The sequence below is a fragment of the Pyxicephalus adspersus genome, chromosome 4, assembly GCF_032062135.1.
Source record: "Pyxicephalus adspersus chromosome 4, UCB_Pads_2.0, whole genome shotgun sequence".
In the NCBI taxonomy this organism is placed as follows: Eukaryota; Metazoa; Chordata; class Amphibia; order Anura; family Pyxicephalidae; genus Pyxicephalus; species Pyxicephalus adspersus.
The window spans coordinates 72657945-72730033 of NC_092861.1; the positions used below are offsets into that span (position 1 = coordinate 72657945).

Sequence of the window (72089 nt, forward strand, 5' to 3'; positions counted from 1 at the left end):
AGACCTTTTTTTCAGTTTATGATCATTTGTGAATAGTTTGGATGTGTTGATAAATATCATTATTAGCAAATTGTAGCATGTGTTCAAATGATTCAGTACATACTATTGGTTTCCTGATTGTTTTCTATCCAGGATAAATGATTGGAAGGGCAGAATCTCCTACACATTTGTCCATTCTTTTGGGATTTCAAGTTGATTAATTACTGAGCACAAAATTGGCAGCAGATCTGATCGCATATTCTAGGCCTTGGAAGAAATATGTCCCCTCCTGTCCCTTCTCAGACTTATTAAGAAAAGGAAAGCAGTGTAGCTATGACATAAGCCTTAAGCTACATACACACTTCCAATTATTATCGTTGGAAAACGAACGACGAATGATCCTGCACGATATCTACGAACGATCGTATAGCACCGATCCTGCACATAGAGATAACGACACGATCGTTCGTAGATATTGTACACACAATAGATACGATCGTTTGAGCGATAGAGGAACTATGTGCACGACAGGAAAGTGAACGAACGTTCGTTCATTACGCATGCTCAGATCATGGACGATCAACGAACGACCGTACACACGAACGATGATCAACGATCGTCGTCCAATCCGATCCGCCGGTCCGGTCGTTCGTTTCCAACGACTTTCCTCGTTCGTCGGCGTCGTTGGTTACTTTTTTACGAACGATTTTTTGCCCAATCGATCGTTCGTCGTTCGTTTTGAACGATAAAAATTGGAAGTGTGTACGCACCTTTAGAATAGATACAGGCAAATTCTCATTCACATATGTAAATGAAAGCGTGATAGTTTATCTCTCCACTTTAGCTGCAAAATCATTTATAGCCCTGTAGATATAAATCTGAGTTCGCTAGTAGGTCAGAAGGATGTGTGATAGGATCCTGATGTCAGAGGTTTATTTAGACATGCTCTTTCTGATGTTTATGACTTTTGCCCATTTCCAGACTTTGTTGGAAATGAAAGAAACAAGAAGAACAAAGAAATTAAGCAAGTTTGAATCCCTTCGACTTGAAGTCATAGACTTTCTTGATAGTCTTGTAAGGTATGTGTCAGGACTTGTTTCCTTTTTTATTCTGTGATGTTATATCCTTCATTTCAGTTACCTGCATATCTGCATAAGGAATAATCCTCTGAATAATTTCTTTACACGCTGTTAATATTAAATGGCAAATAACTTATGGCTTTTAGTTGTTTTAGGTTGTGTATATGCTAAAGAAATTTTACAAGGACACAATTTTCCAGGAAACAAATTTACACAGAAGCACATTTAGGTGTTGCAATATCCAAAACAATTTCAAAGCATGTTAACATCTCCTAATATCCTTTGATTTATGTTTTAGTATATGGTAAAGGTAATAACCACAATGTATGTTACAACCTCTTCTGCTTTAACTAGTAATAGGTGTGACAAAGGATATATTAGTTTTAACATTTTATCAAGTAGGGGAAAGGCAAAATCGACTCTGATCACAAGCTTATATGGGGTGCTAAATCACAGAGGGGATAATAAAATTAGCACATTTCTTTTAAATAAGAAAAGTTCCCCACTTGTGATTGAGGTGGCAAATGTGAGACTATAAGCCCACAATAGTGTGTGTGTGACATAATTAATCCTTTTATAGAAACAACTCAGTTTCTCATTGTTGTGTAGCCAATATAATAAAGTGAAAAAGTTTGGCTTTAGAACTAAGATTTATCGTCCTACAATGGATATAAAAATTGTACACACCTATTAAAATGACAGGTTTTTGTGATTTGTAAAAAACGAAATCACAATAAATAATTTCAAAACTTTTCCCACCTTTAATGTGACCTGTAAAAAAATTAAAAAACTTACAATAAACAGGTTCACAACTAAATAAACAGGTGTGCACAACTCTAAACTAATTCTTTGTTGAAGCACTTTTTGGCATGGCACATATACTTGACACTATATGCCCACTCTTCCTTGCAAAAGAGCTCCAAATCTGTTGGATTGTGAAGGCATCTTTTGTGCACAGGTCTCCCCACATATTATCTATTGGGTTTAGGTCTGGGCTCGGGCTCAGCCATTCCAAAACTTTAATTGATTAAGCTATTCTTTTGTTGATTTGGATATTTGCTTTGGGTCATTGTCATGCTAATTGATGAATTTCCTCTTCATCTTCAGCTTTCTAGCAGACAGCTGATGGTTATGGGCCAAAAGTGACTGGTATTTGGAACTAATCATAATTCCCTCCATCTTTACTAAAGTCCCAATTCCCAATGAAGAAAAGGAACCCCAAAGCATGGTACTGCCATCACCATGCTTCACCGTAATGTGTGAATAATGATGTGAAGTGTTATTGCGCTAAATTTTAGATATGTGGCCAAAAAGTTCAACCTTGGTCTCGGACCCTAACACAATCAACTTTTGGAAAACTTGATTTTTTTTTGCAAATTTTACCCAAACCTGGGTGTTTCTCTTTGTAAGAAAAAATTTCCATCTTACAACCCTACTCAATAGTCCAGACATATGGAAAATATGGGAGATTGGAGTCACATGTAGTACACAACCAGTAGTTGCCAGAAATTTCTGCCATCCCCTCAGTATTACTGTAGGTTTCTCCACAGCCTCTCTAACCAGTTTTCATCTTATCGTTTTATCAATTTCAGAGAGACATCTAGATCTTTTCCTCTCTTTTTCGTCTTTGTTGTCCCAAGTTTTGTTCAATTTTTTATATCCGTCATAAACAGATGCGGTGGATTAGTTTTGGACCCACCTCCTGCCTGATACCTTTCAACAATGAGATCCCTTTGATGCTCTAAATCTTTTGTAAGCTCTAAATGAACAAGGCTTTTGTTGTAGCAGACAACTAGAGTAAATGTCAGGAAAATTGTACTAGTAAAGCTGAATTTTTTTGGGGGTTAATCAGAGTCTCTTTAATTGATGGCAGGGATTTCCCCAAGAACAGTGAATGCTGGGATTAAATCAAAAGGTGCTTCAAGTATTAGTTTAAGGATGCGCACAATTGTGCAACCAGCTTGTTGTACTTTTTTAGTGTTATAGGTCACATTAAAGGTGGGAAACATTTTAAAATGAATAATTGCATCACAAAAACCTGGCATTTTAACAGGGGTGCGTACACTTTTTGTTATTCATTGTATTCAACAGTTCATGTGTAAGTAGGCAAATGCTGCCTCTGATGCAAACTCTGATGCATAAAAGTCTTTATGCACAGGCCCCAAGGCATATATCAGAAGCCATCTGTGTAAGCAGTATACCTCTTGCCTCTGGCTGGTTCAACAGAAAAAGTTGGTGTGCCCTGGATTTCACTAATTGGCAAGAATAAGGCCAGCATGATTCTTATACTAGGGAAATGATTATCTTCCTAAAGCATATACCCAGGCAAGCCAACTTCTTCATTTAAATAGGTGGACACATGCTACCTTGTTCACTCAGTAGGCTATATTGTCACCTAAGTCATGCTTATCCCCTTAACTAAGAATAAGGCATTACTTTGCATCCTCTGCGGCATTGTTAGAATTGCCCAAAGACATGAGTTGGCAATCAGGCATGCAGATACACTATAATCACCAAATCATTGTTCCATGAACATGCACACTAGAATTTCCTGAGCATGTTTCTGGCTTCCAAGGAAAAGGGAGGGAAAGGGCCTACTAGAACATTTATTGTGTGATTACACACTATGTTATAACACATAAATGTTCAATTTGATGGGTGTTTACATTGATAAATATACACTGGTTTCATTTTGATGTATTTACTTCTGTTCCAGAGATTATTTGGCACCACCTGAAACACAGCCATTGTACGAAGTTGTATATTTTAGTGCTGCCAGCATCCTCCGCAAGCATCTTAATGCTGTACCTCGTATTGCCTTTCACACAGCTCTCAATAATCCTTCATCTTACCTGAAGGTAGAAAAGCTAAGTTGTGTTTTGTTTTTCCTTTAAACATGCCACAGCAAGTAAAGAGTTACAGTTTTTTATCCTGGTGGTAAATAATAAGTCACATGTGACATTTCCATTTTACTCTCCTTTCTGGTCAGTCTCTAGAAAATGAAGCAGGAGCCTTGACCAACGCAGCCCCAGATATTTGCATTGCATACAAGCTACATCTTGAATGTGGACGACTTATTAACCTCTATGATTGGTTGGAGGTAAGTGAGAATTGTGACACGTAAGTGGAATATATGTGGCCAATTTGTCTTCAGTTTGGAGCTCCAGTGTTATAAATATGTGAACTATTTCCAATTAAACTCACTTTTTAAGTTCCTTGAGAGAAGCAGTTGGCTCTGGAAAGAGTACAGTCACCTACCCAACTGAGAAGTGTGGCAAATTTATGTGTTTAAGAAGACAGGATGAGAAAAATTACACATCTTTAGATGGGTCAATGTGGGCACCTATGTGTACTTACCTGTCTACTTGGGTTTCCACTTTTAATTGTTCTTTGTTATAGTGTAGTTGAATACATCATGTAATAAACCGTTTTCATGTCATTTTTTTTTCTTTCATGTCTCCTTAGGCGTTTGCTACAGTTGTCAACACTAATGATGACAGTGACTTGGATTCCCTAGAGCCAGTGGATGAAATGACTCAGTATCCTTTTATTTGTCTGTGTAAGGTAAATAGAATGTGGAAGCAGCAGCTGAACATGTAGAAATGCTGCACGTGCAGTGACTTGTCCTCGGCTCAAAATTTTGATGCGTTTCTTTCGGCTCATTAATAACACGAACATGTTCAGTCTTTAAATCCTCTTTTCCCAGATCGGCTGTCACATCTAATAAATCAAGAGTAGTCTTGGCTGAACAAGCAAAGTATATTGTATTTCAAAGTGGCAGAGCTGTGGAGGATATTAAAAGAGACGCGACAAAGATCTAGGCAAAGTCCAATACAAGTGTATTTATAGGAGCCAAAATATACTGTGGATAGCCAGTGTATCATTCCTAAGGATCTTAAATGGTGGCTCATTAAATCGAGAATGTTCATCCATCATATGTGTGTTTCATGTAAATTCTCCAATTTGCTTGTATAATGTGTGGGATGCAATCAGTTTTTATAAAAAAAAGTACCTAATATTATTATTAATATTATCAAACAGTATAGCGCCAACATATTACACGGCACTGTACATGAAATAGGGGTAGCAAGTGACAGACAGATACAAACAATGACATAGGAGGAGGAAAGGACCCTGTCTAGATAAGCTTGCAGATCCTCTGTTATCTCAAGTGATACCACAAAGCATAGGATACTAAAAAATTGAAATATGCAGGTTTTAATAATGTAGATATAAGACTTTCTTTCTCCAAATCTTAATCATAGGTATGTGTTCATACAGGCTATAGGTGAAAGTTAGGCCAGGCTATGGACATTTAAGTAGTTCAATATTCTGAACAAGCTTCCTAGTTGCAGAAGCATTGAAATGGTTCAAGTCATTTGATGAGTAGCCCACTACACCCTGTGTCCCCCTCCCTGCAGTGACCTGCTTCCTCATCTGTAATGCAACCACAGAGAAGGGAAAATGACCTGAGCTGATGAGAGAAGGACACCACTTCAGTACTTCTGCTGTGAATTTTAGGACTGCATTGACACTACTGATTGTTAGTAATATGTCAATACTTTCATGACCATAATCTGGACATATGTTAACATTCTGTGCAATGAATACTACTGAAATACAAAGTGTTCCATATAAGATTTCAGCTTCCAAGCTTTTCTAATGGTTAACTGCACATTATTGACCTAGCTAAAAAAAGTTTTCTAGTAGGAAAGGGACACTTGGAACTGTTTGGGGGAAGATATAGGAGCCTGTCTGAGGGTAGCTTTAGCAGTCTTAGGGGTGTCCATAAGAACCCTGAAACCTGGGATTATAATATCAACTTCAGCTAGGAAGTCTGCGTCTTGCCCTGCCCGAACTCCCTTTACCCCACCTTACTATTGGTCTCTGTGGTCAGTACTAACAGATGACATGTTGATGACAATGGTGCTATATTTATGAAATAGTGATATGTTTAGGTCTACATTATAATTACAGTTCCATTTTGCTTCTGGTTATCCTCCTCCTTGAATATCTGTCTTGGGCTACAGAGAGATAAGCTAGGAGCCTAGCCCTAGCCCACCGTTGGGAATTGCATTGTGTGTCTTGTGTGAAGACCACCCACCCATTCAGATAAAGGTGAGATGCAATGGGTCGCTTTGAAAATGAAGGGCAATGGAACATGCTCACGGTTGTATGGTAATGTATGTATTATCTCTCTGCACGGGATTAGTCCAAATGGGCCTGCAGTGTTGTGTGTGTGTGTGTGTTACAAATGCAAAAAAAAAAAAAAACAATTTTCCTTAACTTAGTTTTCCAGCGCTCGTTTCATCAGAGCAGTCTCCGAGTTGGAGCTTCTTGGTTTTGTAAAACCTTCAAAGCAGAAGACTGACCATGTGGCACGTCTGACATGGGGCGGATGTTAGCCCAAAACCGTTGTATTATTCAAAACTTTGTTCAAAGACTTTCACTATTTTGTAAAATTAGATTATTGTTTTATCATTCCATATTTCAAATAAAAGGTGTTGACACTGCATAGTGCTAAGGTGAGCATTTTGTTTTTAATAATATACAACTTTTTTAATGTTTTGTTCATCTTTTCCTGCAGTGCAGTCACTTCCTATTAACAAGCATGTCCTCCAGTGATAGCTGTATTGCATTTCTCTGTGTGGGTTGCCTCGTGGTGACAACAATGGATCATGCCTGTGTAATACATGCTGAAATGTTTTCTTGTACTCGTAAGAAATTCTGACAGGTTATTGATGAAATAATTAATGCTTGATTGGGAAAGTAATAAGCAGGATGTCTGAGTCTGTGGAAAAATAGCCTGGGAATAGTGCAAATAGTGCTGAGAGTTGAAGGTAAAAGGACTAAGCGGTCCTTTTACCGCTTAGCAGATCTAGTCAGGTTCATTGAACTGTGTGAAATTGCCCCGCCCTGTAACATGAAAAGCCAAAAAAGCTTTTTATAGCAGCTTGCAGTACACTGATACTGTGGCTGCTGTGAACCCCTCATCCCTTTACAGATAGTGCTTATCCAAGAGGCCCTGATTAGTTCTTGTAAGCCTGTTGGCCACAGTTTAAAGGCAATGCAGCGCAATATGATTAAACATTAAATATAAATTCACCACTAGAGAAGTTACAGATTGGTGCCTGAAGCCCTGCAAGTATCATAGAGTGCCCCAATAAAAGGCAAACAGGAAGAGGGTGTCCACCAATAATCAGAATGGGGAATACTTCTTCTCCTGATGTCAGACATGTTGCCAGTATTTGCCAGTATTACAGAACAGCCTCAAAAGAAGCCATAGCTGGTATCCCTATAAGACTCCAACCCCATGTGACTCGCACTGTTAGTTGAAATCAGACTAGTTTGCCCCTAAGCAGGTACTACATTAGACTGTCCAAGTATTCACCGGCATGTGAGCACTACAAGTCTCCAGCAGCGCAGTCCTGCAGTTTCCCATTGCATAGAGTGAGAAGTTCAAATAACAGCATTTGGGAAAAGTCACAAAATTCCACTTGAGGACTAGCAAAAACAGTGCCCTTAGACGGTGTAGGAGAAAACTTCCTGGGACATTTAGATTATTAATCAAATGGCATCAATTTCCAGTGTTTTAATGCCCAATACACCATCCAAGTTAATAACAATCTTGGTGATCAGTCAGTGCTGTGAATATTCATAATTCGGGGTCTGGTATGATACATGCAGAGTAGGAAAGCATACAATGTGTATCCAAAACTGATCCCTGTATTAGTAGTTACATTGACTTTAGAAATATGGAGGTTCACTTAACAGAAGAGTAGAACACCCACTGCAATGAAAACATGCACTGCAAAGAAAAACTGAGTCTAGTGTACAAACAAAAGTTGGGGTGCTGAGTAAAATTTAAATAAAAACAGAATCCAAGGATTTGCACATCTTTGAGCCCTTTTTTTTTTTAAACGGTACACGTTCAAAATATCAAACGTTGAAGCTTTCAAAGTTTATGAAAGCTATTGGCTCACTTGTATTTTGATGTCAAGATATTGTCTGGTTGGTAGCAAAAGTAGCTCCAGAACCTGCATATATTATTCAGCATTATTGGTGCCTTTCCAAATTTTTTTTTTTTTTTTTTTTTTTTAGTATTGCACAAATCATCTTTTGTTGCTCCTGTTGCCACTTTTCATTTCAATCTATTTAATTTTCAAATATACATACAAAAAAACAAAAACAAAACAGAAGTCAGTGATTAATAGATTCATTAGGGGAGAAATAACATAGGAGTGGGTGAGGCAAAAAAATGTATAATGTAAGCATAATATCATGGCCACTGCCCAAAATATAAGGCATATGTACCAAACAGAATAACTACCCTTTGTAGTACAAAAATGCTCGAGGGGGTCATTCACTATAACAAGGAGTTTCCTAATTTAGGAAAGTATTGTGAAAGTAGGGAGTCTCAATTTAACAACAGGTCAGTCTTGATTAGGCCTAGCCCTTCCGATCACAGTAAATCGTGTGTGTACCTTTCCAACACAGTGACCAATAGGATTAAGTAGGTTTCTGATGTTCTGAGTCTATAAACTAGTTATAAATTTAAAAATTAGTATCTCAAAATGTTTGGACAGCTGAGCGCTCCTATCAGATATGGAAGACAGTTGGGAAAGCCCTCCCTAGATCTGAGTTGGGAAAGAAGGTCAGAACCAGAAGTTGATTATTCTAAAGGATGCCCCAGGTTGACTGTTGGTGGATGCATTCCAGGATTAAAAAAAGTTAGCTGGGGGAAAACATGGGTTATCAAAAATGAGGGTCATGGGACCAGGTTTCAATGACAATCTCCTTGACAGAAAGTGGAAAAAAATATTTTTAAGAATACTGTTCAAAATATTGGCAGTGTGGAGTACATTCAGTACTCCAGTTATTAGTCTGTGAAAAGACAGGTGCAAGTTAGGGCCTTTATTTAAGGAAGAAGGCAGCAAATGTTGTACATGCTGGTTATAGTTCATTTCTGGTCGTTCCAGACATATTATTGCTAATATTCTCAACACAAATGTGATGTCAGGTAACCCCACAGCCCCTTGGGGTTTTGGTCTGGTAAGAGGTTGGTATGAAATACAGGAATGTCCCACCTTCCAAAGAAATCTGAAGACTAGCTTGTGGAAAAAAGCCAGGAGGGGGGGAAGTCAACTGGGACTGTCTGGAAGATACAAGAGTTTTAGGAGAATGTCAGTTTTAAGGAAATTTATCCTTGCAATCCAGAAGAGAGGTAATATATAATTTTGGAGATCCGAATGAATTTTTTTGTTTTTAAACATTGGGGGATAGCCAAATTTTATTTTATTTTATGTTATGTTTTTAACCGTATTGCTGGCATCAATTTCAAAGCAAGCCCATTATTGTTCATAACACTGGGGAACGCATTTTTTTTTAGTTAAATCATTCACTTTTACTAGGTGGTGAATCCAGAAATGAGCCCTGTTTTTTGCTATCACATCCAGTTTTTATGATACACAGTACCCTCCAGTTTTGATAATGAAATATTATCTTGAATGTACTGTTTATTTAAATTTATTTTGTTCATACAAAGGATTTATTGTTACTCAACATTTTTTTACAGTAAAAGATTCGAAAATTATTAGGGTAAGCAGTTAAGGTAAAAATTTACACCTATAGCTTTTCCTGGAGTGTTCAGTGTTAGGACAATCCCGCTGGATACTCCAACAATAGTCAGCCATCATATGTACATCCCATCTACCCTGATACTGTCCTTCCATGACCTTCAAATCTTGGTGGAATCGTTCACTTTGCTCATCAATGACTGCACCAAGGTTTTCCAGGAAGTTAGAAAGATGGCTATGCAGAAAATGCACCTTGATCCTCATATTGCAACCAAGAATTTTGTAGCTCTCCAAGAGTTTCTGGATAATTTCTGTGTAATAATTTGCTTGTGTGTTTCCAAGAAAGTTCTTGACAATGGCTTTGAATGATAACCAATCATTCTTTTTGACTTCTGACATTGTCCTGATGTTCATCTTTGATGAGCTGCCGAATCTGTAGACCATCAAACACACACACGCCTTTATTTTTTTAAATGACAGGCTAGGAAATGCCAAAATGAGATACCTAAAACAGTCTCCTTCAGTTGGCAAAGCTTTAACGAACTGCTTCATCAGACCCAGTTTCATGTGCATAGGCTGGAATATAATATTCTTTCTATCAACAAGTGGCTCATGTAGAATGTTTGGATCACCTGGTTTTAGGGCAGATCTTGGAGGCCAATTCCTTTCCACCCAATGCCTCTCACGAGCTCTGCTGTCCCACGTGCACAGATACAGGGATACTTGGTGTATCCACGTTGCTGACCAAGAAGGAAGGATACCATTTTATGGTCAACACAGATGACCCAATTGTGTTGGTGATATTGCAACAACTCAATGACTAGGGAAGAGGGAGCAAATTTATTAAATAATGTAGGCTAGAACAGCCTTTGTAAATTCGTCCGGCAAGACCAATCAGAGCTGTCAGCTCCGCTCCTGATTGCTCTTGCAGCCCTTTACTAGTTGTATGTGTTCTTGGATGGAGTTTCTCCGCTCCTGATTGCTGTTGCAGTCCTGTACTATGTGTTTCTGGATAGAGTTTCTCTATCCAGGAACGCAGTGTGAGTCTTATGGCTAGCTGCTCATAAATGAATGCAGCATAAATGAATGAATCAGAGGATTTTTCCCTCGGCCCCATTCATGAAAGCCGCATGACTCACTCTGAGAGGAGGAGTCTTCCTCAGCCAACCAGAGAGCACTAGAGGTATTAAATGGTGGGGCTTGGAATTGGTAGAACTGTTGTGTACTGTCAAATTACCAAGGAACAAATGTTTTCTGCTCCCTGAGCACAGGAGAACGGCTGACATTGTAATATAAGTATCTCTTACACACTTTCTAACACAGTAATATTATACATTTGTTACATTTTTCTTTAATCCACTGCAAGAAAAATGTAACAAATGTATCATATTATTACTGTGCTGGAAAGTGTGTTAGATACTTATATTATGTCAGCAGGTTCTACTGTGCTCAGCAAGCAGAAAACAGTTCCTTGGTTTGAAAACAGCACACAACAGTTCTACCATTTTTTTTTTAGGGTACTAGAGGTTAAATGGGGAGAAGTCCCTACATTCAAAACCTCTAGTGCTCGCTGATTGGCTGAGGAAGGCTTTATTTAAAAAATTAATAAATGAAATTATATTTCATTTTTTTGAATTATTTAGATTTAATATAATTTATGATTTTGGTTTCAAACTTTATCATACCCAGGATTTATTCCTAAGAATTACAGGTCTAAAACATTAAACAACAAATTTCCACTCAAAACAATGTACCGGCTTTTGACATAAAAATACTGACATAAATAAACCGCCAGGGGGGTAATACATTGGTGCAGGGTTAAAGTTTTCAGTCTACAAGAAAAGACCATGCAATTATCCTTTTGCCCCTTCTCCCCTCCACAGGTACTACTGTTCCATAGCTTTCTATGGGGCTGTAATGCAGATGCCAAGACAGTGGAGACTTGCAGTTTCAAGTTGTGTTTAGGGCACGTGTACTTCTTTGGGGGCACATAAAAAGGATAAATGCACTTTGTTTTAAAAGAATACTTCCTAAATTTGGTTTTCAAAAGAAAATATATTAAACTTGCAATTAAAACATTTGAAAGAAAAAAAAAATCATTTTGTTTTCTTTTTTTTTTTATTTTTTTCCAACTAAATTCCAGTACTACAAGGCAGTTAAACAATGATAGACGGGAAAAATTGCATTAAACATTTGTTAAAGAATGATAGAATAAATAAAAACTAACAAAACAAGTCATAATTCCATCTTTACCAATTTCCCAAAAAAAGTCCTTTAAAATAGACATGCCCTTTTTTATAATGTCTTCTCTTGGTCAAATATGTTGAATGTAACTTGGAAATTGTCCTATGAATGAATCCACCATACTGGTGATGGAAACTGCTTTGTAGTGCACTGTTAAAACCTTCTTGAAAATCCATCCAAAAGGAAAAAAAAAAAAAGTTGCTATTTTCACATATTTACACAACTAGCATAGGGCACGTTCTTGAACACCAGCTTTAAACCATTTTGTTTAAAAAACATTAACAAAAGAAGCCAGATTTTAATGATACAGCAAATGAGGCCACTGGTATAATAATACAGGTAGCTTAGATCCACATCCAGGTGGCACTGACATCAGGGAACACTCCAAAACCAGTTGCTGCATAAGAGTGGTTGCCACTGACAAAAGCTCGAAATAAGCTGTGTTCACAGGGGAGGGGATTATGGCATTGCCGCAGTTCTTAACTAGGACATCTCGCAGCAATAAAAGGAGCACAGCCAAGGAAGGCATGGAACAATTCAAGAGACATCTGTGGGAAAGAAAGAAAAATGTTAAAAAAAAAAAAAACACATTCATAAGTCACCTATTACAAAACATTCATGCCCTACTGGGTACTGTAATGTAATAAAGGATTTTGAACTATAAAACAGCAAAATATTTTAAACACTGTGCTTCATATTACAAGTGTACAATAATTAAACAGAACCTTCTCTGCAGGAATGTAATGACTTCATTGGTATTCCAAACTTATCTAATATTGATCTCAGAGAATTGTGTACTCTGTACTTTTACCAGACATTAAACAGACCAGGATTCACAATCTGTCTGCTGTTTGTTAACCATACAATGAGAACAGAGAAATCCTTCCCTGTAGCAATCAATACATCACTATTTTGATGTCTGCATCTGCCAAGTGGTAACCCAGGAGTATGGAGACCAAGCGATTAACAGTTCCAAGAATGTAACTGTGGTTGGATAAAGAATGGCTGACAGCCATAAAAAAAAAAGGTCTGCAGATTCCCTCTGATACAGTTTAATATATCAACTGAGATTTAGTAACAGCCAGCGCTTTATGTGCAGAATAATAAGTTACAAACAGTAACAAAGAACTGGCCAAATGGGTTTTCAATATAAAAAAAAAACAAAAAAAAACAAGTGTAGAATTTAGCAAAGACCTCATGACATGAAGAATCTCACAAGTGACAGCGTCCCAATTTCAAAATTTAGCATGAAGTTAACATGAATATTTCAATCTTCTTTATTTTTAAAGAGTTTTTCCCACTGTCTAATGATAAAAAAGGCTCATGAGGGGCTGGTATGATTAATACAGTCTAATAGTTTTTAAATGGCTTTGGCAGGGTCTGACAACATTAGGGCATCTCCCTTCCATACCCAATCCTACCAGGAAAGTCAGAACTCAGCCGTTATACAACTTCCTTGTCCACAATTCCATTACAGTTCCTAGCAAAGTTAAACAGACAACAAACACATCAACATGGAGACATCAGGAGATAAGTCTGGGATCTCCAGGCATAAAAAAAAAAATTAATGGCTGAAAATTTGTAGTTCTGGAATAGGAAAAAAAAAAAAAAAAAAGCCTGGCATTGCAACCAATGAATTAGGACCACCACATTTTGAATAATCTCTGGGATTAATCGATTGGAACCGAAGTTTACTGTGAAATGTGCAAACAATTATCACAAAGCAGAGCTGCATTACTATAACATTTTACCATAAATTTTAAAGACACACTTACAGCTAGCAGGCTGTTCTCCATATCGTCGCATAATCTGATCATGTGTGAACTTCACAAAAGCATCATATTGCTCTATGAAAAATAAAAAGATCATTGAAGGTAGGAAATTTGTCATTAAGATACATTTAAATTAAGTACTTATCACCATGCTATAATAACCATTATTTACACCAAGTAAACCAATCTAATTGTAATATTGTGCAGCTCCGAGAAAACTTGCCCAAATCTAAGATGGTAATCACTTCAGTCAATTAGGGGGAAGGGGGGTAAATCTTGCAAACTGGACATTGTAAAATATTAGGCAGGGTGCCTGTTGAGATTATTTTAAGTATAAAAACTAAAAGTAAAGCTAAACTGCAGGTACCAAATTGTACAGATTTGTAACTCAATTTTAAATTCCACATCTCAAATGTCAACAAGATGTAGGCCCCTAATGCCAAGAACCCGTTTCATCAATACTAGGCCCTAGTATGGCCACCGATACAGAGCTGAGAAGTAGTACCAACTAAAAAAGTCAGTGTATGGAAATTTTACAAAATATGGGGGGGGGGGGCCTCTTTAACCCCCCTGGCGGTATTCCTGACTGTGGCTTGGGGTAAAATTCTTTACAGAAAGTGGTAACCCCAAGCCACACTTGGTGGCCACAGGGTGGAATTGGGGGCTTACCTGGTCCTTGCAGGCCTGCGGCGTCCTCCAGCCATGGCAGCCTGGCATCTGTGTTCACTTGATACCCATCCGGCATCAGCATCCCGTAGGGGACCACCGGCATCCCTTAGCCTCGCATCCCGGTGTGTGAGCATTGGATACGCGAGTCTAGGGGATGCAGATGCCGGCCGGGCATGTGGCGTGTGCGGGCACCGTAGGAAATTTAAAAGTGAGATTTTACTTTCTATCCTAAAGACACCATCACATTAAAATAAGCAATCTACACTTCAGGTGAAACAATATGACATGTGGTCATAAAGCATGCAAGTTTCACATTTAGAGACTCCACAAACCATTTCTCAGCCTAGCAGACTTGTGGCACCATACGAGGATTATTAAGGTATAGGAAGGAAGTTTGTACATGTCATCAGAAAATGAAAACACCCACATGTCCATAACTTATAATAAATAGATCTTCCACATGTTAAGAGATTATACATACCTGCCAGTTTCGTGGTCAATATTTCTTCATATTCTTCACGAACTTTATCTTCCCTTTCTTTAAGAAGACGTTCACAGATCATTCCGACTTGTCTCAGAGTGAACAAAGGCTGCTCTTTACGTAACTGTGATGGTGATGTGGATGTTCCTACAAGACAGTAATACTGCAAGTATGAACGACTATTTCTGCAACCAATACAGTCAAATCACAACTGGCACCAAACCTATCATGTTTCCTGACTAGTAGCATAAATAAAACTATTCTAGCCAAAAAAAACTCTGCAGGCTAGCAGTGGTAAAATAAAATTGCAAAGTAATTTCAACCAAATACACATAGAAATGTAATCAGCTCTAAAAGAAGTTTTCCCTGACCATGACAAAAAAAATATGAAGCTTAAACATGACAAATATATCTGGGGGAGAAGGCGGCGTTACGAACATACCGCTGCTTTATATTGGGACCTATTTTCAGAAAAGATACTGGAATACACTAAAGAGGATCAGAACCATCTGTGGGACACACAATAAAATCAAGGATTATCTGAGCAGAGTATTTCTGAACCATCAGTATTAAGAAATTCTTTATTCACCAAACCCAACGCACATACAATATTCATTGTAATAATATTAAATAATATATAATGTACAATGAAAATAAACAGTAGCCAGTAATATGTCAATTCTTCAGTGAACTATCAATAACTGAAGTCAATGAACTGAAGTGTGTCACATACGCACAATATTCACCAAGAAATCTGTGTGTTAAGACTGTTACGTGGCCAGGCTTGGTAGGTCTTTAGATATGCTTCTGATGCAGGTTAAATATTTTTGCATCTAATCTAACCTGGCCACATGTGGGACAATCTTAATATGAAGATAGAAAAAGCAATATAGAAGCACTGGCGGGAAGAGATCCCTAGTAATGTAACTGTGATAACAGACTGTGGTTGCATTCGTCTTCCTGACAGGTGCTGCCACATAGAGAACAATCTCATCATTCATTTATGTCGAGCTGTCACCAGGAACACCAATACAAAAAGGCATACGACATGTTCGCTCACCGGGTAAGGTAGGCCCAGAAGGCAGGAAAGTGTGAGGTTGGCCTTCACTGGAACAGCAGGGTTCTGTTTGCTGAAAGCTGCTTTCCAAATGTCTTCTCTTCTGCATGCGTTTATATTCTTGTTTGATGTTGTAAAGAATTTGTTCTGTAAATAGGACACACAAGTCAATTAAACAGCAACTCACCAAAGCTGTGTTTCATTTCATTTTTTTTATGAAATCAGGAAGATAAAAATAATCTCCAAAACAAGTCAGGAAGCCACAGAAAATAAAACCTTCACTCTCCAAAAAAACTAGAGTTTCAGTCACCACACAAAGTCTAGCTATAATAAACACTAAAATATGCAGTGTTCTCACCATAAAGTTTAAGCTGGGTAGGTAGAAGCTATAAGATAGGTGGTGGCCCCTGTATTGTGAATTTTTAGTAATCACCCAAAAACACCCCGGGTGGTTACTGAGTTGAGTGGTGCACCGGGCTAAGAGGGGCTAGGGGGGATCACATATATAAACCTCAAAACAAATTGTTATATATTTCAGGTTATCAAATCATAAATGTGGTCGCTGGATTCCTTTTTTGTCTTTTAACTTAGTGATCCTGCCACCGCCCCCAATTCTCGGCTGCCTAGGTGGTCGAGAATGAATGGGAGCGCAAAGCCTCCTAGGATACCTACATCAGGCATCCCGGGAGGCTCTTAGGCGCTCCTTCTACACATGCCAGAGAAATCTCACACATGCGCAGTGAGATCAGCATTTTTTTTTTCACCCTACGTCACCCAATCTCGCGCCTGCGTCGGGTGACGTAGGATGAAGAACCAGGAAGAGAAGACAAAGAAGGTGGCGCCGGCTCCAGGACGTATGTCGGGACAACGCGGGACCAGATGCCCGACACCCCCAGAGTGATCAGTTTGTCCTGCGGGATTGAAGGCAAGTGTGTTTTTGAGTATAGTTCCTCTTTAAATATATGTAGAAAGAGAGGATATTACAAGGACACAGAGACAAGATAAACAGGTATTTTTCTATACAAATGTATCCAAGGACTGACACTGCACTCTGTCATCATTGTACTGTTATGGAGGTACATTATAAAAGATATGTCAGCATTCAGACAACAGCCAATACCACTTGTAATAAATGTATTATCCACAGCTTTTAATGAAATCTGTTTACCTTCTTAGCAGTGTCACTACAGACCTTTCCTAGGCTCAAACCCGCCATTGTGTTAATCCCTGGGCTGGACCCAGTTTAGTGACAGTGTGTCGCCTACATACAGTGACACGCAGCAAGTATTAGTAACCGGCAGGTTACAGCACAGGTTAGAAGTACATTACTGTACCCATATATTTTTGAAATAAAGGGTAAGGGGTTAGAACCTTTGTCAGGTTTTTTATTGTTCTTTTTGGAGAGTTATTCTTGTTCTGGTGATATCTCTGGAACACTATCAGGGAAAAGTCTCCAAGGGGCTACAAAGTGTAGTAGAAATGGAAGTCAACATCCTTCCCAGTTCTATCCAAATCCCTTTAATTCCATTTAGCATTTCATACTAGTCTGATCTGGCAATTCCAGTAAACTTGTCCTTTTATTTTGTGTACTTTTCTACCTTCTGACTGACATTACACAGGAAGAACTGGTAATCTGGGTTCCATTGGTATTGCTGCTGCTCTCTGCAGATAAAGCGGTTATCAGGGTCATCTGCTAAGCACATGAGACCTACAGGCAGCCTCACCTTGTAAACAACAATATCATTATTTTAATAAACTTTGCAGTTCTATACAGCTACTTTGAAACCTTTAGTTCAGTCTTTGTGGGAGTACTTGAAGTTACCTGAACTCAGCAAGTTTTTAACAAAGTTTCCAGAAAGCCTGTTGAAGCCCAGTGACACCCTACACAGTCGTTGACGTTTCCAGACAAATCGGGTTCCCTAGTTATGGACAGAGTGATGAATTTTTAGTACGTCTGTCTTTTTATAGCTGTCAGTGTCCTCACTAGCTGTCCAGATCATTGCCACCAAGCCAGAAAGTAATGGAAATCCAACATTTTACAGCTGACACAGTTCTATACTTCCTGCACCAAATATGAAGACCTTGAACATGTCCCTCTATGTTACAAAATACTCCATTACAGGTTCATTGTTTACGTGTCATCAATACATAGCCATTATTTATCTAATTACAGCTCTGAGTGGAGAATGTATGCATATATGTTTGTGTGCGTGATGTGTGTGTGTGTGTGTGTGTGATGTATGCGTGCATTCCCCCACCTTCTGGATTGTAAGCTCTTCGGGGCAGGGACCTCTCTCATCCTGTGTCTGTATTTATCTGTCATTTGCAACCCTTATTTAATGTACAGCGCTGCGTAATATGTTGGCACCATATACATCTTGTTTAATAATAATAGTAATAATAATAATAATGTATGATGTATGTCTTGTACTAAAGTGTTTTCAGACAGGGCCTTTAAGTAGCCTAAAAAGAAAATCAATAGTGGCCACATCAGAGTTGGGGAAGCCATGGTATTGTAGACCGTCAACAAAAACCTAAAGACCCCCCCCCTCTCATCCACCCATGTTGGGTATTTGATCCTGGTCTGCTCAGGCATTGCATCCTGTGATGAAGGGGAGGAGGTCACAAGCTGCACCATACCTGCAATCATCAAATATTTCCTCAGGCTCTGACAAACAACTGGGGAACATGGTAAAGCCATTGGGGGTTGGGGAGGTTGTGGTTTCATATAATCTTTTATTTTCTCTGCCTCCTCTGCATTCATCTTGCTGTGAAATTTTGTAGGAGTAATCAAGCACAGCCAAGTTTCTAGATGAAAGTAATTTCCCCCACAGACAGACCATCCGCCTTATACAAATGCTTGGTAATGGAGTGGTCAGGTATGTGCAACTAATAAAGTGACTCAGGGTGGCAGATCCTTCTAACAAAGGAAAGCCCTTAGCATATTTAACATGCTTGCTCTAATTGCTGCTGAATACATTGACATAGCCCTGTAATAAATGGCAGCCATCACCATGTAGATCCGGGTACTTGAAATGAAAATATCCTGAACCTCAAACGATTACTTAGTGCCATGAGGAACAAAAGCCATTAGATTTTCCATTTACTGAATGGCTGATTGCATTCCTTCCATCCCACAGAGTGAGGAGGTGATTATTATACAAAGTAGTTGTGGCAATCTGCACATACAATGACAAGTATACTCATCACAAACCTGAGCAATGTATATATAACACAAGCAGAACACAATGACTGTCGGGGGATTGCAAACATTTATAAGAATTTCATGCGGAAGGTATGGGGGGGGTCACCTGAGCACACAATGCCATCTGTGACCTGCCCATTGCCATCCGCACCAGCCTAGTGCCACCGCCGGTGTTTATATTGGACTGAGCCTGTACCAGGTTTACTTGTATATTGGACACCTATTAGATGGACACCTTGTGTCTTATACAAACGTCACAATCCACCCTACAAGCTATAAAGCAATCACACCATTCCCTTATGTTCATCTAATGACAAGAGTTGTGTGGATATGTAGAGCTTGTTACATTTCCGGTCAGCCTGCAGCCACAAAACATTAGCTGCGCCTGTGCTGGGCCTGATAAGGCTACACAACCACATCAATAGGGACACCCAATCCCAGCTGCTTCGCCCAGGGTGACAACGCTCCTCCTCAATACAATAAACACTAAGACAGTGTTGTCACCCTATGGAGGAAGCTACTACGAAGGCTATTGGTGGCAGGATCAAAGCAAAGTTAAAAAGGATGGGCTGACAAGGATTACACCATACACATTGACAATTCTGGGCACCTCTAGTGATCTGAAGGCCTGGCACAGTAGCCATTACAGGGTGGCGTCTGCCCATGTCAGAGATATATATAGAAGATGATGGGAGCTGGGCAGAGGCTGGGGAGAATCATTCAGGGAGGTCCCAGGGGGTGGAAGATAATCACCCCAATCACAGAGCATTATATGCTATTATGTACCAACCACACCGCATAGACATTACCCCCTCCCCCATAGACAAGCCCCGCCAATGGCCTACTATGGCCTCTTACCTGCAGTGAGCCGGGAGGACACCTCGCCGAAGGGGGACGGCTCCATGCGGAGGTATTTCTGTGGGGAAGAGCCGGAGGGGGAGAGGGGGGCACATCTCCTTCTCTTCGGGGAGGCGGCCGGGCTGTGGAGAGGGTCGAAGTCGATAGTCCTTTTGAGTGTGGCTCCGCAGGCCATGTCCTAGGCACTGACCCGACCTCAGGGACAATACTGACACACCAACACCTCTCACAGGGCTTCACAGAGCCGCTCCTCTCCCAGCAACCCTGGCCTCCTCCTCCGGGGTAATAATGCACCGGAGCCCCTACACACCGTGGAAGTGTCGCCGAGACTCTGGGGTCCTGTAGCGGCTAGGATGGCTTTGGATACTCGTAGAAGCTCGCTACACTCCGCTACCGCTAACCAAGCGTCCCTCTGCTCGCAATATGGCGTTAATAACAACGCCACTGATTCATTCTCGCGCAGATAGGCGAAGGCCAAACCAGGTGGCTGCTGGGAAATGTAGTCCGCACCGCCCCTAGGCCAGTTCACTAACACCGCCAACGTACTACAGGACCGTCATGCCGTGCGCGGAGGATGATACTTCCTTGTTTGAATTTAAATCCCCACTAGTTGTTTTTAGGGGCAGGGGCTATGTGTGGCTGCTTATCATGTCTGCAGCTGGGTTATTTAGCTTTATTTCACAATAAACTATTTTATTGTGCACCTTTATTTTCTATATAGACAAAACAGCATTTCTCCACCTTTTTAACATGGGGTAACCCATTAGCAGGTCTTTAGAGAACCCCTGCTATAATTACAATATCCACAACTCACTGTGGGGTGCTCAGTGTGAAGAATGATTTTTACATTGCTGGCTATTGGGAAGAATGTCACACAGAAAAAACTAAAATATCAGGCACGTTGTCTTGATGTCACCTTTGACTCTGCCCTCTCATTTACCCCCCATATTCAGAACATTTCCAGGTCCAGTCACTTTCACCTGAGAAACAACTCCAAAATCCACCCCTACCTGTCCCCTGAGACCACCAAACTCCTTGTATACGCTCTTATCATCTCTCGTCTGGACTACTGTAACCTCCTCCTCTCTGGTATGCCACTTACCCGACTCTCTCCTCTACAATCTATTATGAATGCTGCAGCCAGACTCATCCATCCTTCCCTCCGCTCCTCTTCCACTGCATCTCTTTGTAGTTCTCTACACTGGCTTCCATTTCACCTTAGAATCAAATTCAAGCTCCTGTGCTTTGCCTTCAAATCCCTCCACAGTTATTGTCCCACTTACATTTCTGACCTGGTAAAAAAAGTACTCCCCCAGGGACTCTCTCCGCTTCTCCGATGATCTACTACTGTCTTCCTCACTCATAACCTCATCACACACACGTCTCCAATACTTTTCTGGAGCTGCCCCAACTACTTTCTACTCATTTAAAAGAGCACCCAAAACCCATTTTTCAAACTTGCCTACCCATCTTCTGTCTTTTGAAACCCCCACTAATTCCCACCATTCCATATCTCCCATCCTACTGTATGTTACTTCCCCTACCTCTTAAATTGCAAGCTCTTCAGGACATGCTCCTCTCTTTGTGTGTCACTGTCTCTCTCTGTCATTTGCAACCCCTATTTAATGTACAGGGCTGCTTAATATTTTGGCGCAGTGTAAATTCTGTTTATTATCAATATTAATAGTAATAATAATAACAATAATCATTGGTATTAGGTATACAGGCCCGAAAGGCACAAACTGGCTCAAGGAATCCCTAGCAATCACTGGAGGAACTCTGGTTGAGAAGCATTGTTATAACATTTCATTGTTTCAGCTCATCATACCTAGCAGTAGTTAGTCACATACCAGCTGACTTGTTCTTGTAGGGTTCAAGACATTTCTAAGTTGCTTTATCAGTTCAACAAGTGTAGGAAAATACCCCAGTGACTGTTTAGTGTAGGTATTTACCTCCGATATGTTTACATGGATTGTTGTTCTATCTAATATTACTTTATATTCATTGTTTATTGTACTTTGCTCCTTACTATTCCCCTGGTCTTGTAACCTAAGAGAAAATCCTTGTCCCTAACTTTTTATCCCCTTGTGCACATCTCTCAAAATATTCAATAAAAATAATTGAAAAGGAACTGTAGGAAATACCCCATCACTTACACAGCACAAACACCCTAATCCCATCACCATAGGAAGTCATACTGCAGATGTTGATTGTCCAATATCAGGAGGTGTGAATTAAGGATTGTCCCAGGAATTGGTGCCAGGAAGTCTATATAGATGTTAAACCTTCAAACTTCATAGCTGAAGGTGTGAAAAGTTGTCAAACCACTGTGGTAGCAGTGAACAGAGAACAGATAGAGTCAGGAGATGATTGTTTAAATTTGATGTAGATGAACTCTTTCACACCTCCTACAAATCAAGTGTCCTTTATGTCTAAAGCTGCGTACACACTTCCAATTTTTGTCGTTGGAAAGGATCTTTCACGATCCTTTCCAACGACAAGGGAGTGCACGATACATGAACGGTGCTGTACATACAGCACCGTTCATGCTCTATGGAGAGGGGAGGGGGAGAGCGACGGAGCGGCACCCTGCTGCGCGCTCTCCCCTTCCCTTTCATTAGGATCGGCTGTCGTCCATCGTCCGTGGATCCGGCAGGTCGGTCGTCCGGACGATGGACGACACCAACTATACACACGGCAGATTTTCGCCCGATAATTGGCCGATGCCGATTATCGGGCGATAAAAATCTGACGTGTGTACGTAGCTTAAAGCTACATACACACGGGCAATAATTGTCTTTGGAAAGGATCTTTCACAATCCTTTCCAATGACTAAGGACTGCACAATGCATGAACGAGTGCTGTACATACAGCACCGTTCTGCTCTATGGAGAGGGGAGAGCGATGGAGCAGCACCCCGCTGTGCGCTCTCCCCCTTCACATCCATTAGGATTGTTAGTCGTCCATCGTCCGGGGATCCACCAGGATGGTCGTTTGGAGGATGGACGATGGGTGCTGTACACACACCAGATTCTCGTCCGATATCGGCCCTGAGCCGATTATCAGACGAGAACCTTTGGACATGTGTACCCAGCCTAAGATATTTTGTATTCCAAAAGTGTCTGTATTTAGCAGAATCTATGAATCCAGGATCCTTATATCCTGAATCATTATTGTAACACATTGGAAACTGAATACAGTTGAAATAAAATAAGCATTTGTTATACTGTGCATGTAAAGAGCATTGCTTTACTTATGCAATTCAGTGTGATGAATTTGTACAAAATGCCTGCAGGCCACCAATCAGCACTCTTTGTGCATCATTATCAAAGTCTCACTGCCCGTCCTCACAATTCTTGTAAATGTGTGTCCTACAACATTATGGAAATCAATTTTACAAATGTTTAAATGATCTTTTCTCTGTTTTCCCCTCTCATTCCCTTCTACCTTTCTATAACATCATAAATAAACTGTCTGTTTTATTACCTATAAGAAACTATAACAAAATATTAAACAATCTCATAAATACCATAGAATTCCTAATCCTAGATGTAACAGTCGATTGACATGGTAGGATTGCACTTCATCCTCAAGTTATATTGATGGAAATAAATATATGAAAGTATTTAACGCTTGCATATACAGAAAACCAATATATTATTAATATTTATAACCAGTTATATACTGTGGATTCGAAAAGGAATCTAACTCTTTATTAACAATAAACTGAGCTGGTCAGAACTACTTCCTGAAGAAGTATAGTACACTTTTTCACAGACCTTAGGCTTAGTCTACATGGACATTTTCTCCAGAGTTTAACCTGAGGCTTTAAAAGCCCATGTTTGAAATTCCCATGCATTCCAAAGAGCTCATCTACACTAGGATGTTTCCTTGAGGCACGCTTATGAGCGTTATATATAACGCTGCTTGCAACGTTTAAAAAATAAAACGTAGTGTTAACGCTGGAAAGCGCCCCAAAATGTGAGTAAACACGGGTAAACCCTTTTATTGATTTCAATTGGATGTCTCCCTGCGATTATAAGCACTTGAAACGTAAATGCGTTAAAAACACGGGGAAATGCGGCATAGACGTAATAAAAGTGCATAAAGGGTGGGTCTAAAAGGACATTTTAAAAAACACATGTAAACGTTCCTATTGCGTCTATATGTGTTTTTAAACACTTTTTTTTAGTATTTTAAAGCATGCCTTTAAAACAGTGAAAAACAGTTGAAAAACGTTTTTTAACGCATTTTCCAGCATTTTTAACCCGTTTATGTTTTTAGTGCTTAAAAACACGGGAAAACGTCCCATTGAAGTCAATAGAAACATTTACCCACTTTTTCCCGCGTTTTTGGACGTTTTCCAGCTTTACCTAGCATTTTAATTTTTTTAACATTTCAAGCAATGCATAAGATAAAGCTCATAAACATTCCTCAAGAAAATGTCCTGGTGTAGATTAGCCTATTGGAATGCATGGGGATTTCAAACATGGGCTGTAAAAGCCTCAGGTTAATTGCTGTGGAAAACATCCGTGTAGACTAAGCCTAAATGCAGTAGGAACGTTTACATGCGTTTTTAAAAACGTCCATGTAGGTAGACCCAGCTTTGCTGTCAAGAAGCATTTCAATATGTGGAGGTTTAACCTGTTTTACTCCAGATGTAAAGCGTGCTCCCTTTTCATTTGCAATAACCTTAAACAGAATAATATTTCAGCAACTTTTCATTATGAAGCACTGATATATTCATAAATTGTGATCATATCCCCTAAATGCCTATTCTTAAGAGATAAAAGATTTAGTTCAGCCAATCTTCTTCATAGCTGAAATGCATCTTAATAGTTTAGTTGCCCTTCCTTGCACTTTCTCCAATTCCAGAATATCCATCACTGCAGCCGATTCCTCTTTTATTACAAGAAAGGATTTAGCTTACTTTTACTAGTTTATAATCCACCAGTTTTATTTCTCCTAAATGTATGAAGCATGCATGTTGTCAGGCTCCCATCATCATCATCTCCTTCTAATTGAGCTTCTCTGTGCAATTCAAGCTGGTGTCAACTGCAAACACACAGACTGGATTTACTAAGCCCATTGACATTTTCTTACACTTACCCATCTGTGGGGTACAATGTCTACTCTATTTACTAGTTTTAGTCTAAAAACTCTTCCTTGTTTTCTTTCAATAAACCCTCAACCATTTTCCTACCTTAGAGGTTTACATTAATTATCATAACAGCTTTGATAATTTGTCATGTTTAATTATGGTTTTAGTTGGGTTTCAACTTTGCAGTTTGAACATCCGTAGCAAATTGTACCAAAGGTTACAACTCTTTTGCCAAGTTTCTGCCATTGCTAGACAAACACTTTGTTCATTGTTGGGTTTTACACACGCATTTAGTATTTTTTCTTTTGGAGTACACATTTGTAACATGGCATCTCTTTTTCTCCTGTCATTGCCCTCCCCCATCCTCCCCCTTTCCACATTCTATTATTGTCTGACCGCTGTCCCATTTATCAGCCCCATCATATGCCCACCCTTCCCCCTCAATCCTAGTCCCAATTCCTCCCCCTAGTTAATCCTCCCACCCACCCAATACACCCTAGCACATCAGGACTCTTTCCACATGATTGCAAACCCAGAGAAAAGTCCTTTTAATTCTTTAAGCCCCTGCTGTATTTCCTGTGAAATGCATTATACAGGTAATATTCAAGACAATACAACCTTGAAGTTCCTTGCAGCCTAGTTCTTTGATTGATTTTAGGGATCCTCCATGTATTTCAATATTGGAGTCTGCATGAACCAAGATAGTTGTGTCATGTCCTGCCTCTTCATGTAAATGGTGACAAATCATCGTACCAGTCCTTCTATACTCAGCTATGATTGCCTGTAAATAGGCACTTGGCTGTTCATGACATCTACATGTGTACATCCAGTGTCCCTCTCAAGCCCCTGTCCTTCATCCTGTGCCTCCTTCCTGTGCTTGACCCATGTAGAAGCTGCTGATATTTGAAATATGGCATCCAAGTTTCCAAGTATGGTTTAGGGGATAGGTACATTGTTGCATTTAGTATTTATGAATGTTTCATTCATATGCAAATATAAACCCATCCCTTTGATCGACAGTAAAGGTGCGTACACACTTCCAATTTTTATCGTTCCAATCGAACGACGAACGATCGATTGGGCAAAAAATCGTTCGTAAAAAAGTAACCAACGACGCCGACGAACGAGGAAAGTCGCTGGAAACGAACGACCGGACCGACGGATCGGATTGGACGACGATCGTTGAGCATCGTTTGTGTGTACGGTCGTTCGTTGATCGTCCATGTTCAGAGCATGCGTGATGAACGAACGTCCGTTCACTTTCCTGTCGTGCACATAGTTCCTCTATCGCTCAAACGATCGTATCTATTGTGTGTACAATATCTACGAACGATCGTGTCGTTAACTCTATGTGCAGGATCGGTGCTATACGATCGTTCGTATATATCGTGCATGAACGTTCGTCGTTCGTTTTCCAACGATAATAATTGGAAGTGTGTACGTAGCTTAAGGATCAGTTTTCTCTCCTAAAATAATTTTCAGCTCTTCAGGGAACTCCTACTATAATTATATTCACAGATCACAGTACATTAGTGTGGTGATCAATGCCTCCTACGTTGGTGGCTAATGGGAGGAATGTCGCCCTTACAGATAGCTAAAAAGGTGGTGTGAGGTAAACTGATCTGAGAGTGACAAACTGTTCATGGGTCATGGAACCCCTAGCAACCTCTGGAGGAACCCTGGTTGAGGAACACTGGTATAGAACAAGGAAACAGAGTAATGATGTCATTACAAACAACCATTAAAGTGAAAAAAATTGAACAGACAGGCCCTTTATTGCAGAATGGAAAGGAGATGTCTCTTCTGTAATAAGATAAACTTAGCTTCTTGTTCACATTTTTTATCTACACTCACTTTTTCTCACTTCTTCACTTTGGTAACTCCTGCACATGTGCACAGCCAGGAGAATGCTGGGATATCTATCATCATACACTCTGCATGCTTGGTAAAGTATACAATAAAGGAAACATTGCAAAAAGAGAGGTAAGTTAATTCACTGAAGAAAGGACATTATTATTATTATTATTATTCTTTATAAACAGGACATCATCTGTCCCTTTTGCAATAAATGTTCTGCCTTACATTTTTTTATATTCAGTTGCACTGTTATATTTAAACGTTCCTCACTTTTTCATTGATTTTGTTCTGTATACTTAATGTTTAAAATTTTTTAAACTAACAGTGACAAAGTAACAAAAATGAATGCTTTTTTAAATTTCATTGCATATTTTTGCTTTTCAATTACATAAAGTAAAAATTTTTTTAACAAGTCAGTATCACTAAAAGTAAGCCTTACTTGTAAAAAATTATACATGTATCACTTACCGGTAGTTCTAAAATAACTTGCTGGGTCCTAAGTGCAAGTGCTGATTAATTTAGGTTACAGAAAAGACTGGTATATACATTTAGGATGAAGTAACAGTAATAGAAACTGCTCTTGTTTCTTTTGAGTATTATGGTGGCAGCTGCAGGGAGGGGTCATTTGTATAGTAATAGTAATACACTTTGTCTAAATGAGTAATAGTGTACCTTTAATATGTGTTATTTTATGTGGTTATGTGCATTGTATTAATCTGGCACATTCATTTTGAACTTGGTGCAAAAGCACCACAACAATTGCAGATAAATCTCTTTTTTTCAATGCGATGCATTGCATTGTTATACACTAAAGAACAAACTCATTGATGGCAAGGTGCCATGCTGGCAAGGTGTGTTGGGGTGCTGTTTAAAATGAATATTATGACAAATGACCAAACTGAAGATTATTATTATTATTATAATAATAATAATTTATTATTTATTATTATTTATAATGCGCCAACATATTACTTACTGCTGTACATTACATAGGGGTTGCAAGTTACAGATACAAACAATAAAACAGGAGGAGAGAACCCTGTTCAAAAGAGCTTACAATCTAAGAGGAGGGGGAAGTAGCACAAAGTAGGAGGGGAGATATGGATTGGGAGGTGAGTAGTTTGGATTTAAAGCTACCTAAACAAGCTTGAATTTTTCACGAAAAGATGGAAATGAAAGATGAATGATTGAGCGCTGTACATACAGCGTCGGTCTGTTCTATGGAGCCGGGGTAATAAAGCGAGCAGCACCCTGCGCTCTTCTCCCTTCATTTCCTTTGCTGTCGTTGGTCTTCTGTCATTCATGCATCTGCCAGGACGGATCCATGAACAACGTCAGATGGCCACTGTACACCTGTCAGATTCTTGTCTGAGATGAGCCCTGTGGCTTGTGTTGGCCTTAGAATCATCTGACATGTAGCACATATTCAGGGGAAAAAGAAGTCATAATGATGTAGTAGTAAACATAATAGATTACAGCACAGATATTCTAGTACCTGTTAATGAGAAAGAAGCCACAGTACAGTATGTCTCAGTTGAATATTAGTAAAATATTGAGTGGCTTTTTTTAAATGCTACTTTAGGATTTGAAGAGAGACAAAAATTAGATAACATTTTAAGGGGCAAACACAAGATTTTCAAGGAAGAGATTTGTGAACATAGAACTGACAAAATGTGCGAAATGTGCACTTTTTCTCCTTGTCCTCCTCCTGTTCTGTCCCCATCTTCTCCTATACCACCAGCAAAAAATGTCATCCCTGCAGAGAAGGCCAAAATAAACATGGGCAGGAACAGCAATGCAAAGTCAAGCTCCTACAGCTATAGGTCACCTACTCTTCCTCTGAGAGAAGCCTTTTCTTTGGAGTAACAGACTGCTTGCATACCAGGTAGCAGTAAAAAAACCCCTTTCCCTTATTCATAGCTTGGGTATATCGCATATTCAATTTTCCTTATCCAGCATCACTTTTTTTTGGTAAACATTATTTACAAATTTTCATGTTAACCTGAAACCTGATCCCTACTAGTAACATTAAATGCGGGAGCATTAATTATCTTCCATTATCATATTATATGGCATCACAAATATGTATTTTTTAGTTTAGTTTTTGCTTTGTCATCTATAAATGTGTCTTAGTCATCTATAAATGTATCCTATAAATGTATTTTAGAAACTTTATACAATTGAATTTGTTGTTTAACCCTGTTTATAAAGGTACAGGGAATTTATAAAGTTGTGAATTTAAAATTCATCAAACATTCTCTGAAGTCTCTCTCTCTGAAGTCTCTCTCTCTGAAGTCGTGAGCCAAACTTGAAACTTAAATAGCATTGGTACTACAATTCCCTGCGTCTATAAAACAGTCCAATGTGGGGCCACACATAGGCAGAGAGGCTGCTGGTCTATTGACGCGAGTGATGCCGCTACTACAATTCCCGACATTACGTATGTATGTTTCTATTTTTGCTAGGCATTTTTTTCCTCTGAGAAATTATTATCCTAAATAATTTGTTTAATGTGTTTGTTTTTTTATATCTTTATTTGATTGTATCTCTTCTTACTCTATGTGCTTGTTTGAATTTACTAAAACCTTCTTTCCTAAATAATTTATTTTGTCTGGCCGCTGAACCCCTCCAAGCAGGGTCCTTCTCCTGACCCAGCTGGTGGGTGCACCGCCCAGAGCCGCGGCCCACCTGTCAAACGGCGACGGGCCACTACCGGGGGTTGGGGACCTCTGTTGCATGGGATCACAGAAATCCAAGTGGCCAAACATTGCATTCAACAGAACAAAAAGTGTTAAGAAAGATGGATTTTGGTACATATAGGGGTCTATTTATAAAGAAGTTATTCTGACATGCCCTGAAACAATGGCAGTAATATATCATGCACCAGGAAATGTTTCTTTTTCTTTTTTTGGGCAGTTTTTTCTAATTGCTGATACAGTTGATTTTTAATTATTAATTTTCTTAGTAACCAAAATTAATACACTATTATGAAAAAAATATTTACTTTTTATCAATTTTAATAAATGTCTGTGAAGGTTCCCATTTATTTGGGTAATGCTTTATCTAGTAGTTGTCATATTAAATTAAACTTGTTTTATAACATTATTTATTTAGCTCATGTTCAGTTCATTTAACTACTACAAGCTATTTTCAATTATTACTTTAAACAGAACTAAATTCAAATAATAAAATTTGCAAGAAAGCTAGTTCTTTAATGCAGAAGGGACAGGCAGGCAATGGGTCTAATTTAATAAACTCTCCAAGACTGGAGAGGATACACTTTCATCAGTGAAGCTGAGTGATCCAGAATACCTGGAATTAATTTCCTAAATGTCATTTGATATTTGTTAGCAAATGTTTTCAATCCTGGACCAGATCCATTCCAGGTTTTTTTAATCACCCAGCTTCACTGATTAAAGTATATCCTCTCCAGTCTAAAATAAATCAGGCCCAATGCCTCTTCTGCAATAAAATAAACAGATTTTAAACAATCATGCTTACATTGATTTGCAAACTGATTCTTGTGATATATATTTACATATTTAATTATTATCATTTAATGATAATTAATATAAAATTGGTCATCATGGTATGAGTCTACACTCCAGCCTTGTCACATCAGAAGTGTCAGTCTGGGTGTTATGCTGTAAGACCAACCTATCTCCTAGCCTAGCCCAGTGATGATAACAGTCACTCAAAAAAAGTGTCATGTCATGAAAGTTCTATTTGAGTTATATAATGAGAGCCAAAAGCTTGTTAATTGACAGCTTTAGCCTTCTAAAAAAAGAGAAAATGTACTTTTCTAAAGTGAAAATTCACTTAGCTTAGTAAATGGTATGTTCATTTACCCTAAATAAATTCAGTATATCGGGCCCAGGTTTTCATCGATTCACTGCTATATAGACCCCAAAGTCAATTTAAAAAAAAAATCTTAAATTTAAAGTGAAAGCTGCAGTACCTAGTCTTTAAAAGAGCAGTTATTTAACCAAAGTGGAACTAAACCTACGATTACTCACCTATCCCCTTTCCATCGCAGGGCGCCCCCATCTTCTTCTTCAAAATAATCTTGATGGCTGTGCTGGGATGACATAACTCCCCCACGTGGGTGGCGTGGGTGATCATTCGCTCCCAGCATGTGCTAGGGAAGCTGGGGTTGCTGGGGTGGCAAGTAACACCGAGCTACACATGCACAGCTTAGCAAAGTTTCACAGCTGGACAGCAATCAGGCAGGTAGGAACGGGTATTGCAGAAGGACATCACCTTTCTCTTTTTGCAATAACCACCTTCCTTAATCACCCATGCTAAAAGTGGTACTTCAATTCTACTTTAACTCCTAACAATTTTAATATTGCCTATAATGAAGAACATAGAAAACAAATAAAACATTTTGGAAGTAAACCTGAATGCTAAGAAACACAATTTAATACATCTTTATATTGTTTATTCCACAAATAGCAATTATTTTTTTTGTGGATATAGGGAAAAAACAATTATATTTTGTTGTTTTATTGTGTTTTTCTGAATGTAGTGTAACCTGGGTATATCACATTTTTCACAGTCTAGTGGATTCCTTTTCTATTATTTGTTTAGTCTGGGTACTGAATGAATGCTGTACTTGCAGAGCTAAACAAAATGGTTACTTGAAGAAGTGAATGAGATCTTCTTAGTTTAATGCGGTTTATGTTTCTTTCTGTGTTTTGAGATAATTTTCTAATTGCTAATGAGGAAAATTTAACTTCTGGATACAGGATATGTTTTTTTTTTAATTTTTGAGTTTATGGTATGGTCTCAACTTTGGCCATTTTGATTTCAAAGACAAGTCATTAAAGTCTATACCAGCCAACATATCAAATTATTAGCACAGCTTCTGAACATGGTATTGGTATTCATCGAAATTGCTGGAAAATCAAAGTCTGACGGACTTGCCAAGAATTTTTTAAAAAGCATGTCGATTTTCTATAAATTAAAGTTGAAGTATGGTCAAACAACAATTTTTTTAAGCTGCCCGCCAACAAGTTGAGTTGTTCACAAAGCCCCTAAATAGTTATGCTAACATTGTAATACTTTATTTAACTGGGGAGGAGGAACGTGAGAACATGTCCAAACTGGTTAAAAAGGAATGCAGACATTTTTAAAGTCATGGAGGGTTAATATACATCAGACCTCCTCTCATTACCATCCCAGTGGTTTCATAAAATTAATGAGTGTCAGATATTGACAATGTAAAATCCACATTAAAATATGACATTTATGATTAAACATGGGAATAAGAAGATTGAATGTCCCTGAGAATTCACAAAGAACATTCACAGATCTGACTAAAAAAACTAAACTATTTTATTGCATAGTATGCTTGCTAGCTGCATCTTAGGGTAAGTCAATGAATTACCATGATTGGATTGTCTTAAAGTTGTAGGTGTTTTTATTTTTTTTTATTTAAAAATAAACATAAAGTGTGTTTCATTTGTCCTAAATTTCAGACCAGGTCCTTTGAGGCATAGAACATAGTAGAATAGTGAATTTGTAAGCCTCCCCCTTACCAGGCCCCCAGAACCTGGTTGACTAGAAAAGGAAGGGGTCCATAGTTGGAAAAGAGGATCTCTTTCTTACAACCTCCCCCCAAATGGTTGTGCTGGTCTGTGGTGGAGATTTGTGTTGTAAATCTACATTAATGAAATAAGCAGTTTTTTTTTACTGACTATCAGCACTAAAATAACAGTTCTCTTGGCTGGCTGTATGTAACTACAGTACAGAGCAGTTTCCTTGCCTTGTAGACAACCATCATCACTGTGGCTGGAGAGGGGAACTCTCTATAACTCTCTTTTCAGCCAAAGCTATTCAACTTGCATTGTCAGTCACTATTTAACAGGTGTTAACTTTGGGAGACCATCAATCTTGCTTTTTCCCATTCTTCTTCACTCACTAATTCTGCAACTTCACCTTCCTTAGCTCATTTAGCATCTGTTCCAGCATTCAAAGAACAAGAGATTGTGTCAAATATGACTTCCTACTTACAACTGGAATAGATATTGTGGTTGACAAGGTAGCCGAGCCACCACCAGATTCACCCAGTGTCCTGTAAAGATATCATAGTAATGCATGAAAGGGCACTTTTTGAGAAAGATAGAGACACCTGAGCTTGTTGTTATAATCTATTTGTTAGCAGTTGCAGCTTCAACAGCCATATAGGCACTGAGGTGCTGGGCATCGGAGTGGTTTGGGTTACACTTTTTTCTGCCCCAAAATATTGGGATAAAAGGCTGTTTGCTATACAGTTATACAGAAGAATTTGGAGTTAAAGTCAATATTGTGGTGTTTCACAGTGGCTCCACTTACAGCCTCCATTTGTTGGCTCTCACCACTTGAGGTGGATAAAGTTAAGGTCTTTCCTAATCCCATATATAATGTTGTTTAAATACAGAAAGCAGACTAAGTTGCAATGGTCACTCAATTTTAAACTTGTGCGTTTTAATAGTAACCATTTAGGACAGTGGTCGCCAACCAGTGGTTCGTGTGAAAATTTTGGTGGTCAACAGAAAAACTTGGACATTATTTGCAAGTTTTATGTTTAATAAATAATACAACAAAAATAATATTCTAATACTTCTATTCTGAATGACAATTTTCATTTTTATATTACACTAAATTCACAAACTGTACTAGAGGTGGAAAAACAAGGTAAGCACAGTGTGACGTCAGCGTAGTCTTTAAGTTGTATGAGACAACCGTTGCCGAGCCGTATGCTTCAGTATTGTTTCGACCATTACAACAGTCACCCCGCTCTGTGAATACCGATTCTCATCTGATTGTTTTATTTTATTTGTTTCTCAGATGCTCTTTTAGGTAAGTATGACTATAACGGTGTATTTCCTTTAACTTATATTTAATGACATCAAATAGTTTGACTTCGATAACCATCATTTCTTGTTTGGTCTTAGATTCGAATGAAATAGACCCATAATGAGTGAGAAAAGGCAAAGAAATATTTAGCATTTGTTTGGTAATATCAAAGATAATGCAACTAAAGATAATAGTAACAATAGAAATACTTCACTTAACCGTGAGCTGATCAATGAATCAGAGCCTCCACAGTCCTTGTCGGACACCATTAGGAAGACCATTTTTTACAAATGCATTTATCATTAAAAAAAATTCAAATTAATGGTCTGCGAGATTTAAAATTATACATTTAGTGGTCCGTGAGGTCTGAAAGGTTGGCAACCACTGATTTAAGAAAAAACAGGCCTAATGAGGCTAGTTCACAGTTGGCCTGAAATTGAACAGCAGCACTAATCCTTGCATTTTACATGTTGCAGCTAACATGGACTATTTTACTCTTTAATGTTTCACTTATGAAACCCCATGCTTTCAGCTATATTTAAAAAACAAAGCATTGTTTACAACTGGAATATAGATTTCTATAAAATTACTGAAAGCTGACACAGTCATATAGTTGGACCATGTAAGCTCATAAAGGGTGAAAGCTAACCTGTTCAGTAATAACCCTTTGACTGCCTACAGGGGATTTACTAGAAGCCAGTTTTACCTGTGCATTGATTATTTTATGTTTTCTTCGAGCTGTCAGAATATCTATTTTTGCTCAGGGGTCTTGTTAAATATTTTATCAAGTTGATAACACACACTACACATTTCTCTTTTAGCACTTCCAAGAAACAAAGTATTTTCTGCAGTTCAGTAGACCAACATCAGTGTTATAAGAAACTGCACATGATGGTAAAAAAAGAATTGCTGCAGTCCTGTACTCAAACAGTAAATATATTATTATTATACAGTGTATAAACAATATGTATGTGTAGAAAGAGGTAAGAAATAATTAGCTGCAAAAAAAAGTAGCATTTTGCACAAACGCTCCTTCTACAAGAGCCATCAAACAGCTATGTAACATTTGGAAAAGCTGCAAACTAAGTTAACTCCCTTGGACATTTCTAGTCCATCACAGGGTGAGCTGATGTTGAACTGGGTAACCCAATATACTATTTAAAATAGGCTTCTTTTTATTTTTCAAATAAAATACATTTTTCTGTTCTGAAAAGCATAACAAATAAATAAGCCTTTACTCTCCCATAGTTTCTAGTCACCATTTATTGTCAGTGCACTGATCTGTAGGGTTATGATTTCTAATTAGGCATAGTTTATAATATTGTTTATGATAATGTACCACTTAGAATTACAAACTTGGTATACCCAATTGGTTCTTGGTATACCCAAGGATTATGGAATAAATATAAAATACCATAATCAAAAGGGTTTAAAAATATTGCTGTACTTCCAGGTTCAACAATTGCACTTTTGTATTTTGTAAAACAGACTGAAAGAATATCTTGAAATATCTCTGAACATCTCTGAACATCATTTATAAGTGAGATTCTGAGACTGGTAGGATTCCATATTCATACAAACACACTGTCTTGGATTTATCTTCAAAAGGAGTGTTTAGTTATGATAATATGTCTTCAATGAGACTGAAAAAGTCTCATCTCTGAGAACTAAACACAAATCTTTTATTTTAGTTTAGTAAAATAATCTGACACAAGGCAATGTACATTTACGGCTCTAGTGCCAATTTGTACAGAAAAGGATAAAGCCAAGTAACATAAAAATACTTACAGTACATACATTTGTTTGCAGTTGTTTTGAAAACACAGCTGTGACCTGGGCAGGAATTCCTTCTGGTTAACAAGGTAATCATTGGGTTGTTACAATATACAGTTGGCCTGGTATATAAGTTTGCCAATGTTTTTCTTGGTGACCCATGCTATTCTCTGTCATGGCGTGATTTACTTTCTTTAAAATGTTGGCACCTTTCTCTTTCCTTGCCATCCAAGGCAGGAACGTTCTACTTATATCCGTGGTCAGTCCAGTCTCAAATACATAGTAGATATTGTAGAGACATTGGGCCTGATTTATTAAGGATTTCCAAGGCTTGAGAGGATACCCTTCTTTCACTGAAGCTGGGTGATCCAGCAAGCCTAGAATGAACCTGGTCCAGGATTCAAAACATTTGCTAACAAATGCAACACGAAATCCATTCCAGGTTTGCTGGATTACCCATCTTAATTTATGAAAATGTATCCTCTCCAGACTTGGAAAGCTTTAATTAATCAGGCCCATTTTCTTAATATAGTGGGTACTGGACAAGAATTTGTACCTGGATTCCTGGATATAATCCCAGAGACCCATTATTTTAGATTTCAAGGACATAGAAACTACTTTACCCTACACTGTTTTGTTACTCTCCTGCTCATCTGTTCCTATTAGGCCAAAATTATAAAAATGTAGCAATTAATTTTTGCTTAAAGACTCTTTATTTTTTTAACTTTTTATGAATTTTTTTAACTCTGTAATTGCCTAGCTCCAGCTGTCATTCTGTCTGTCACATAGGAAGGAACAACGCCAGCTATGATCACTATCACATTAGATGTTGTTTTTGCATGATCTTCAATCAGAAAGGTTCTTTATTGTGAATATAAGACCAGATTTGTTAGTGACAGCATGGTCTTAGAACCAGAATAACACTTTTTCAAATAAAAGTCATATTCCTCCCTTACACATATTTTAGCAGTCCTGATTTTCAATAGAACGTCACAATTCTTTTACTATACAGTATGTTCTCTGGTGTGGATGGGCTGGCTGCTGAGTTGGATATAGAACTAGGCACCTTTATCTCTAGGACATCTGAATGGATACCAAATAGATACAAATTTGATTTTCTTGTATTTATAACTCTTTGTTATCAGTGGAAGTCATTTTGTCACATCTAAAATAGAATCTGTTTTTCCTGAAACGTGCTTCACCTGAGTAACAGCTTTTTTTTTAAAGAATAGACTTCATGATTTCAGCCAGTTACATTAGTAATCTTCAGACCTACCTGACACATTATCATCCTTGATTTGGAGTGCTATGTACTTTGATAAACTGGTTGTTCTTTCCTTGGTATCTCAGATCTTAGTTGTTTGGAATTGCAGTGCTGTCCTCTGGTATGAGAGTACTGCTGACAATATATGGGTATGTTTATAAAACAGGTGCATCTTACTGGTGTGCCTAAAAATTACAGTGACTGATTCACCTATAGTGAATATTTGGTTAATGTCACATTCACTGATTTATAAATATACAGGGTTCAGCAACCTTTTCCACTATGTCATGCTCCCAAACATTACATTGTGACAAGTCCTAGCACACTCCTAACAGCTGCAAGACCATAAACTGGTGGATGGTGCAGTAAACCACAGATGGATAGTGCCATCATCGGCAGGGTATGTAATGCATTACCAGCACACCTTGATTCCATAAACAGGACATTTATCAGCAATGTGCAACAAACATTAGACAACTGGCATTGCAGCTTACCATAGAACAATGTAATGTTAGTTTTTATTCTTTTACCCTTATAGTTGTACAACTAATGGTAAGTTAAAGTCATTAATAAATATTTACTTGGCAATACAATACAAGCTATGAGTGCAGTGTTTAAGATTACAAAGCAAGGAAATAAAAAAGGTACCTCTGCCATGCATTTTTTTTAAATAAAAGCAATATTTCTTCAGAGTACATCTGAATGTGAGCTCAGACACCCAATATTCAAGTGTCCAATTGTGACTTTATTAGAGGAATACCCTGCCTAATTCTGACTTTGATTACTGGATTACATTGATGAAAGATGTCTAGTAATAGCTTGCACCTCCATTGTAGTGGTGATTGCTTAAAAGTACTAAATAGATTACTTTTCTTTTGAAGCAAAAGTATAGTTTTCCCATAGTAAGCAACATGACCTGTTTATTTTTTAACAGACATAGTAAATTTGCCGTATTTACTGAAACCCTGAGGAAAACCAGGTTAAGGCTAAGCATGTGACAACCCATCACCCCTCTACAATAAACTATATGTTGTCTAAATAGCCTGTTGGCTGGCCCCAGCAATGTCACCTTGGGGCTATGGGAAAGCACACAAAGAGCTGTGTAAATGTTTACAAGTCTTAATAATCTTAAAAAAAAGTCTTAAAAGTCCGTAAAAATCATTTAGACAGCCAAGATTTTCTGGGGTTTCTGAAAGTAGGGAGGCAGGGAGGTATGTGAAAGGTGTGTACAGCATGCATAATAATAACATATATAATCAAATGAAAAAACAACCTTAATACAAACAGAGGTATCTACCTGTACTTAAAAAAACAGAAAAACTACATTGACTTCAGGGAACAAAATGCAGCAGTCACTGCTAACATTCAAAACAGTAATCAACAGAAATGCTGATAAAATAATGTAAATAAATAAATCTATTGTGTTTTATTTGTTTTAGGGAATTAATTTAAAGAGTAAAACATAAAAGCATATAAGGCCTAATTTATTAAGCTTTACAAGGCTTTAATAAATTAGCTGAATTGAAATTAGCGGAAATTAAATTGCTAGCAAATGCTTTGAATCCTGGAGCCAATATACCATATTTTTCAAGCCATAAGACGCACCAGACCATAAGACGCACCAGTTTTTAGAGAAGGGAAATGAAGAAAAAAAAGATTCTGAAACAAATAGTGTCCTAAAATATTTTATGTGCATTAAAAACCAACATCACAGTCATAAACACATGCAATCAACCCTGTAAACAGCAGCATTTAGAACCATTATTAACAAATAAAGTCAGCAAAAGACAAGATTACTGCCATTGATTGTCCCCTTCTGCTCACTCTATGCAATGATTGTCCCTATCTGATCACTCTATGCACTCTATGCAATGACTGTCCCCTTCTGATCACTCTATGCAATGATTGTCCCCTTCTGATCACTCTATGCCATTGATTGTCCCCTTCTATTCACTTACCGGTAATTAAGTGTAGGGATCTCCGTTAGGGCAGGGATCAGCAGCTTGCTTCCTGGTGCAGAATGCCAGCTTGTTACTTTCAGTTTCACTCTGCACTGCAGCCAGGAGCAGAAACGTGCTGCAGCCAGCATCAAGGAGACACACACAGGAGAGAAACACGGTAAGAAACTTTTTTTTTAACAGCATATGTGTAGGCTATATTTGGACCATAAGACGCAGGGACTTTTTTCCCCCACTTCTGCGTCTTATGGTCCGAAAAATACGGTATATTTGTGAATCCTGGACCAGATCCATTGCAGGTTTCCTGTATCACCCAGCTTCACTGATGAAGTGCATCCTCTCCAGTCTTGGAGAGCTTTAATAAATCAGACCTATAGGAGAAGATACACTTTCATAAGTAAAGCTGGGTGATCCAGCAAACCTGGAATGGATCTGGTCCAGGATTCAAAATATTTGCTTTAATAAATCAGACCTATAGGAGAAGATACACTTTCATAAGTAAAGCTGGGTGATCCAGCAAACCTGGAATGGATCTGGTCCAGGAACTGGTTTTTGAAGAAACCAGTTCCAGGTTTTCTGGATCACCCAGCTTCACTGGTGAAAGTGCATCTCCCCAAGTCTTGGAAAGCTTTAATAAATCAGCCCCATAGTTTCAGTCTGTCAATACTTTCACCCCGTTTTTAAAGGTTAATGTATGGAGAGGGCTGCCTTTATCTATCTGCTAGCTGAGTTGTAACTTTGAAAAATGTAAAGAAAGGTGTTGAAGTAAACAGACACCTCTTCATTAGGAAGTGCTTCCTACCCCTGATAAATGACCTTTGAAACCCCAGCAGGTTATATAAGAAAATGCAGGAAGTGAAGGGGCAGAGATAAGGACATGTGTTCAGCCAGGGTAGGTGCCTGCACTCCTTTCAGAACACACTGACTACTGTGTCTGTGTGTAGTGCAGTATTATATTATTTCCCTCTGTAATACCTGGCTATACGTGATATCTGTTATCAGAGATCACTTTGGGAAATCCCTACTGCCAGTATATCAGCTACATATATATATACATATATATATATATATATATATATATATATATATATTTGATCTCCCTTTCAGTTATCTTTACTGATCTGCACTGTCTGTCTAGTTAGAGCTAGCATAGGTTAGGCATCTGACGGCCCATAGGTAGCATAGATCCGGTTGCATTTACAGATTAGTGTGATTGCTAGGGACTAAGTGGTAGTGCAGATAGGTTGTTCCTGAACTCCAGAGACTTTGCCTGCATCCCTGCAATCCAGGATCACAGCGCACACAACCTGGTGAGCTGTCAGCTCCGCTCCCCTGATTGCTCTTGGAGCCCTTTACTAGTTGTATGTGTTCTTGGATAGAGTTTCTTTATCCAAGAACACATGAGTCCTGTGTACCTGGATAGAGAAACTCTATCAAGGAACACTTACTACACGACAGCTTCGCTCCCCTGATTGCTGTTGCAGCCCTGTAGTATGTGTTCCTGGACAGAATTTCTCTATCCAGGAACACAGTGTGAGTCTCGCTGGCTGCTCATAAATGAATGCAGCGTGGGGAAAAAGGCTTGCCCTCATTCTGACCTGTAATGCCCGGGGATCTTTCACTGACAGGTGGATTCCCACGGCTGTATTTATGAATGCAGGCGTGGTAATCCTCCTATAGTGAAAACCTGGATTTCCGATGGTTTCTCAAATTTTCGCACCCATCGGAACTTCGAGGACATTTTTGTGAGAAAGTCAGAGACATTCTCACTCATCCCTAATCTTGACACTGATCATAACTGGAGGTATTTGTGGTTATAGACTGTATATATACCCGGGTATATCTGTGCACAATTCACTCAAGAACTCTGTCATGTATACTTATTGGTGTTTATGGATTGTATATTGTTATTACTGTTTTGAGATATAAAGCTTACAAATACTCCAACCTGTGTGTTCATTTAGCTGCAATGGTTAATGTTGCATGCTGGGTGTAGTGGTTCCTCAGGTGCTGTTTTATATTACTGTTAATAATTCTGGTTAATGTCCCAGGAAGGGAGCCCCTCTGCTAACAGAGACCCTGTCCTGGATGGAGGCACTGACAGCTTTATTAGTATCCTCACTCATCCACATAGCGAAGGCCCTGGATCCTCTCTGTTATCTACAGGTTAGCACCATAGCCTGGTTTGTTCGGGTAATTTACATGACATAACAGGGCTACAAGTATTTTCTGCTTTTGAGTTGCTTATGATGGGTCACTTGCTCCTAAACAACCTATTGTGTATTGTTGTTTTCCACCGGTAGATGGCACCACGTCCTCATGTAAAGTGTAACAATCTGTTTCTTATGACAAGAGTTTGTGATGACCTTTCACCTTTACACCTTTCAAGTTACATGAGGAGATATCGCCATCTAGTGGGCTGAGTATAAACCAATATTTTTTTTTCTAATGGCAATCTTGGTTTATACTCAAGTACATTATTTACAGTGTATAATTTGTTTTGATACCAGCCTACTCTCATAGCAGGATTAAGACTTCTAGAGGATGTGTAGGTTCTATGTGGAGTTCTAGAGGATGTGTAGGTTAAAGGCATTATACATACTGCATGTACTGCAGTGTACCATGTTGGAAAAAAAGGTGCAGACACAAATTTTGATTCATTGTGGTAGGTTAGGTAAGTTTATTTAAATGAATGAGTGTCTTAAAACAATCACAATATAACAACAACAATTTAAAGGCTGGTATAAATAGGCACTAATATCACTATGCTGCAGGTGCTCTTTTGCTTAGTTTTTTTTTGTTCATTCTACACTGTCTTGTAAATGTAAGTCAGACCCCATATCAGTGGTAATTGCAATCTGTCACTAGGAGCTTTGCCTGGTTCTAGACCTTCTGTTTGCTCCACTAATGTAATCCAGTAGTCAGTGGGATGGATATACCTCTGATGATGTCAAAGAGAGAAATACTGTACCCGAGGTGCATTTTTTGTTAGCACAAATGCTCGTGTAAGTGCTTATTAAATGTTTCTTGGAGAACATAGTTTAAATTCTACTGAAGCAAAAGCTGATGTGGATCATGGATAAGGCTTTGCAGCACTGTCCTGAAAAATAATTTAAAAACAAATTAAAATGCAATGTTAACGCTGCTGATTGTGCCAAAGAATAAGTCAGTGCACTAGAGGGCACTATTGGCTTGTAAAAACACATAGAATGTTTTTTTTGTTTTGTTTTTTTTTAGATGTCCAGACACATATTGTTTTTTCCACCGAGGCTAAGTTAATTTTATTCATTACTAAATTGTAAAGAGAGCAGTAACACAAACTATGTATATGATTACTGAAAGATTTATATATGCAATAATAAGCAAATCAATTACTCATACTTCCTATTTTGATGGCTGGAAGAGAACTAGTCACCACTGAGTTTCAGCAACCATTTGAATATTTAGTCTTGAAGCATTCTAATTCTACAGGATTATGTAACACAAACCTGCATTTTCCACTTTAACCCATTTTACATACTTAATCTAAGCCTAGCATTGTTTGGAATGTCTGGGGTTCAAGGTCACCTGAAGTCTTACAAGCATGCACATTGATAATACTGAATAATGATAAGGTTTGATATTTGGAATGATATGTAAGCCCAGCCAGGAATAGTTCTGAACGTATCCCATAGAACAGTTTACTCAAAGTAAAGTGCAATCTAACCAAAATATTTTGACTAGAGTTCACCTTCAGAACAAATCCAGTTTCAAGACAAAGATATTGGTGAGTAGGGAGGAGCAAGAATGCCTCCTTTCTTAATTACCGTATTTTTCGCCGTATAAGACGCTCCGGAATATAAGACGCACCCAATTTTAAAGGAGGAAAATCTAGAAAAAAAGATTCTGAAAGATTATTCCCCTTCTGATCACTCATGTGCCATTCATACCGGTATTCCCCTTCTGATCACTCATGTGCCATTCAAATTCCCTTTCTGATCACTCTCTACCTTTCAAATTCCCTTTCTGATCACTCTGTGTCATTCAAACTCCCCTTCTGATCACTCTGTCATTCAAACTCCCCTGCTGATCACTCTGTGCTTTTTTTCTATTGTACGGCAGTTAGGACAGGGAACAGCAGGTGGCGCTGTGCCGGCTTCTTTCGCTTTGCTTTACAGACAGGAGAAAACACGATGCTGGCAGAGGAGAGAAGAGAGAGACACGCTGCAGCCAGAAACACACGCAGGATCGGGTATCGGGTGAGTATAATATTCTAATTATTTTTTTAAAAACATTTGTCGTATAGGACGCACTAACTTTTCCCCCCTAGTTTTGGGGAAGAAAAAGTGCGTCTTATATGGCAAAAAATACGGTAACCTCTAGTGCCCGGGGATCGCAGGCTGTGCTGATCAATCAATGCAACCACGAATCAGGAATCATCAGGATTTTCTTTTTCTCAGCCAGTCAGAGAGCACTAGAGGTTTTGAATGGGGAGTCTTGTCCCCATTTAACCGCTAGTGCCGGGGATCGCACACTGACAAAAGGATTCCCAGGGCTGCATTAATTCATGCAGCCCTGGGAATCCACTGCGATCACCGTGCACTAGAGGTTAATTAACCTCTAGTGCCCGGGGATCGTGGGCTGTGCTGATCAATGAATGCAGTCACGGCAAGTCTCCCCATTCAAAACCTCTAGTGCTCTCTGATTGGCTGAGGAAAGGAAAATCCTGATGTTGCTTGAGCATCCCAGCCGTGCAGCCTGATGTATTTTATCAGCATCCCCAGCACACATTCTGAGGCTGTGCATGGCTGAAAGGGTTTTTAGAGGCAAATTAGTTCCTGGCTCTATCCTGCAATGCCATTGGCTGGTGCAACTAGCCTCCTGAGCCTGAGCAGGGACTTGCTAGAGACAAAAAGTGTGTGGCGTTTGATTGGGGGATTGGTTGCTGGACCAGGGCCTTACACCACTCCTTAAAATTTGCCTTCCTTTCCTCCCCGAAGTACCCTCCCCCTTTGTTGTTGTTGGGTATTTGTTATTTTAAGATATGCATCGTATGTTGTGGGTATAGTGGAATTTATATGCTAGTTTTTTTTTATTATTATGCATAATTGTTTGCTTTTATGCTTCAATATGTTACTTAAATGCAATGTTCTGTAGCTCATCTCTTTGAAAACTCAATATTTATAAAATAACAGATCATTTGCTGCAAATTCTTCAGGCATATGGTTGGTGACATGGTTTAGTAATGTGAAAAGTTACAAGTTGCTCACATAGAGGATGAAAAGTGTGCTAACAAAAAGGTGTCTTACGATCTCTTCATAAGGGTGCGTTTTCTTTGTTATTCAACAAGCACCTTGTAGTACCTCTTAGCTAAGAAAATGTTTGGTTTTTTATGAACATTTATGGAAAAAAATTAGAAATTTATAACTTTAGTTTTAAAAGGAAACAAGGAGCCTTCCCTAAAATATCTCGTGTGTAATGCTTTAGTAGACTAACCCCTTTCAGTTACAGTTACAGCTGACTATACAATGGCTATGGAGCCCAGAAGCAGTCATATATGAAGAAAACAATAGAATACATTTGAATGAAACAAATATAACTAAAATATATATTTTTAACTTTTTCCTTATTTTTGGGTGGAGGAAGCTCTGTAATGTGCAAATGTTGTAGTAAATTTACACATAAAGTGTTCATTCACAAATGCCAGAAATTGGCAAGCAACATTGAAGAGCTTGACGTTTTGATGACTGAAGAACATTATGATTTTATGGTTATTGCAGAATCATATCTTGGCACGTCACTTAATTGACATTTTCAATATTCCTTGCTAAGTGGAGGTCCAAAATGACTCCTGCTGAGTCAGAGCTACAACTCTCCAATTGGCAGGAAACATATGCTTAAAATGTGTCTTCTACTTAAATGAAATTAATTATAAGGCTTTGTGTGAATCTAATTTTAATGATAACACATTTCTAACTGAATCCAAAGGTAAAATGTGTGAATTTTGGGTAAAGTTGGGTGAAACATGTGAAGACTTCTAAAAGTTTAAAGGAACTTTGGGACATGACCAGTGGCCATGACATACCGTATTTTTCGCTGTATAAGACGCTCCGGAATATAAGACGCACCCAATTTTAAAGGAGGAAAATCTAGAAAAAAAAAGATTCTGAAAGATTATTCCCCTTCTGATCACTCATGTGCCATTCATACCGGTATTCCCCTTCTGATCACCCATGTGCCATTCAAATTCCCTTTCTGATCACTCTGTGTCATTCAAAATTCCCTTCTGATCACTCCGTCATTCAAATTCCCTTTCTGATCACTCTGTGTCATTCAAAATTCCCTTCTGATCACTCTGTCATTCAAATTCCCCTTCTGATCACTCTGTGCTTTTTTTCCACTGTACGGCAGTTAGGACAGGGAACAGCAGGTGGCGCTGTGCCGGCTTCTTTCGCTCTGCTTTACAGACAGAAGACACGATGCTGGCAGAGGAGAGGAAAACACACGCTGCATGCAGCCAGAGACACACGCAGGATCGGGTATCGGGTGAGTATATTATTTTAATTATTTTATAACACATTTGTCGTATAGGACGCACTAACTTCCCCCCCCCAGTTTTGGGGAAGAAAAAGTGCGTCTTATACGGCAAAAAATACGGTAATTTAATTTTAAACAAGCAAAAAGTCTCTCCAAAGAAAACACAAATCTAGGTATTTTTAACTTAAGTTTTGTAGAGCAGGAAGGAGTTAAAGCTGTTATAATGTTATTTTTCTGTCTATATTTTTCATTCCAGAGAATTGTCCAACAAAATGGGTACCCCCCCCCTTAGACCTAATAGACCTAAACAAGTAATTAAAACCCTGTTGCCCCATTGCAAGGCAAGTGTTTACTTTATTTCTGGATTTAGGATTTAAAAGGGAATGGCAGCCAAAAAGAGTTAGGCTAAATCCCACTACCCAAAAATATATTTAAATATGTTAATAGCAAAAATACAACAACAGAAAAACATTTTGGACCCTTTAAAATAAGGACAAGCGAAAGCAATAAAAACATTTAATACCTACCTAAATGTATATAAAAATAAGTATTGTAACTCTGGCATATTAGAAAATATGCTAAAATGTGTAAACAGAAGAAAATATGAAGAACAGGGGTTTATGGCTAAATTTCAATATGTGTATTTACAAATCCCAATTAATATAAAGCAACGAAACAAACTGAATTATATAAAAAAAAGTGTTACCCGTGCCCATGTAGAACAGTATGGGATCAGGGTAATAGGTCTAGACAAAATAGAGCTGACCATAGAATATTAGAGTCGAAAATTAAGGGTGAAATGTCTCGCAACCTGACGCGTTATACCTTACGGCTTCTTTACAGGAATTAAAGGTAGTCCCCGGGTTAAGGACACCCAACATATGGGCGACTCCTAGATACGAATGGATCTTCCCTGCTCACTCCTGTGCAGGATGGAGGCTCAATAAGGGGCAGCTTGTATAAATTACAGAAGAAATCTTTTGCTAAACACAGCTGAGGTTGTGGGTGATCTTAGCGGGGTGAGCTGTTTCTGCAGCCTCTTGTAACTCTTTAATGACCAATACAAACTCTGCAGCTGTTTCTTTTTGCTCATCAAAGCACAGCTTGCTCTAGAAGTTAATTAATGTCTAGGCTCCATAAAGATTTTTTTTTGTTGTTTTTGTTTTGTTTGTGATTAACTCACAGTGGGGATTTTATACAGTAACTGACACCACACTCGCAAAAAACTTATTAAGACAAACATCTGTCCTAATTGCATTTATTAAAATAATGTACCTTTTCTGATTTACAAACAAATTCAACCTAAGAACAAACCTACAGTTCCTATCTTGCATGTACCTAGGGACTACCCATATAGACGTAGATGAACTGATGATTAAAAAGAGAAACTAATATAAATATATATATATATATATATATATATATATATATATATATATGTTTGTTTACAGTTCCAATTCACATACAAAACGTATACAAGTAGTTTAAAAAGTATGCAGGGTAGTCAAACAATGTATAGGGTATCAATATAATAACACCAAATGCATCTTGTAATGTAGAGAAGTATGAGGATATGTGGATAATGAATCTCGAAGTATCAATTCATAAAGACAAAGGTATGCATAAATTACTAATATATGATGTATATATTTCTGATGGTATCCGATAGGCTACATTGTACTAATCATATATAGCTCAGGAAGGATATTCTTACATACCACAATGTATAGTAATGTATAGGGGTAATGTGGATAAATAGTACCATTTTAAGGTAGTTTTCCATGATATGTCCCATGTGGGTTGATAGATACTTGGGTGTAGTAGAAAGAAAATATGCCACAGTAAAGATATCAGCAGACTTAAGTCTGGTAGAGAGAAATAAAGGTTTCCATTACCCAAAGGTATATGTGTAATATTATGAAAAAAGAATAATGCCGTTGGTACAGAAACCGGTAGCATCCTTATGTAATAAAGTAACTTAGGAAGCACAGTCATTTTTACTGAATTATTCCTTCCTAACCAGGAGATAGGATGGGAATACCACCCTGCTACCAGCTTCCTAAGAAGATTAAATAAAGGGGGATAATTAGCAGAAAAAAGAGCCTCATAAGTGTGTGTGATCTTAATCCCCAGGCACTCCAACAAGTCTTTTACCCAGGAGAACTGAAATTTCTCCTGAAGTGATGTACTCATTCGTGGTAACTGGAAATCCAGAGCCAGAGATTTCCTTTCGTTCACTACAAATCCCGATAACTGAGCAAACTCCTTTAAAAGGGACACTAAATTTGGGAAGGAAATTAGCGGTTGGGAGATGGACTAAATTCGTCATCTGCGAACAGACTGATCTTATAATCCTGATCACCAATCACTATCACATGTACATTGGGAGAAATTCTAACCACTTGCGCAAACGGTTCTGGAGCCAAAAAAAATAACAGAGGGGATAGGGGGACAACTCTGATGAGTACCCCTACATATATTGAAAACCGAAGAGTAATAAGAGGAGCATCGAATTTTAGCGGAAGGCATGGCATAAAGAGCCCTCATCCAAGCCATAAAATTTGTTTGAAATCCCCATTTAGGTAACAAAGAAAAAATAATTACTCCCACGATAAAGAGTCAAATGCTTTTTTGATATTAAGTGCCAACAAAGCACTTGGAATTTTTCCTCGCTGTAGAAATTGTAAATGACTGACCACTTTTACGGTGCTATTGGGGGCTACCTGGGACAAATCCCACTGGATCCTTATGGATCAAGGAACCTAGAAATGTATTAGGTCTAGTGGCTAAAATTTTGGTAAGCAATTTAATATCAATATTCAGCAGGGATATGGGCCCATAATTTTGAGGATCCAAAGAATCTTTGCCCGGTTTGGGAAACATACCAATATGAGCCAATAAAGAGGACATTGAATGTTGAAGATGTTCTCTTAAATAGTTAAACATATCAGCTAATCTGGGAGCCAGGATATCAGGAAACTTTTTATAATATAGGGCCGAGAGTCCATCAGGTCCCCGAGTTTTATTGGTTTTTAAAGTTTTAATAGCAGACACCACTTCTCCAGGGGAAATCTCAGCCTCCATCAATTTTATCATATTTGCAGTAAGAGTAGGGAGCTTACCTGTGAAAAAAATTGGTCCACTCTATCCGTGTCTAAAGATAGGCAGGTGCTGTAGAGTGAAGAGAGTGTCTTCTGAAAAATCTCACAAATCGTCACAGGGTTAGCCGTACAAGTGTTGTTAGGGAGTCTAAGTTTCGTTGCTATTGTAGAACTTTTAGGAACATTTAGGACTCAAAACCCTCGCCAACATAGGCCCGGGCTTATTCGCCCTGGTATACTAATGCCTCTTAGACCAACAGAGTTGCCCTTCCACCTGATAATCCATTAACGCATTCAACTCCACCCTAGTCTGTTGCACTTCTTCTAATATTTATCTAGAAGAGCTTTGCTTCAGTCTGGCTTCTAATTGATCTAGCCTGCTTGTGAGCTCCTCTATGCGCAATAACCTAGCCTTTTTCTGGCTAGAATCTGCATCTGAGTCAACTGATCCCTCATGGTCGCCTTGTGGGCATCCCAGAGAGTGATGGGAGAACTCACAGAAGGGCTATTAATTTCAAAATAAGAAAGGAGCTTGTGTTCTACTTCCTTCACCCCTGTGGGATTGGACAGCAGCGTATAATTAAGCCGCCAATGAAACAAAGGGGATCTTGGCTTTAGGGAGTTACATTCAACCAATATAGGAGAATAGTCAGACCAGGGTGTAGTTGGAATTTTATCTTTACTTAATAAAGGTAAAAATCGTGGTGGTGCAAAGACATGATCTATATGGGTGAAGCTGCCATGGGAGGAAGAGTAGCATGTATAGTCTTTAACTTTAGGATTTACTTCCTAACATCCAGCATGTGAAAGTGTGACAGTAACTCCAAGAAAGCTTTGGAGATGGGAGAGAGCGATTTAACAATCTTTGGGTCAGAACCCGAGGAATGATCCATTCTTGGATCAACAATCATATTAGAATCCCCCAGCACTAGCAGAGTACCCTTTGCATGATGTTCAATAATGGGTAGATATTTAAAAAAACCTAATTTGGATATGAATAGGCATATAATAACTAACTAGGGTGACATCCTCATATATCTTCCCCTGGAGAATCAAAAAGCGACCAGTAGGGTTCGCAATTTCAAGTTTACAACTAAAAGGCAAGGATCTATGAAACGCAATCATAACCCCCTGCTTCTTTTCTTCAAATACTGAATTAAATACCCGTGGGTATTCTTTGTGGAAATATCTGGGGCATGATGTAGTAGAGAATCTTGTTTCTTGCAAACCCAGAATGCCCACAGAAAGCGAGGAAAAAAAATTAAATACTTTCCTCCGCTTGTTGGGGGAATTAAATCCCTGGACATTCTGGGAAACAATCACCGTTCTATTCAATCCTATAACACCAGATGTTTCCAACTTGCTAATAGACAGTAAGTACCTAGTCGCCATACTCCCCATTTCCATCTAGTATCCTTTCTATTCGTGCAACGATACGGACAACAATGATAAAAAACAAACAAACAGAAACACTGGGGAACAAACACCGGGTGGTCCATACATTCAAAACATAACAAAAAGAGCAACAACTGCCTCAGCAGAGTTTTGTCCTGCATAAAAGCAGGACTATCAATGGGGGACACCAATCTCCTCTAGTGTGAGCGACATAAAACTAAAAGGGTCTACACACCCTACTGTAGATGACAAAAATAATTACCAGAAAAAAAAATGAAAGAGTCCAAATCACTTGAACCAGGCAAACAAAAAATAAAATGGGTATGCAATTATATCTTTAGAAGCGAGTCTCACCATAATAAACAGCAACACATTAGTAGAAGAGTAAAGCAGACTCAAGTAAGGCACAAAACAAATAGGGCAAATAGTACATGTAATTCCATTATGCTTACAACTTCCGTGGGATCCATCCAAGAGAAAAAAAAGGGGGTTAAAAGTAAAAAAAGGCCCCTATACAAATAAAAGGGACACTTTCATCCATCCGCCGGTTGAGACCCGTGTAAGCGGTGAGACAGGTCCTTGCCAGTAGAGCGTTTTCCTCTTGTAACTCTCTCCCACAGCCGCGACCTGGGTGAGCTCTGGGGCCTGGGTGAAACTCTGGCAGATAAATAAGTTTCTGGTGGACGCAACTGCAAGTGATCAAAAAGATACTGTGCCTCCTCAGGTGTGGAAACCCCATGTTGCTTGTTCTGATAAGTAAAGATAAGCCTAAATGTAAATCCCCAACGATATTATATGTCCTGCCTTTGTTGAACAGTGAGGAACGGCCGAAGGGCTTTCTGTTTCTGGATGGTCTGGGCGCAAGATCTGCATAGATCTGGAAAGGATAAGACTGAAAGGAAAGGTCTCGCTTCTTCCGGGTAACTTTCATAATTTCATCCTTGGTCTTATAAAATGAAGGACAGACTATAATGTCCCTGGGAGGCCTTTCCGCCTTTTTGGTCACCAGTGCACGGTGAATCCTATTGAATTCCAGCCGTTCAGGAGGAAGGTGAGGAAGTAAATCCTGCAGTAAAGCCAGGGTGAAACCAAGCAAATCCACAATGGACTCTGGCAGCCCTCTGATTTTAATATTTTCCCTCCGATTCCTATTTTCTAAATCTTCTATGCTGAGCATAGCTGATTGTAAATCTTTTTACAATATGGTAAGGTCTTGCTTATGTGAATCTTTAACAGTAATAGTGTCGTCCATTTTGTGTTCCAAGTCATTTATCCTGGAGCCCAGATCTCTGATCTCTTTGGTGAGGCTGCGGAACAGCTTGTCAGTAGCCTGCAAAAGCTCTTGTTGAAGAGTTGCTTAAACTTGTCCAGCAATGCAGCATCCCTGCATGCTGGACTGTCTTGTGCACGCGGGAGAGCGGAGCTCGGTCAGTAAGCCTCCATCTTGGTCAGCTGCTCGCTCGCGTCCCCCGCATTTTAATTTTTTAAATACTTGTCTCCTTGTTAGAGCGGAGGGCTCCTTAAAGAAATGCTAGGGTAAGGTTCCATGGAATTTTAGGAAGGTATCTACATTACCCTACTGGTAACTTCTATCAACTATGATCTACATGTATTGAGGAGTGTACAGACCAGGTGATGATGACAATTTAATGAAAAATGTTATTAGCAAGTAGGTGAGGTATGTGTTAAGATGGATATTGAAGGGAAAATATTACAGAATAAATTTAAAATTTAAGGATATCTGAATTTACCTCGGAGTTCATCAACCTTTATAAACAGACAAGGGCACAATCCTGTACTCTAAGTTGAATCATAATAGCCTTATAATTTTCCTATCTACACTTCAATTTTGGATTTATAAATTATATTATCTCTTTAAAGAGCATTCAGCACCTTTAATGATGATTTCCCTTTAAAGTGTCATTCTATATGACAACTTAATGACTTCAGTTTCAGGTTAACCATGAATGCAGGGAGACTCTCATTCAGAGGCGAACTGCCTTTTGAACATCATAGGGAATAATTTAATATAATTTCATGTGTGAATCTGGTATAAAAATGAGGAAATTTATTATGCATTGAAGTGACAATTGCAATCACTTCTTTCGAATATTTGCTACTAAAAAAGTGACCACCACGGTACTGGCAGTGCTAAAGTTGGCTTGTTCCTTTTAATTGTGCAATCAGCTTGTTCCTTTTAATTGTGCTGTCATCTTGTTATTTTTAATTGTACTTAGTGTGTCTCTCAAAGTCTCTATTTACAGTGACATAAATCAAGCACAATATATGCTTTTGACATGTTGCTGTTGGAAACACATTTAAATAACCTGCATTTTAATGATTTTGCTTGCATGGCGCTAGGCAATTATATCTTGTCCAATGATTTGACAGACAAGAAACACATCAAACAGTCTTGTCTCTTGTTTGATGTCCCTAAGCAGTATATTCCTCTGATATTTATATTGTATTAAACAATTAATTTTAACACAATTTTATTCTATGATATACTGAGAATGAACAAAAATCTGTTTATCTCCTTCAACCAATAAATGGAGCTGAAGGTCTTTATCCTGTCTCTCAAAATCACCTTTGAAGGAGCAAAACCTTTAAATGTGTAAATTGGCCTAATACTATCCCTTCAGATAGAAGCAATATTGCTTCTGCTTCTATGATTTTCATTATAGGCAAATAACAGGATTTCCACTGTCATTAATGTAATTTCTTATATCAAGAAACTAACAGGACAAAAATCAAAATGTAATTACCTTTTTAAATTGACTACAAAATATAGTTCCAGTCTAGACATTTAAGATGTCATCTATGTAACAAACCCTAAAAACACATGACATGGGTACATACAAAGATTCTGTTACAAATAATGTGAGTATTTTAGAGACGGGTTAAAGCAAACATGGACAGGAAAGCTTAAAACAGTCAGCCTTTATTCTGAAAAAAATAAATAAAATATTGTTCTTGGGGTTACTGCTTCCTCACGACAGGTAACCACAGCTACAGGGGAGATTCTACAAACATTTTTTTGCCCATAGGGCATACATGGGGGCAGAGGCCGACCGCCTATTAAAACCACCCCCATCATAATTCTTGCCTTTGAGGACGTGACACATGGGTTTGTTACACTGGTTACATGAGGACATAGCGCCGTTTACTGTCAGCCAATATTAATGCACAAGATCATTACCAATTCAAAATGTTTTAAAAATTAACACGCTATAAATGTATTTATTTACAATATCTCCATTGTCATTTTTATTGATAACTGTTTTGAATGTTAGCAGTGCGTTTTGTGCCCTGGGTTTTAATCAAGTCAATGCATTTTTTTGTTTTTAGGTAAAAATAGGAAACTTTTATTGTATTCAGATTTGTTTATATTTAAGTATATACAGTATGTTTGTTGTATTACCTCCCAACGCATTTGTATTTTTCTATAGCCAGCCCTGTAATTTACACACATATAGGACACTGCATAGCTAGGTAGAACACAAGTTAGCTGTGTGTTCTAATATGTTATAAGTCGCATACTCAGGGTAAGTATGCAAAAAGTGCACCTATCACATGAAATTAGATTGTAAGCTCTTTTGGACAGGGTTCTCTCTTCTTACTGTGCCATTGTTTGTATCCGTCTGTCGTTTGCAACCCCTGTTTAATATGGGCTGCTTAATATGTTGATGCTTTGTAAATATAGTTTAGAAATAATAATATTAATATTAATGCAAATAGGGAGCTATAAATCAAAAAGCTACAGCAGTCACCCAGGGGACCTTTGTTGTTTAATCAGAACCTTTTGAGATAAGATGTTGAAGAAGTAAGGGGTGTATTTTATTAATATAATACAGTATTTATTTAGCACCAACATATTAGGCAGCGCTGCACAAAGTTCATAGTCATGTCACTGTCCTATAGTCCATAGTCATAGAAGCTGTCCCTCAAATAGGCTTACAATCTAATGTCCCTACCATATTCATTTGTCATTATTACAGTCTAAGGTCAATTTTGGGAGTAGCCAATTAACCTAACTGCATGTTTTGGGAATGTGGGTGGAAACCAGAGTACCCGAAAGAAACCCACACAAACACGGGGAGAACCTGCGAACTCCATGCAGATAGTGTCCTGGACGAGATTCGAACCTGGGACCAAGCACTGAAAAGGCCAGTGCCAACCTCTGATCCACCGTGCTGCCCAGTATCTAAACAGAGTTGGTTAAAATGCATATCTAGGAAAAACTTTTTAATGTAGGGGGTGCTGAACTTTTGTCAGGTTGTTATTGCTATCTGTTCATTGGGAAATTGTTCTAACACAAATCCATGATCCAACTGATTCAACATTTTGCCCCACAATTCTACAAAAACACAAACATTTGATCAGAAGGTGATAGTTGGAAGAATAATTATAGAGTAAAGTGAACTAAACTACCATAAATAAATGTTACAGTGTACTTTCTCAATTTTTGTGAGGGGGATGTGTTGTTTTATGAATCCAGTAAAATATAATTATGTTTATGCAAATGAGAATAAACAATGAATCATGTATACTGTATGGTTCCTAATAAGCTTTTGTCTTTACTATAATTTTATTATGTTTGTTTAAAAGTTTGATATAAGGATTTAATATGGAAGGGAATCTTGATTTTTTTTATTTATGCTTAGTAGTTTTTATTGCTAATAGTTTTCTGCTGTATTTCACTAACTGTTTTATAACATTATATATATATATATATATATATATATATATATTTGACATTTGTTTAAATATTTTTTGTCCTAACAATGCATGGCAGTTACTAAAATGTAGATTGAAATAGAAGTATAAATATACTGTTGTACAATTATAATTTATTTTTCTATTGCATTAACAGGACTTCTGTAAATGTCTAAATGTCCTTTTTTTTTAAAAAAAAAAGGGTAATGCACTCAAAAAAAAATGATTAACATTTTTCATTAACATATAAAGGTTGTCATATAAGGGTTGTTTTTTTTTAAAAAAATGGTGCAGCACCTTTCCTTTTAGTCTTGATCGCCATGGCAATTAAGACTGGTCGGGAGCACAGAGCCTCCCTTGATACCTATGTCATGTATCCCGGGAGGCTCTGGGTGCTCCTTCTTCACAGGCTCTAATCTCAGGCATGTGCAAAAGGGGCTTTTGTTCTATTAAGGGAAAGAGATGCGGATCTCACGCAAGCGCAGTGAGATTGTCTTTTTTTCCCATTACAGTGGCATACGTCATCCGAACTCGCACCTGTGCAGTGCGAGATCGGGTGTCATGCCAAGAAGACAAGAAGACAGAAGAGAAGAGTGAATATGGTGAGTGAAAATGAAGAGTGCTTCTTCAGCGTCGGGATGAAGAGAAATTCCAAGACAGCGCAGGACCGAATCATGGGAAGGACCAGCGCCATCGAGGGATCTGCAGGATTAAAGGTAAGTATTATTTTTTTGCTTGCAGTTAAGTCCTGCTTTAAGTGTATCTGTCTGGTTCTCTAGTGCCCTACTGTTCTTCTTTTACAAATAATGTGGCATCAGATTTAGACTCTGATGTGTTAATGTATTAACAAATACAAGTTTTATTTATATGTTTAAAGCATTGTTTCCTATACTGTTGACTGGAACCCACACTGGGTCTAAATTGTGTTTGTGATGAGTTATCACATGTCTGTGTTCAGACTGGCAAATAGATTGGGGTGCAGTTACAGCTTCCTCATTCCAGTGATCTGATGCATTGGGGGAGACGTTACAAGTAGCTTCTATCAATGACAACCTCAGAGAATGAATGGGGTTGGAAGGGGGTTTTACAGTGGCACTCACTGCCATATATTGTCAAATTTGCTGTTTTTTTAAGAACAGATCTCGAGGCATGTCCAAACCTAGTGTTCTGTAGCACAGCCTATGTACAGCCTAAAAATGTGTAGAATTTATGTTTTTATTTTGTTTTATCTATTAACAACGGAACCTGTGAAATGATAAAGCAAATATAATTTGCAGAACGGACGTATATAAGGAACTAGGGTATGTACATTGTAGGGGATAGAGATACCCACATAGGTTATAGGGAAGTAGAGACCCCAACTTTAGGTAATATACCGAAAGAAACAAAAACATATTTCCCTCTGCTTTACTAAAGTTACAGAATATTACAAAACTTACTGTACTACCAACATGAAGCCAATTTAAATGTGTTAATAACAGGCAAGAATCTAAATGAGGCCTTTTAATGTTTCATTTGAAATAGGATATATTACTAACATATATTGCTTAAAGTGTCTGCAATCCCTATTTTTTTATTGATGTTAATATTTTTTTGTTACCAGTTCTTCAAAATATATGTACAAGAGACAGTAAAATGACCACTATAGTCAGCTTATAACATAAATCTACCAATTCAGTATCCCACTTTCATGCAAATGTGCCTACCACCTAGATACATTAGCAGAACACATTTACTGTACATTTCAGCACACACATGTGTATGCCACCCATACACTTAGTCAGCACTGAGAAGAATTACAAATGAGGGTATATGTTCCACAAACAACAAAGGTTGTGTTTTTCCTGATGTTGGGGAACTTTCCAATAGTCTTGTGTATTTGAGACAGAAGGTGAAGGGAAATCATTGTAATGCAGACAGCAATAAGAACCTGATAGTGGTCCCAACCCTTCCTTAACTTATCAAAAGGAGTGTTTCTTGAGGTAAGACCTAATCATGTTACGTCCCTATTAAGCTGGGTTATTTGATGATTTTACTGACATACTGTATTTGGTTACCTTTAGGGCCTGTGCACATGGGCTTTTGTTTGTGGTAAACCCGCGTCTTTACCAATACATCTTAATGGAAATGCAAACACAATTGATGCAGATGAAGGTATCCATCCATTGCGGGTCAAAAAGAAGTAAGGGCATGTAAAATGACTACAAATAAACCAAAGCTGATTTCAAATGCAAGCTTAATACTCCCAAAAGCACCCTGCAGTTCTAGTCAACAAAAGTCACTTTGTAAATACATTGTATTATTTTGAATACTGAAAAGACACACTTTGTTGAATATTAATATATATATTATTTGATGTGAATCCACTGGTAATAGTTTTGATGCTACAGCTCTATGTTCTAGATATCTGTTAACTGCTGTGGTTTATATTGTTTGCATGATTCTAATCCATATGTGGTTTTTTGCTTCCTGCTTCAGTACAGCAGAACTGCGGACATGTGGCTTATGTGTGGTTCTTAAAATGTTCTGAAACATTACATTATATAGTACAGAATGTTTTTTCTTTATTTTCTGGAATATGTATTGGCAGAGGCATAAACATAAATTTTAAGCATGTAAAAGCTTCACATTTTGTAAAGAGAAAACACAGACTTGGTCAACCATAACCTGATCAAAAATGTTATAGTGCAATAGTGAGTATGTATAATTGTACAGAGATCCTGATTAATATCTACTCCCTTTAATAGTAGCTGATATGTGGGCTTGCATGGGATTATTATTGCATTACAGGGTTACTTTACAGATGCGGTGAACAATTATAAGCTAATTTGCATGCATTTCAAGTATGGCTAGAATATTTTTTCATTCTCTTAAGTAACATGGACATTGAAATGAATACAGACTTCTCCATGGGAGATAATTATTGCCTCCATGGCCACGTGCGCTAAGTGATTGCGGCTTCACAATAAATGGACATTAACCTCGGCTAATATCTTGTTAAATTATCTAAAGGAATCTCAGAATGGGTATACAACCAAAGTCAAATCAAATCATAGCGAAGCAGCAAATTAATTTACTTTACACATTAATTAAACAATGCATGTTTCACCGCTAGTGTTTATACTTTAATTTTCTGAGTTAATTAATTCATTTGTTACAGGAGTTTGGACTTGTGCATGCAGTCCTGGGAGCTAAAATGAGTTCATGTTTTATTTTCAAGGCATAGTCACATCTGAAATATATTTTCTGCTTTCTCCCTTTAATTTTCAGGAGTCGTTGGAGAGTCATGTGTAATTTCATCCCTTTTAGAGAAAACTCAATTTATTTCAAGAATACCATGTATATTTGGAAATGAATCTACACCCCTGGAAACTACTTCCAATTTTATCAGTCATTCAAACCTTGGCTTAGCTGGTTAGGCATCAATGAATTCTCGTGAATTAGTTTCCTAGGGATCATATTGATGAAGATGTTCCATAGTGTAGCAACCTCTACAAGCCTGCAGTTTGTATTAGAAAAAATGTAAATCTCTGTCAATAAAAGACATGCATTTTAAATTAAGTTGCTGGAGAAATATTTAAACTTCTGAGCTGTTTTAAATTTTTATTTTTTACTTATTTTCCCTATGCTTTGGGATTAAAGAGAAGCGGTAGGGTTATTTAAAATAGTGAAATAACTGCAAACAAGTTTATAAGCCTTTCACGGGACAATAACTAGAAATCTTACTTTTAAAAGAAATTCTCATAAAATTTTGAATTGGTGTTCTGAATTTTATATAACTTTTCCTTATAGCAAAGCTGTGCTTTGACCTTGAAGGTTACCATTATTTAGAGTTAACACAGGGCTTCTTGTTCTTGCCCCTCAAGGCTAAATGCAGTATCTCCCCCCATGGACGACAAAAGAAAAGGTTTGTGCTGCTGAGGAAGGCTTCACACAAGTTTAATTGGAAACCAATGCAGCCACCACATCCAAGGAATGGGAAACTGTAATATATTAAATGTTTATTGTTGGGTTTAGAATGGATAAGGTAATCAGTAATCAGGCCTGCAAAAGAAAAAACAGTCTGTATGAAGTTTAGGCTTGACATATTGCTGGGTAGGAAAGGGGAGGACCCAGTGGCTATGGTAAACATTAAGTTAAAGGTGGAAAAAGGTTCTGAAAATAAATTTATGACTTTACAGGAATATTGGCCATATTCTACAACAGAAGAAAAGTGGAACTTAGTAAGTTACCGTATTTTTCGGCGTATAAGACGCACTTTTTCTGGGTGCACGTGGGTGCGTCTTATACACCGAATACGTGTTAAAAATAATAAAAAAAATCATACTCACCCGATACCGCGATGCTGCGTGCTTCTTCTCCTCGCTCTCCTCCCGGCTGCAGCGCGTGTCTCCTCCTCCTCTGAGCGAGGAGAAGCCGGCACACGTGCCCTCGCGATCCCGTAAGCAGGCTGATCCAGCCTGCTTATGGGATCGCGGGGGCATGCGTGTCGGCTTCTCCTCTCTCAGAGGAGGAGACACGCGCTGCAGCCAGGAGGAGAGTGAGGAGAAGCCGACACCCGTGCCCCCGCGATCCCATAAGCAGGCTGGATCAGCCTGCTTACGGGATCGCTAGGGCACGTGTGCCGGCTTCTCCTCGCGCAGAGGAGGAGGAGACACGCGCTGCAGCCAGGAGGAGAGCGAGGAGAAGAAGAAGCCCACAGCATCGCGGGATCGCGGTATCGGGTGAGTATGATTTTTTGGCACAGGGTGATCAGAAGAGGATACATTGACACAGAGTGATTAGAAGGGGATACATTGACACAGAGTGATTTTTTGGTATTTTGTTCAGAATCTTTTTTTTCTAGATTTTTCTCGTTTAAAATTGGGTGCGTCTTATAGGCCGGAGCGTCTTATACGCCGAAAAATACGGTAAATAACTGGCTGTGACATTGACTTAGGACCTGGGCTAGATTGACATCTAACAATAGCTTTGAAAACTGATAAAATTGATATTTCAGTTTAGTGCACAAGACATTATAATGATATTGGATTTAGTTCAGAATCAATAGGTATTTTTTTAAACTTGTAGTCTGAAAAAAACACTGCAGCCACTACATCTAAAAACTGAGAAGCTGACATTTATATAATTTTTGAGCTTGGCTTTATGTTGAAAAAAAGGAGCATTATATACATGCAACATTGAAATAGCGTTGCCTTCTGTGTACAAAATGGGACACAAAACAGAGCTGGAAATCGAGGATGTGAAGTTTGGGGATCAACTCAGACTGCAGCAGCACAGTCTTCATCAAAAACACAAGCTTTGTTTGGGAAAAACTACTTAGTTCTAGCAACTCAGGAAAAACAATATAAAACAGTGGATTACAGTCCCACGTCCCCACAGCGTCCAATTCCAGTTTCTCATGAGGGTCCAAACCCCAGCCTGGGGTTTGATTAGTCCAAAACAACAGCAGTTCTATTTATTTAGCTAAGTGTTACAGCACACTCTCCAGCACTTTAAAGTCAAAACACTCTATATCACGACAGTTCCACTCACATTTGGCTGCTCTCTGTATGACAAGGGCAAAGGCAAGTGTAGTGAATACACAGTATGAGTTTGAGAACAAATGCAGCTGCACCTTCGAGTCCCCCTTTAGCAGCGAAGAAATACAGGGTGCTTTAACCAATATGCCCTCAGGAAAGGCTCCAGACCAAGATGTGTTTTCCAGGAACACCTGCTGCTGCATATGGCTCTGGCATTCAACACCATCGCAGGGGGCAGCCACTTTCCATTAGACTACCTACGTTCCCATATTGCATTGATTCCAAAGGCCTGTGTCAGTTACCAGCCAATCTCGCTCCTAAACCAAAACTTTAAATTTTTTCACCAAAATGATTGCAATGAAACTTTAGAGGGTCTTGTGCAAGCTAATCCACTCTGACCAGATGTGATTTGTTCCGCTGAGGGAGGCATGGGATAACACCACTAAGATCCTGAATTGGATAGATCTAACAAATGAATTTTCCTCCCCAGTTCGCCTGTTATCAATGGATGCCAAGAAGGCATTTGACAGGGTGGATTGGATGTTTATGGACCAAACCTTACTGCATATAGGTGTGAGCCCTAACATGGCTTGCATGCAATCTATTTACTGGTAAGTATAAATGGCTTTCCATCTGAAACTTTCATCAAACATAATGGCACATGCCAAGGGTGCTCATTGTCTCTGCTAATTTATTTTCTGACCTTGGAACCATTACTTAGAGCAATCAGAGCTAACTCACACTAGGGAAAGGACCACAAAAAATCACTGCCTTCATGAAAGACCTCATGTTTGTGGTCACCAACCCAGTTGTATCTCTATCTAACCTTATTCGTAAGCTGTCTATATATGGTGCTCTGTCAAATTTCAAAACCAGTTACTCTAAGTTTGAGACAGTGAATTTATTTCTGAAACCTGTGTTGTGTGTGAAGTTAGTGAGTTCTTACTCTTTTATATGGACCTCAGGGGGTCTAAAATATCTTGGCATCTTTCTTCAAGATCTTTCTTCAAGAATCAATAGACAACTGTTGTTTTATCCAAAGTCAGATGGGGGCCTGGGAATTCCATACCTCTCTTTGTATTATTCAGCCTCCCACCTGGTGGAGTGGTGGATTTGGACTGGCACTCTATGGCTAGACAATGGAGCAGTTGGTTACCCCTCAATCATTTCAATTTGTCTCCTGACTAATGCCCACTCAGATGTCCACCCTAAGAACCACCCTACATTAGGGCCCATGTGGAAGATGCCAGAGAATATTCTCCAATCTGAATATCTCACACCACCCATCATCTCCATATTCAGTATTGGGTAATCCCTACTAGGGAGGGAAGATCCTGTCTTTAAAGATCGCAGCAGTACTGAAATTTGTAGAGCCTCTCACTTTCTCAGCAGAGATTCCTGGCTCCAGATTGAGGAGTTGGCCCTCCTGGGAAACTCTGGGCTGTTGGCATTTTGCAGAGCGAGACAATTGTTGCACTTTTTGCACTCCCTACCCTATTGCATGGGATTTCAAGTGACAAATGATCCATTTGAATCTCTAAAGTCCTTCTGGTCAGCAATGCAAGAGATTTTACCAAAATTCACAGACTACCCCACTCCAGGTTTTCTGGCCTTCTTGTTTCAGCATAGCCCCCTGTCCCTCAGATTTCAAAAAAACTTGGTTGTAAAGTATTTCCTGAACGCAGATAAGGCCTGTATCCCACTGCACTGGAAAAGTTCATGGACCCTGGTGGCCTAATGGCTCAGAAATGTTAACAAAATCATGCTATCATCAGCCTTCAGGATGTGGGGGGGGGGGGGGGGAGAATTCAAAGCCACCTGTTTTTATTGAAAACAATTTATGGACAAACTCTGAATAAAAGAATTATTTGACCACTTAGATGTATCCCTCTCTTATGCAGTTTGTATTGTTTATTGATACTGCTTTACCTGTTTAGATATCTAACTGGAATATATATGTAATTGCATTATGCTACATTATATACAGTTAGGTCCATAAATATTTGGACAGGGACAACTTTTTTTCTAATTTTGGTTCTGTACATTACCACAATTAATTTTAAATGAAACAACGCAGTTGAACTGCAGACTTTCAGCTTTAATTCAGTGGGTTGAACAAAAAGATTGCATAAAAATGTGAGTAACTAAAGCCTTTTTTTAACACAATCACTTCATTTCAGGGGCTCAAAAGAAATTAGACAAATTAAAAAGCTGAAAACAAAATATTCATTTCTAATACTTGGTTGAAAACCCTTTGCTGGCAAAGACAGCCGGTAGTCTTGAACTCATAGACATCACTAGATGCTGGGTTTCCTCCTTTTTAACTCCTTTAAGGCCTTTACTGCAGTGGCTTTCATTTGGTGTTTGTTTGTGGGCCTTTCTGTCCGAAGTTTAATTTTTTAAGTGAAATGCATGCTCAGTTCGGTTCAGATCAGGTGATGGACTTGGCCATTCAAGAGTATTCCACATCTTTGCTTTAATAAACTCCTTGGTTGCTTTGGCTGTATGTTTTGGGTCATTGTCCATCTGACTGCATTTAGCAGAATTTGAGCAGACAGTATGTCTCTGAACACCTCAGAATTCATTCGGCTGCTTCTGTCCTGTGTCACATCATAGATAAACACTAGTGTCCCAGTGCCATGGCAGCCATGCACGCCCAAGCTATCACACTGCCTCCGCCATGTTTTACAGATGATGTGGTATGCTTTGGATCATGAGCTGTTCCACGCCTTCTCCATACTTTTTTCTTGCCATCATTTTGGTAAAGGTTGTTCTTGGTTTCGTCTGTCCGATGAATGTTTTTCGAGAACTGTGCTGGCTTTTTTAGATGTTTTTTTTTTTTAGCAAACTCCAATCTAGCCTGTCTATTGAGGTTGAGGTCTTAAGGTTTTTGAGGGGCTTGCACCTTGCAGTGCACACTCTGTATTTACTTTCATGCAGTCTTCTCTTAATGGTAGAGTTGGATATCAATACGCCTAACTCTTGGAGAGTGTTGTTCACTTGGTTGGCTGTTGTGAAGAGGCTTCTTTCACCATGGAAATGATTCTGCGATCATCTACCACAGTTGTCTTCCTTGGATGTCCAGATATATTGGCGTTGCTGAGTTCACCAGTGCTTGGTTTCTTTCTCGTGATGTACCAAACTGTAGATTTTGTCACTTCTAATATTGTAGCAATTTCTCGGATGGGTTTTTTCTGTTTTTGCAGCTTAAGGATGACTTGTTTCACCCACATGGAGAGCTCCTTTGACCGCATGTTGTCTGTCCACAGCATCATCTTCCCCATACAAGCCCCCCCCCCTAAAATCAACTCCAGGCCTTTTATCTGCTTAATTGATAATGACATAACGAAGGAATAGCCCACACCAGCCCATGAAATTACCTTTGAGTCAATTTGTCCAATTACTTTTGAGCCCCTGAAAAGAAGTGATTGTGTAAAAAAAAGGCTTTAGTTCCCCACATTTTTATGCAATCTTTTTGTTCAACCCACTGACATAAAGCTTAAAATCTGCAGTTCAACTGCATCTGAGTTGTTTCATTTAAAATTATTTTTGTGGTAATGTACATTACCAAAATTAGAAAAAAGTTGTCTCTGTCCAAATATTTATGAACCTAACTGTATGTAATTAGAGTATAAAGTGATATACAAGTTGCACCTAAATGCAACTAGGGTAATTGAAATACCAGAATATTCCTATCATTTCTAATATTCATTATATATACTAATTATTTTGGTTATTAATACTCTTTCTTATAATCCAATTGGGAACAGTTACTAAACCGTAAGTACACAACTTTTTCCCCAATGAGGACTCTCCATAGCAGTACTGTAAGTCCAATCATATAAAACCACTTTCTTCATTTTTTAATAATAAATGAGAGACGGCCTTTCCTCGATTATGTAGGGTACACCATGTCTAGTTTTAGTTCCTTTTCCCATAATGCTAATGGAAAAAAAATACCAAAAATAATCTGATGTACATACCTATATATTTTTTGTGCAAAAGATTTTTTCGCCTTTGTGCTTAATACAATATAGTTGAAATTGCCACAAAAGAACCCCCTGTCTTTTTTTCCTTTTTCTCCATACTCTAACATAAGGGGGAGGCAGCACCATTTTTAAACCTAGGAGGCAGGAAAGCACCAACAAATTTTTACCTGAACTCTGTAATAAATAATTACCTTAACTTAGTGACTATAGTGCAAAGAATACCAAATTGTGTGCAAGAAAATGAAAAATAACATGATTTTTGTTTGCTGGTGCTTTACATGATTGGATGTCTGGAGTCAGTAGAGTTCTGTTCACATTCAAAATGAATTACATTTGTTTTAGACATTATAAAATAACATCTTTATTGATAATAATGTTTATACATGTTTATCACTTGTTTATCTATATAGGTTTTAATAGAAGATTCACTTATCACATCAGTAACGCTACACTTACAGTATTCTTTGTGGAGTTTTCAATTTGTGTTAACTGCTTGTGCTGGGAATTGATTTATTTATAGATTGGATATATTACTAGGGTGATATACTACTTGCAGCAGCTGGCTACTAAAATGTAATTGATTATTTATTTATTCATCTTGGACCATACTTTGCTGAGTGCAGATTTTATGTAGCATTAATAGAAAAAAGATGGCTTGTCAGCACAGTGTTTGCCCTAGAATAGGCTGTACAAATATTAAATACAATAAATCATGATGTATTTTGTAAAAATATGTATGATACAAAAACACACTGAAGGAGTCTACTTTTAAACCCACACAAGATTTATACAACTTTAACCCAGAAATGACACATTTTTCCAATAGAAAACTGTGAAAGTTGTGTAAATGTTGTGTGAAAACATTTATAAATAAAGCAGTTCATTGTAATGATTCTCTAATGATAAACTTTAAAAAATAAAAAAGACTCTGCAATTATGATTATATCTCATCTTGATCTCAGTCGTTTATATAATAAAATACAATGTACCAATTCATTATTGGGAGAGAATCTTAATAAGGCTATAATGTGTTTCTTATTTAAAACTGTTTAAAAAAGCCATTTTCCTTTTTTGACCTTTATCTCTATGCTTCTTGAGCCTTTTTGCGCTCTGCTTCAAGTGCCCATACCACACCTGTCCCAGTACCATTTATATTATATAATGTTAGTGGTTAGTGGTATATTTTGATAAATTATATTATTATTAAAGAAAAACTGTTTGCTGATAGAAGATACTTGGATGTTAAATATCGTTCTATATATATCCTCACTCATAGAACATAGAGTATAGAACTGACACTGTTTGCTTTACTCCTAACTTGTTTACATTAACTGGCATGTCTCTGTTTCATACTGAAAACCATTTTACCAGAATGTTTCTATCAAATTTTGTGAACAGAAAACACCACAGCACGTTATTGCCTGGCTGCAATTGCCAAAACCAGTACATCATAACTACTAGGGATTAACGCATCTGCCTAGGTTCAGTTTGCAAACAATTTTGTGAATCTTGTTTGGTAATTCTACATCTCCCTATACAATATAGTTATCTTCCAGTTAACAGGTCCAACACACAAGAGGCTAAATCAACCTGAAAATTTACTGTTGCTCATAGTAGAGGTGAACCCAAACCTCATACCTAATAGCTATTTTTTTTTAACAGGAGCAAAATAGTTTGTGTGCCCTCCCTCAATCACCCACCTAATAGTATACTGGTCCACCTATTTCAGTGTGCCCACTCTTTCACGCAGTGCATCTTCATGCATTGGTATTACTTGTACTGCTGATTTTCCGACATGTCAAGCATACATGTCTGTATCTTTCCTCTCCTTCTTGTGTCTACATCTTCCACCACTTAACACATCTAGTGCCTCCCATATACGTCCTTCATGTGGTGTTCACATGTGCCACAAACAGGTTCACCCTTTTTCCTGTCCTTTACCTCTAGCATACCCACTATACTATTTCTGTCCAATAGCCAGCCTTGGTACATGTCCACAGGAGAAACTTTAACCTAGTGTAACCTCTGACCTGATGGTAACAGATATTTACTGTGATGAGATTGACATTGGAATTAAAGTAAGCGTGGATATAGTATGGCACAGTTACCGGTAGGTAAACTTGACATGGAGAAAGTACAAGTCCACTTGCAGCTGAAGAAACAAATAAATAGAAATCCCAAAAGTGAACTCTGAACTCACCATGGGACTTGGAGTATCTGCACCCTTTGCACTACTCATTTCTATGTTCAGTATAATTTTCATCAAAGTACTAAACATCTTAAACTTGTTTGTAAATTATTTAAATAAAATCAGCATGTTACCTTTACAGAAAACAATGTTTTATTTATGGTTGGTATTTTTGATGTAAATACATTTTTTCTGTGCTGATGTTCTACTTGAGGCCTGTCAGCTCAGTCTGTGCTTTCATTGCCAAAGTCCTGTAGCTTTCTTCTCTCCTGTGTGGAAAACATGTTTAGAAATGCATTGCATAGCATGGTGTATTTCCACTTCCATTGATCATTGCTATATACAGATAGTCTTAGCATTTTGTCTTCCAAATAACAATATGTAGTGCTGTGCACCGGCAGAGCCTGATTTGTTAACTCATTTACACACTAGTTTAAACACAGCGGACATTTATTTCACTTTATGTCCTTTACCTGGGTGAAAAACTAAACCTTGCTGGGAATTTAATTAGAAATATGAACTGCAAATGGAAAAGTAGTCATATATCTTTCTTCTAGTTATCTCTGTGAAACAGAATTGTAGGCCCGCTGCTCTTACACCTTGCTCCCTATCTAAAGTTTAATTTTTGCTAGCGGGCAAAAAGCATTGATAATATAATATTATAAAGATTCTGGCTGAGGTAGTAGTAGAGACACCAAAACAATTTAAAAATTAATTATTTTTTATTGTCATTGTAGATGTATGTAAAATAGGAATTACAAACACACAGAGGAGGTAATGTGGTTTATGCAAGGTCAGCAGAACTTCAGTGCTCATTTTGCAACACCACAAACAAATGCTATTTTAGCTAAACATGTAACTGAGATGAGCTTGATGTAAGTATTCATATTAATGTGTGTTACTTTCCAAAAAACAATACATCTGTGTTTAGTTTGTTATGATATATGTACATGGGAGCAGTTATATTTGTGAATTACAAAAAGCAAATACTACAATACTAACACTAGATATTGCAAGCAAAGGTATTAGTGTAGGTCCAGGAACTATGTACAAATCCTAGATTTTCATCACCGAGGACATGATAATCTTAGGTGAAAATCTAGTTGCTCCTCCAATGCCTTTTAGTGGTTCATCTTGCCCAATCACTATGCAACCAAGGAACAGAAAATCTCTGTCTGTACACTATGAATTTGTTTTAATGTTGCTGGAAACAAATAACTAATGATCATTTCTAGTGACAAATATTTATTGTTTCTATAGGGATTTCGGCTTTAGACAACAGATGAGCAGAAGATGGAACAACAGGTAGTTAGAAAACACTACCCTCCTATCCAACATGGAATACTTTTGGCACATAAATCTTAAGTCATTAACGACAGTGTTTGGCAAGGGGGTTAATATTCAAGCTTTTCTCACACTGCTATTTAAACAATATACTGGTGTCAGCTGCCATAGGATAGGCAGTGCCCTGGCTCAGGACTAAAGCAGGAGGGATAAGGATGTGTAAAAGTAAAACTACACTGTACACTGAAACCTACATCTGATTTTGACTGGATCCACTGTGTGTGCCTAGGTAGTAAAAATAGTTTGCTTTATTTGAGGTTTGCGCACTATGGCCATGATTTATTAAAGCTCTCCAAGGCTGGATGGAATACACTTTCATCAGTGAAGCTGGGTGATCCAGCAATCCTGGAATGGATTTCCTAAAAGGCATTAGCTATTTGTTAGCAAATGTTTTCAATTCTGGACCAGATCCATTTCAGGTTTGCTGGATCACCAAAGTTCACTGCTGAAAGTGTATTCTCTCCAGCCTTGGAGAGCTTTATTAAATTAGAGTCTATAGGTATGATCAATAACATATTGAGTACAGCTGAAACACAAAGTTCTGCCCTGGCTAGAGGTATGTGTTAGGAGACACTTACCTGGCTGGCTATCCCATCATTGGCTTATTGGTCATTGGATGATAGGACTTTCTGCTCATAGTACCCAGTTGCCTGTTGTACCATTAAGCTGGGCTAATCTTCTCCTTGTGTGTTAATTATTGGATTACTGTTGCTGATTCTGCTTGTTTCTGACCCTGTGATTGTTTGCTGCCTAGACTGACCTTGTGCCTGTGACCCAGACTCTGCTTTGCCTTTATCCTTGGATCCTCTGATTACCCATGTTTGACCTCTGGCTCTGTATTCTGGACTTGCCTCTGCTGGAATCCTTTGTACTGCATTATCTTTGGGCTCTGGGTCCTCTGTCAGACCTTCTCCAGACACCATCCCTTGCACACAGAAGTCCTGGGGGGAACCATTTGCTGGGACAGGGCATCTAGCCCTCCGAGGCTGAGCGGGGTTTAATATAGGCTACGAGTGCAGTGTTAGCCTAGAGGACTAGTGTCTGGCAAGCACTGGGACTGGACCAGGGTCTTACAGAATGTAATTGTAAAGGAAACACCCCAAGGGAGGCTGGTCAAATTGCTGGAGGTTGTGGACCTTTTATTAGTACCTTTTTTCTTCTTTTTATGGACATCATGTTCTGTTTAAGATTTGGCTTGTCATGGTGCAAAGTAATATAGGCATAAGTCTGTCACCGCGTTTCAAGTAAAACACTAGACATACTCTAGAAATCCATCTATTGTTTTACTCTTCAAAATTGCACAGAGGTGTGGCAACAAAGTCTTAAAAACCCACCAAATACAATGTTTCCTTGGGACTCCAAGTGTCCTAAAACAGCCAGTGTATACTAAAAACATCTTTTCAGGTTTAAGTAGAGTAGGGAACTGAGGGAAACTTAGCTATCCTAGGAACAAGTGTCTAACAATTAGAGCTGGCTTTCCACAGGCTTATGTTTTATTCAGATCAATATTTACATCATTGGAATCTCGAAAGTGACAAACAAATAACTATTTCAAGTGACATACAAATATGAACAAGGCAAGATCAATGTTTTAGGTGCGATAAACCATATAAGTCAAATAAGATTTATCTTTTATTCTTCTAAAGAAACAAAATAGGAAAAAACAAAATCTGATAGATTGCTGTCAAAGAGAATATCATGGGGAAGTCCAATAATTTGGTTGATGATTTAGCTTAGTTTGTAAATACAAAAAATACACATCCTGATAGCATGATGCCAGTTTTGGTAAAAAAAAACTTTTTTAGATTTAACAGTTCCAGCAAAGACGTTACAACACTGTTTTTACTTGCAAGTTATGTGAAAGAAGGTCAGGATATCATCGAAACAAACAATTACAAGTTTATTAGGAATGTGAAAACTGTAACTATACAGCTGTGAAAATGGCAGAATATTTGCATAAAATAAGTACCAAAAGTAAATACTTTTATATAAATAATTTAGTTACTGTCTGGTGTATTCAATTATATTTCTCTTCCTTTGTTTCAATGCTAAACAATGAAGTCATCAAAACAGAGTTGCATAAACACATAATGATTACAATAGAACATAATCTTTTTTCAGAACTTATAAAAAATGTACACTCTATTTAAATCTACAAAGTGTGAAAAATACAAATTTATAATTATAGTGAGTTTTCTGCAAATGAAATAAGATACTAATGGATATTTTTTATTAGCAAAAACTTGACAAAACTAGATCACACTTACATAATGCAAGAAAAATCTATGCTTTCAAGAGAATTGGTGGGCAGCTGGCATGGATTCAAATTATTATAAAAGCTTGATGAGGCATGACCCGTGTCCCTTTCAAAGGCAGCACCATGCATGTGCCTATTTGGAATTAGGTTTTACTTTGTTGGTGATATGGCTTCAAGTTGAACCGACCAAATCTGATTATGGTTCGTTACACTGTCTTAATGCTCATCATTAAGGATACATGGACACATACATACAGGATACATACATACATGCATGTACAATCCCTACCATTTTCATCATGGAGTACAAATTTCACAGCCTGATAAATTGGGCAGTGAATACACAGTAGCAAGGAGTAGCAAGAGGCAGAATAAGAATAAGAACATGAGGGTTGGAATGACGGCTTTAAAGAGAATGAAACTGGGCAGGTTGCAAAGGGGGACATTTTACCTCTCACAAACCAGGAAGCTGTATGTTGATCTGTTGAGAATGTCATAGACATTGTTATCCTCAGCAACAGTAAAGAGCTTCAGCTGCTGGCAGCAATTTGAGATTGGAGTTTTCTATATTCAAATGTCTGTACAAGGATTTGGGGTTCAAAGACAATAACCACTATTGGATGGCTATCTTATAGAAATTCTAATACTCAAAATGCTGAATTTTGTGAACGTGCTATAGAAGCCTTCTTGCTGCATTTTTTGATGATGTAGGATCCTTTCTGGTGATCAAGCGCTGCTAATTTTCTGATATCTGGAACAGAAGTGGCAATGGCTAACTGAGTGCCATAATTCAGAGTAGTTTAAAAGCCAACACAGCCAGACTCACCTTCAAGCAGTACCTAAGCCTCACTACTTATGAGTACCTCATACTATTGGGTATCTAGACTGGACCACCGGCCAGAAAGTGCACAGTATGCACTTGAACTTCTGGCATGCCATGTAGCCAGAGTGTTATTTGAGAGGGCCTTTAGTGCACCAGTATTTTTTTTCTACAGAGGGAATCTTCTAATCTATCAATTTTTTTAAATAAACCAGTCTTGGGTTAGCAGATTACTACGAAAACCATTAATTACAGTGTAATCACACCCAGCCCCCTAGCCTCACCCCTATATTACTGCTTTCCAACTCACAATGGTAAGCATTTACTAAAGGAGTTTAGGCTGTTTACTTAGAAAAGTAAAAATTAATTTAGTTTAGTAAATACAGTGAAATGCAATGTAAGAATTCCCTGTGAGAAGCCTAAATTTCTTCATGAATTGAAACCCCAATGTTTCCACAGCTGGACTTTAACTCAAACGTTTCTAATATTTCCTGCAGTGAGCATTGAAGACTTATACTGGTTAGTGCTCTGTCACTATTAGGATGACATACAATGTTTTTGCAGCTGAATCATAGCCCTAGTTATTTTGTGGCTATGTATTGCACTCCAAAGTTTAATTTAAGAAAAACTGTTAAGCCTCTTCCTTTTAAATTGTTTACATCCTTTCTCTTCACCGAACAATATTTGTGGCTATTGTCTTATAAATATTGTACTTCACTTGCATTTGCAAGATAAAACCTGCTCCATCTCTCCCTCCTATGCTGCAGCCTAACCAAGCTGTTCAACCCTTGTGCAAAAATAGTTGCCATTGCTATTGTCTTGCAAAAATACACTCTAATATTTATTTCTTAAAAAAACCTTCTTGGCTATTTCTCTTAATTTGCAAGTTAACGAATTTGCTTACATTTTGTCCATCCACTAAACAATATTTGTGGCTGTTGTCTCTCTAATAACACACTGTAATTTCTATTTTGGGATAAACATGCCTTGTGTATATCATGTGTCACTACCAAAACTACTTAAAAAAAAGTATTTTTTCCAGGGTAAAATTAAAGAGAATGCTGCTGCTCTTAAAAGCCCAGCTAAATGTAAACATTAAAAAAAAATAATACACAAATATGCAGCAAGCATTGATACTGTGGTTTTGAATTGATAACACAAGAAGTTCAAAAAACCACATGCTACAACTATGGTATGCTGAAGCGCATATATGAATGCATGTCAAGTTGAACTTGGAAGCAAATGAGCTACAGAAACAGGAGGCCATCTGGTGCCACTACTGTTAGTTAAGATTAGGAGTTTGAGCCACAATTTGGAGAGGCAAATTGAAGAGGCATTTGTAAAAATGTTGCCTGATCTGATGAGTATCAAATTTTGTTCTGACGTTCACATGATATGGTCATAAATTAGCATCAACAACATGAAAGACCGGATCCATCTTGCCTAGTATTAACAGTTCAGGCATTTTGGTGGTTGTGGTGTTGGTGGTGGCAGCGTATTGTGTTTAAGCCCCATAGTACCAGTTTTT

General features: G+C 38.2%; 2 protein-coding genes and 1 long non-coding RNA gene across 4 annotated transcripts in view; 2 read left to right on the forward strand and 1 right to left on the reverse strand.

The window, feature by feature from the left end:
- The window catches only part of ORC3 (origin recognition complex subunit 3), a gene marked incomplete in the record, with an annotated part of 38558 nt that extends 31987 nt beyond the window's left edge, over positions 1-6571 (forward strand). Inside the window, 5 exon segments of the mRNA XM_072408621.1 lie at positions 961-1058; positions 3775-3916; positions 4048-4158; positions 4524-4597; positions 6358-6571. Of these exon segments, the coding sequence (XP_072264722.1) occupies positions 961-1058; positions 3775-3916; positions 4048-4158; positions 4524-4597; positions 6358-6463 (531 nt within the window).
- A 5162-nt stretch (positions 6572-11733) lies between these two features.
- Positions 11734-20391, reverse strand: AKIRIN2 (akirin 2). Its single transcript, XM_072408623.1, has 5 exons — positions 19921-20391; positions 15861-16004; positions 14801-14947; positions 13654-13725; positions 11734-12426 (listed from the first exon to the last, which is right to left on the reverse strand). The coding sequence occupies exons 1-5, from the start codon at positions 20093-20095 to the stop codon at positions 12416-12418; spliced, it is 549 nt and encodes a 182-aa protein (XP_072264724.1). The 5' UTR covers positions 20096-20391; the 3' UTR covers positions 11734-12415.
- A 6110-nt stretch (positions 20392-26501) lies between these two features.
- On the forward strand, positions 26502-57998 carry LOC140330065 (uncharacterized). 2 transcript variants are annotated; one of them, XR_011920597.1, is made up of 3 exons: positions 26502-27004; positions 56505-56623; positions 57712-57998. It is a non-coding gene; the product is annotated as an uncharacterized lncRNA (long non-coding RNA). The 2 variants fall into 2 exon arrangements; XR_011920596.1 differs by lacking the exon at positions 26502-27004 and having other exon boundaries at positions 54504-56623.
- The last annotated feature ends 14091 nt before the right edge of the window (positions 57999-72089 follow it).

Bases quoted from the DNA above. Each gene is read 5' to 3' on its own strand.
- AKIRIN2 (XM_072408623.1), bottom strand. From the start codon at position 20,095: ATGGCCTGCGGAGCCACACTCAAAAGGACTATCGACTTCGACCCTCTC. The intron at 16,005-19,920 runs GTAAGAGGCCAT...TCCTATTTACAG, and splicing joins GTCCTCCCGGCTCACTGCAG to AACAAATTCTTTACAACATC. The intron at 14,948-15,860 runs GTGAGCGAACAT...ACTGTCTTGTAG, and splicing joins TTCTGGGCCTACCTTACCCG to GAACATCCACATCACCATCA.